Source organism: Myzus persicae, unplaced genomic scaffold (assembly GCF_001856785.1).
Source record: "Myzus persicae strain clone G006 unplaced genomic scaffold, MPER_G0061.0, whole genome shotgun sequence".
Lineage (NCBI taxonomy): Eukaryota > Metazoa > Arthropoda > Insecta > Hemiptera > Aphididae > Myzus > Myzus persicae.
Genome location: NW_019102984.1, coordinates 3,339 through 73,971, shown reverse-complemented (window position 1 = coordinate 73,971; position 70,633 = coordinate 3,339). Strand labels below are relative to the sequence as shown.

General features: G+C 27.8%; 1 protein-coding gene across 1 annotated transcript; it reads left to right on the top strand.

The window, feature by feature from the left end:
• Positions 1 to 13,974: 13,974 nt before the first annotated feature.
• LOC111033523 (long-chain fatty acid transport protein 4) lies at positions 13,975 to 63,782 on the top strand. The gene is made up of 12 exons (XM_022314300.1): positions 13,975 to 14,276; positions 43,120 to 43,574; positions 52,161 to 52,314; positions 55,377 to 55,614; positions 57,231 to 57,456; positions 58,593 to 58,794; positions 59,465 to 59,657; positions 61,392 to 61,535; positions 62,307 to 62,511; positions 63,229 to 63,319; positions 63,386 to 63,539; positions 63,611 to 63,782. Exons 1-12 carry the CDS (start codon positions 14,250 to 14,252, stop codon positions 63,763 to 63,765), a joined length of 2,244 nt encoding a protein of 747 aa, XP_022169992.1. The 5' UTR covers positions 13,975 to 14,249; the 3' UTR covers positions 63,766 to 63,782.
• Positions 63,783 to 70,633: the final 6,851 nt, after the last annotated feature.

The following is a 70,633-nucleotide window of genomic DNA, read 5'->3' as shown; positions in this document are numbered from 1 at the left end:
TCAAAATTTGAATTTAACGTTATACTTAGACCATATAATAATATTATTATACATTTTTTTAGTAGGAAAATAATACTTATTTTTTAAGATGTTTGATTCCGAATGGTTATTTTTCTATCAACTATTGGAGTTACCAATATTATCCTCATTGTTGTTTATCAAATACACGAGCCGTATAAAAAATGTATCGTAAGACGTTTATAAATATAATATTAATGCATTTAAAAGATTATAGGCATTTGAATATTTCCTAAGCAAGTTGTTTCGTAATCGTGTCTAGTTTATTCGGAAAGAACAAGTCGGAAATCGTCCCAGCGTGAAAAGCACACGATTATTACCTACTTAATCCATTAACTCAATCGATTTACAATTTACCTGAATCTTTCGTTCTTTTCCGTTACTTTTCAGCACATGCGATGCGAATTTGCAGCTGTGTGCAGTATGCGGCATTGGTGCCGACACCTAAGTACAGTAGAGATTTTATAAAATATATATTATAATCATCGACAATGTTTTTTCTGTGGTATTTAAGTAGGTCGACGTCCATAATCACATCCAACCCGTTTCTTACACTATCCAGAGTACTATGTATGGTGTAGGTAGCGTATACCTGTAATCTATATACATATAATATATTATAATATTATACCCTATACAGTAGGTATTTTGATAAGTTTGGTTTTTTTTCTATACTTCCCCGATGGTTTTTAAATTCTGATTTTTGAATATTTATAAGTTATGTTGCCCTTGCTCTGTGCCAATATGAATTAATGTTGCGTATCTGACCTCTGTGATACATGTGGAAACTGGAAAGTTAACATAGTCTCTATGAATATAGGTATATTAAGCAATAAGCGTGATAGAAGGATAAATATGACATATTGACATCCGAACAAATATAAAATTATATAGGCAACTATCAACTCTTGTTACCTGTATAAAAAGCAATTTATATACATGATAATAATAATCAAACATTTGTATTGCCTAGGTAGCAAGTTTTTAAAATATATAATTACTTATTTAGGTACAGTGTTTTTATACTGTTTCTGTAGGTATTAAACCCAAAAATGTTAAAATACACAAAAATATGTACTAAAGACTTAGGATAGGTAGGCATTTGATCACATTGATATGACATAATTTCTTCGAGTAATTTAATTTTACATGATATTTTACATAAAAATTTAGCTTAAATTATATCATGCTATACTTTCCACATGTTAGGAATAATATATAGTATTCTAGTATTTGGGTATGTAATATATCAACATAAAATAAAGCCCCCCCCCGCCCTTCCCATAAAAACTGCTCAAGATGGTAAAAATTACTGTATTATTTAATAATAGCTGTGTAAACATATAATAGAATATCCTTAGAAATATAGAAATTAATATATAAATTATAATAAATAAAAGATTATGTACTAATTTAAAGATGATTTAATTATTACAATATTTTATTTTACAATTATTTCAACAATTAAATAGGAATTTTTTAGTTGACATTTCTTTATAAACATTTGATGTTTGATTAATGATATAAATACTAAGGTAGGTGTACCTAAAATTAACTTAGGTTAATATACTAAAATATGTTTAATTTTATTTTGAATCAACTCTTAAAATATAAATTAAAAATGTTTATAATATTTAGTTTCAATTAAAATGTTACCTACCTATCTATACTTCTCTATGGCAAATGCAATACCATAGACAACCTATATAATACCTAGTTAATTATTTTTCATTAAATTTAAATATTTCCTACTGTTTGTAACTTTGTAATATTTTATGTAAAATATCAAGTGTACAAAATAACATTTATTGGTATTATTATATTGCTGTTTATATCGACTGTTAAAAGGTTAAGCTGTTAAGGAGATCAAAATCAAAGCTTTCATAATATAAATATGTTCTTAACTTTGGAATTGGGGCTTATGTTTAAATGTTTTTATAAATACTTTTGGTATAGGTTAGTATATTATATTTCTTTTTCATATTATGAATAATGTTAATTAAAAAACCTGAGCACTTAATAATACTGTATTTCTTCAAAAAACTGCCTTTGCTAAAATAATATTATTAGGTAGTACCCATGTTTTAGTTAAAAAAATATCAAATATAGCAGGTCTTTATTAACTACATTATTCAATATTATAAGTACTTAATGTTAACAATACATGTTTTTACCTAATTATTTGTTTGTTGATATCTTCAGCAAATATCAATGAAAAAGAAAAGAAATAATACAGTTTTAACTGTGTCATCTATCATCTATGGTAAAAATTTAAAAAAAATTCATAAGCGATAATAGTATATGATCGGAGCGCTATGTTTTATTGGTTAATATAGTTTGTTATTATAGTCAATATTTGTATAATTATTGTTTGTTTTAGCCTAAAAAGGTACTTAGCAACTGGGTTTTAAATTTCTGTTACTAGATGTCACTTGTATTAAAAATTAAACATCATTACATCAACTACCTATATCTTATTATTAAATAGTCAGTGGAACACTATTATAGCAGTTGAGTAATTGTGTACTTGAAAGCTTCTTTAAAAGTAGGTATATCAATTTACTGTTATAAGTATAACCCATCCAAATCATTTTTTAAGAAAAAAGTTCTAAAAACAAAAACTAATTATACATCGTTAGCTATAGATCATAGATGGATTGAATATAGCAGCTAGGTACTAATGATTTTAATAATAAAAAAATAGCATTGGTCATAGAATGGTGATTATAATCCACTTGGAAAAAATAATTTTAAAAGTTGATATGGTGAAACTAGTTCCTAAACTTAAATGATACCAATGAATACATGCTAAAGAATCAGCTACACATCTGTATGATATTTTTATTGCATACAATATTTAAAATCTAACAAAAAGTGACGATACCAAAAACAAGTATGTTATACCTTTTTGGTACTTGTGTTATTTCGTTGTATTGCAAAACATTGGCCACCACAATTCAATTATTAAACTGATAAATCTGATTAAATTGACATGATAACTAATAACATAGTTACCTATTTTATAAATTTTATACTCATATTTGTTTGTAATTGTATTGTTTGTAATATTAATCTTTAACTTTTTTGTAAACTCTGTATCACTTTACTTATAAAGACACATATTGCAGCATGCGTTCGGCATCAAGGTAGTGGCGATAAAGCACATAAAGCGCACTAATGCCATAAAAACCATATTTGACGTGAATCCGTAAATTGCGGTAAGTGCGATTGTAACGATACTGGAAAAACTAGAATTAGAGTAAAAAAAATTATATAAAAATACATACTCGTCGGTTTTTCAAGGGGTTTGGTGTAGGCAATTTTTAAGACTTCAAAAAAAAAAATGAAAATTTAAAAATACTACATTTAAATATTATTTCTAAGTACTTACCAAGTGAATGTTACAAATTACAAAATTGTAATAAAAAACGATTCCATAATCCAAGTAGTAATAAAATGAATAAAGCTAAGATAAGAAATCAAATGTTAAGCATAAAAAAGGAGAACTTTGGCCGTGCATTTTTATTTTTTCGGTTAACTGTTTTAAGTCCACCTTTGATGTATAATCTATCTATATATCTATATCTATATCTATATCTATACTGCTATATAAAATAAAGTCGCTTTCTTTTGTTCGGGATAAGCTCCCAAACTATTTATTAAATCGTCGTGCAGTTTTTTTAAATTAAAGAGGACATCACAGAGGAGGTTTTAGGCATAAATTTAGTCCGATAAAGTTAGTAAATAATAAGTTATTATAAATTAAAAAAAAAGTGTAAATTGTATACCTATACCTTTTCGAGTAGGTAAGAAATAGTCGCCTCGCCGGCTAAAAATAAATAACAATCAAACTCGACATCCACAGATGCTTCTAGGCAGGTCGGTATCGACGTGGAATAATAAACAATTATTATAATTATTTAGTTAAGCAAAAAAAAAACCATTGATTTTATCTGAGTATCTATTATTAGTATTTATAATCGTTGATGTTACATTAGTTATTGGTAAAAAATAACTAATAACTAATCGAATATCGGCGTATCCACAGTCAAAATAAAAAATAAAAAAAAAATGAAAAATAACATTCATATAGAGTAGGGGTACGATAATAAATAATAATAGTATAGTTTAATATAATATATTGCTCTCATTATAACAAGCGAGTCTGGTGTATAGATTTGGCATTTTCCATGAGATCAGCTAGTATGTTATATTATTATAATTATTTGTGATATAAAAGTATGTGTGAGAACAATGATGGTACATAATAGGTAGTAAGGAAATCACTATAATTTATGATGTATAAGATTAAACACTTAAATTTTGATGGTGTAAATAAGAGTTAATAACCGATTTACTTCATTATTATCATTCCAATAATTGTTTTTTTAACAACACATTATTGCTTGTACATCTGTTAGATTATTAATTTTTTATGCAGAAGTCTGATTAACGTTTTTGAATCGTATAATATTATAAACTATGTGTTAACTCTCTGCTCCATCGCAAGCTCTGGCTTAAAGGAGTATAATATATATTATTTAGATATGTATGTATGTTTCATTGTATGTTCTAAAGAAATTTTAATTAAAAATAATAATAGTGTTATTCTACCTCCAAAACATTGATGCACATGAAACGTTTCGTCTGACCGTTCTGTAGCGATGGGTTCATAGGACGCATTACGTTCGTAAACCGAATAATATTATTAACGATAACTACCGTTATCATCGACGAAGAGAATACGATACAGTATGATAATATTGTTATCATTTTTTCGAATAAAAATATAAACAGAAAAAAAAACAATCTTTGATACATAATTTTATTTTCTGCTGGTGGATGGTCGCGTTGTTTGATTTCGACATAACTTTATCTACGCTGTTTGACATAAATAATAACACAATAGCAATATTCTAGTGACCTACTAACGCGGCGTCGGTCACGGTTGTACATATTGTCCATGTTGTCGTGGTGTCATAAATCGTTTGCAAATGATCAACGAAATTAACATCGTATATCATCGGTTTCTTTAAATAAAAGGTAAGCAAGTATTTTGATACATATTATTATATGCCATTAGAGTATTATGTTTATTACTGCTTGGTGCTTACTTTGTGTACTGTTAGTTCTCCTACAGTTGATTTGTTCGTTACTAATTTCTGTGTGTAAAGTAACTACCACTACAGAATACTGACTACCAAATCTAAATATCAAAGAATGTTATTAGTCTAAATCAGTGGTTCTCAACCATTTTTGGTTAATGGCACACACGCGCTTGACAACCACAGCAACTTTGGTAACTTCGCCGGTGTCAATAGTTCTCACCACTCGCCTACACATGTATGAAATTTCTCTCGGTACACCTAGTCAATCTCGCCGCACACCGGTTGAGAACCACTGGTCTAAATGATATTGTGTTGTGGCCAATACGATGGGCGCATGTAGAGCTTTTAAAAACTTAAAACATTTAATTATTTATACTGTCAATGAGAAAAAGAATTTGTATGTTCTACTTTTTTCACAAACCTTATATCGTGCACAGCTGATACCAAAGAAGGTCCATGCATATCATTGACTAGGGTAGTAGCGGGTAGTTCGGTCTTCGTAAAATTATTTCTAAGTGTAATGTATGTGAAGGTTAATATGTAATTTTTGTTGGACCAAATTAGTTATGTTTAATATTGTATAATGCAACAGTATTTTGACATCCATCAAATCGCATCAGTAGAAATATAAAATGAATGTCTGTTATAATGTTATGCTTGTGGTTCTTCTCTTGGCGATCAAAGATATAGATATTAATTACCTAAATGACTTGTGTACAGATCAAGAAATTTGTATTACATGCCAATTTATTTTATATTAAACTGTACTTGAAATAATTTCATTCAGAATTATTTAATCTTAGAACAATTACAATTACAGCCAGTATGAATCTTTCACAATTTGAATCTTAAATAAGACAATTGACATTTATTTAATACAGTTTAATTGATTACTACAATGTGAGTTTACTAACAACTATATATTATCTAAGTTCAACCTAATATCCAAAAGTGACACATAACACAGATTAATGTCATCAAGATGTGATTGTCATTGTGGTAATTAGAAGTACTTAGGTATGTTTGGTATTAGGATTTCTAACAAAATATAAACAATGCGCCATCATTGTTCTTAGTTACTAATAATAGTAACTATATTTCATTATTCTAAGTTGAGATATTTTTTTACATTATAACAAGTACAATGCTAATACATTTTTCATTGAACTATTTCAAGAAATTCAGTTTAATTACCTAGTGATGATAATGATTAACCTGAATGGCATATTATATTTGACTCAATATAAACTTTCATTCATTTTTGAACAAATTAAGTTGTTATATTCATTATTCATATTATGACAAACGTTAAAACAGAAACTAGGCATAACATATAAATATTAATGCTCAATGTAGGTTCATTCATCTAACATTTTATTTGATACTTTTTTTTTATTGATCTTTTTGTAGCTTCAGCTAATACATGTTTTGGGTGACAATATGGTTACAATAATAGGGGAAAATTTGTGACTATTTGATACTATATTATATTATTATGTATTTATGCACCTCTTAAGTATAAGTGTATACAATTTGTGACTCATATCATTATATAACATCCATTATTAATGGAATTCACTCACTAGAAAATATTTCTTATTGTTTCAATCAATTTGAATTGATTGGCCTGTGATTGGAAACTTGAGTGTTCTTTTAGATTTGGACTGTTACAATATTGACAATAATTTTGTAAATGTTCATAATTTGTTAATAAGAAAGTCTTGTTAACGTTATCACAATTATGTCAAGTTAGTAGGTTTGCAAAGTTATTTTACTGACAAAGTTAATAAGTAAGGTTAAGAGGCACACTGTTTATTTTCTCTCTCTAATCCATGCGCAACATAGACAAAACAAATTTATGCAGAATTTTTTTTTATGTTTTTGATTAATCTTAAAGAAAATTTACCTATTACAAAATTAAAGGTTAATATTTTTAAGGATATGAATTATTGGTTTTATATTTTATTTTTATTGGGCCTCGACTTCTAAAGTAAAGTCTTTTAAATAGAGATGGCATAATACAAATCTAAAATCAAGAACATTTATATAAATTACAGTGCATTTTAAGAATATAGATAAATATCTAGCTTTAAATTTAAAACAACTTTAAATAAAACCTAGTAGTATTAGTGTTGTATACAATTATAATCACTAGGTTATACATAACATAACAATTCAATTTTCTTGTCTATTCAATGAACAAACTATAGGTTTATGATATAATAAATAACAACTATTAAGCCATAGTTAAAAATAATATCACATATATTTGTTCTTTGGGTAGTTATATCAGTTATGAATAAATATCGGGCTTATAAGTCTTAATTGTAAAATATGCATGTAAACATACATAAACAATGGTAAAATGTATAATATATTTTTAGCCATTAATAAGTAGCATACCAAATAAATAATATATTAGTAAGTACGGCAAATTTATATGTTTGAAACGTATAATATTTGATGTAGAAACGTACCTATACATTTTTTTTTTTTGCTTTACACCTTTCTGGACTGTTGGTTGTATATTTATTAACTTTTTTGTTAAAATATGCTTAAATATGCAGTATAACATTTTGATATTTAATTAATTAAGTAATGATTTATTTACACTTATTGATTGCATGTATATGATGTTGAGGCACGTTGTGTTATTTTGACTACCGAAATATTTCCAAGACTAGCTATTATAATCATCTGTGTTACCTCAACTACTGCAATTTGTTCAATAATAAAAAATTATATATAGTTTACTACATTAAAACAGTGTAACAATTAATGTATAAATATTAATAAAACATTTCGATAAATATATAATAATATTTCTCATATTGATGTAATAATCAATAGCATTAAACAGCCTATTTTAAAATAATATTCAAAATTCATAACCCTATCGATAGAACAAATTATATAATTTAGAGACATTATCTAATAACTTTAAGTTCTTAATAATCAAAAGTAATCCATTAGTTGGTATAAATATTAAAAAAAATGGTTATAAATTTAATGCCGAGTTTATATTGAACAGTAAAATAAATCTAAATTAATACTATTTTCACCTATCATTTAAGTATTTGCTGAAAAGAAAACGAATATTTGCCACTAACATAATTTATGAAAAATGGATATTTATTTCTTGAGTTTTCATAATTTATTTTACAATTTATTTTTTCTAGTAATTGAGAGCATTCTACCTTATAAAGTATTAATTTGTATAGGAATATTACATTAAAGCAATTTATTCGAGTTTTTAGAGTTGAAACATTGAAAAAACCTAGCACTTAGGCTCTGGACATTACATTTATAAGAAATGAAACATAGAAAAGAGTTTTGTATCGATTCCAGATGTTGTATAGGAATGATGTTATTAGGAGACCAAATAAAGAAAGCATATTCAAGATTGGAACTTACCAAAGAATTATTAACATTTATTAGAGCATGTGTGTTACTAAATTCTGAACTGCTACGTTTTAAAAAACCTAATTTTGATGTTGATTTATTTCTTATTTGATCAATATGATGATTAAAATTTAATATCACGCCAAAATATATGCCTAAATCGTTAATAATAAATACGCTTTGGATAGCAGAATTATATAAAGTTTAATTATATAGTAGGTATATTAGTTTTTTATAGCATATTTATTAATGTGAAGTTGCATATCACAATGAATGCACCAACTTTGAAAGTAATTTAAATCTGATTGTAAAAGCATAGTGTCTGATTTAGAATTATTAGTCTTGAAAATGTTTGTGTCATCGGCAAATAGTAGTAAATTTGAATTTTTTATAGCTAAAAATACATCATTTATAAAAATAATAAATATATTAGGTGATAGATGATTGCCTTGAAGAACACCAGAAACGATTGAAATGGGATCAGAGTACTAGTTGCCACATTTTATTATTTGAAATCTATTTTTTATAAAAGAATTTAAAGATAATAAAGGGTTATTTATACCATAATTTGTTTGTTTAGCTTTTCATAATAATTATTAGTAAGTTATGGTTTACTTTGTTGAAGACTTTTTCAGAATCAGTTTACACCATATCGGTTTGAGTGTTAGAAAAAAGGAATCAAAAATGTGTTGTTTGAGAATTGCTAGGTTAGTTACGGTTCGTGAAGTTCTAAAGCCATGTTGTTCATTAATAAGTTTATTATTTATTAAAGGAGTAAATTTATCCTTAATTATTTTATTAAATATTTTTGGAATAATAAAAATTTTAGATATTGGACAATAGTTTGAAATAGAAGTATGATCACCTTTTTTTTTATAAATTGTAGAGATGTGAACCGTTTTCTTAGCAGAGAGAAATGTGCCGAATTCTAGGGATTTGTAAAACAGAATGTGTAGGGGGTATGTTAAAATTAATTGACGGTTATATAAACATTTTGGAGAGATATTATCTGGGTCACATTGAAGATTTAAATTTAAAGTATCAAGTTCTTGAAAAATATCGGAGAGGGTAATATTAATGTTTCAGTAAACACGAATAATGAAGATATCTAAAGTTAAAAGGTATACATTTGTTTCATTGATGAATTTTTGTGTTTAAGTCACGTATGTTTTGGAAATATGTAAATATGTAAATAAAGTGATTTTTATACGTTTTTCGGATTAATAATAGTGAGAATACTTTTTATGTATTTTATGATAATATCTTTTTCAACTCCGTTTTGACAATTTTCAAGTTCTTTGTATTGATTAGACATAACTTCTCTTCGTTTTCCAGTAGATACGATTCAATAAATTTACATTTTTGTTGAACAGTTGAGATTACACATACTTTGCAAAAAAACATTTTTAAATCTAACCAATTCTGTATAGCTTCAAACTAATGCTTCTCTTAATTATAAATAAATAAATAGTATAAAACATTATCTAATCAAGATCAAGTCTGTAGTTATTGTCTCAATGTTCACCCTCATCAGTCATCACCCACTAATACTTTTAAATTAAAATTTTTATTTACAACATTTAAAACGTACCTACCTACTTCTATTATACGTCTATATTCTATACTGCCTAGCTGTTATAGTAATTATACGTACTACTATAATATTATATTTAATTATACTCATTTATATTATACATGTATTATATTATAATTGTACATTACATTTTTTTCTGATTCCTACATCCATATGCTCATACCAATCTTTTTATTTTGTTTTAAATACAATTAAATCATGTTTAAAAAAGTTAAAAATAATAATTGGAAAAACATATTTTAAATGGTTAAATTTTTTTTTTGTTTTTATCAATTTATTCTGTTTATATATAATATTTTCTTTTTTAGTACACGAGAGTACAATAAAAACTGTTTACATTGAATTTCAAGGAACCAACACTTTTGTTCATACATACTAAATGTATTTTATTTAAACAAAATGTATGATATTTAGTAAATACTAATTACATATAGTTCTTAATATTTAAAATTACAAAAACTAATTGGTATAATTGTACTTAGCTGAATATATTTTATTGGAGAATACAGTATTCAGTATTCAGTAGACAAAGTGTATCTAACATGTATACTTAATTACTAATAAATATAACATGATCATATTTTTATTGTTCAGCTAATCAAATATAAGGTTTGCTATAACCGATAAAAAATAAACTGTACACTTTTTAAATAGTTAACTATTAAAAATATATATACCTATGACAACTAGATTTCATATTTTCTTTATAAGTGATTTTTTGTTATACTCGCTTTATAATAATTTATCATGAATATTTAACCTAACCTTAATACATATAAAAAATATATATATTTATGAAATGTTTATTATAATTCTAGTAGGTTCTCAGCAGGCCTGACACGAGCGTTTAAACACACCTACGCAAATTAACATTTTGTCGCCCTTTACGTGTAAATACTCCCTCAAAAAGAGCTTAAATGTATTTTAATTTATACCATAACTATAAAATGCTATTAGGTACATACATTTCAATAAAATTTATTTTTAGCAGTAAATAAGCTTCAATATTTTACCACCACTCAGGTTTGTTATCTCCCCTCCATCTCTAATAATAAATACATCGTAAGTATAAATATAAAATATGATGTGATGATATAATGTAAAAAAATGTATATAAACGTTTAGGCTTTCCGTGATTCCCAAAATGTTGCTACATATTTTAAAATTGTTTCAAACCTATCATTATTATTAAGTTTTGATTATCATATAAATTCCAACATGTACGAATCTACACAATTTTTATCTGTTCCTCTACGTTTTTTGTCACCCCATTTGGCTGAACTCTACATTCTCTCGACATCTTGTGTGTGGGCATCTGAGTTATAGTCCACAAAATTGTTTCTATGATTTCCGTCGAATTATTAGATTATTTATGCTATATTATTTTATTTTTATACAATGTAAATACTATTATGAATGGCGGGCTATAACTAACCAGTAGCGTTTGTATTAACATTTTCCATACATGATATAATTTTCAAAATACATAATCATAAATTGCTTTTAGACATTTTTTTACATTTTTTATTTTTTTTTTAGTTTTCATCTATAAATAAAGATAAAATAATTTTTCGTTCAATTAAAAGCTTGGAAATGTAATAAATCGTTGCTCATAAATTGTTATTATAGTTATTTAACAATATTTAAGATCTATGTACATAACCTATTTCTTATAGTTATTTGAAGTCCTATATGTTGACAACATTTGTCTACTTAATTACGAAAATTATTTTGTGGACATGTTATAGTCATATAGCCGCTTTATAATGGTTTTTAATTGTATTCAACGATTTGTCATTGAATGCAAATTTAAAACATCCATTATAGTGACCTACTCAATGACGAGATAGGTACCCTCCATTACTATGTATAGCAGAGTGACATCTATGGTTTTTTCAATTTATGTTGATAAGGTTAATAATAGTATTAATTCGTACAGCGCCCATAAAAATATAAAAAATTGTATAGGTACTCAAACGAAAATTAAAAATATTCCTAAAAAAATATTCGGTATCTGTTTTGTTATAATTCAGAAAAATATTAACTGTAGGATTTCATAGACGAAAAGGTATGATTTCATTACCTTAAACATTATTTAATTAGCTACGTTTATTTTGTATACACATTAACAATTTTACTAATATTAAGCTATTTATTTCATGAACCTATAATTACTCCGTTATCCAGTATGTACCTAAAATTCAGTGCCTGTATTAACTTATAAATTACGAGTTATTGATATTAAAATATTATACTAGGAGATATCTTACTTCAGACCGCGCAGAGTATTTTTGTTTTTATTCATTATATATATTTTTACTATTAATTTGCTCGTCTCTCATTATTTATTGGTAGGTAGGTATACATATAGCATAGGGCCCGTATTTTTCTATGGTGTTACTATAGAATAAAATGTAATTTTTTCTAAAATCTGTGGTAAAAAATAAATCATGTTTCATGAAAAACATTTTATGTAGAATAATTCATTATGGTATTAACAGCGAAATGTTATTGACTACAAAAATACAAATAATAAATGAACATTGTAATTATATTAGAAATATATATTATATTATAAGGTCCAAGGAAATATAGAAGTTGGTAGTTGGCACTAGTTTTTATATACCTACCACTGATTGATATATATATATGTATCGTTTAGAGAAGGCCCAAATTAAGATGAGAGCCCAAAATTATTGTAGGGCCTCGACATTCAGGGCTATGTATTTGTTATTTTGTAAAATGACTTCCTAGGCTTTTTCGATTTATGTTGAGAACATTGTGGTTTTCGATCCAAAAGCTGACTATTACCTTGGTACAAGGTTTCTCCAAGTCTTAACTCAATTTGTTTAGGCAGCTTAAAAATATCGAAAATACACAGTGTCGCTTTCTTTTGTTATAAGCATTTGAAGTTCAAATTCTATCTAGTCGTAAAAATCACCAAAATATATTATAGTGTTGGATGAAACTATTGATTATATTACGTATGTGTATCGTATTAACTTACTATCTAAACAATATTTTTTTCATGTTATAAAAAGCTCAAAAGTCGCATCCCAGGTTTAAAGTCCAATGTTTAAAACTAGTACATTAAACTCTAAAGATTCGGTTTTTTTAATTTATCACTAATTTAAGAGATTATTGTGAAAAAAATATAGCAAACGTACGTTTTAACCACTTAATTTACTTTATTTAAAATAAAAAAATACCTTTAAGACTTTCTATAGTTACCGGTATGTTGTACATACTGGAATAATTTAATGAAACATATTCCCTAAATTATACTAAATTATTCATTTTATTTTTTTTTTAAAACAGATTGTAGTAAGTTGTAGAATTAATAAGTAATTTAATTTCTAAACCCGTCGAGTACAACCAAATACATCTAGCAGAATGGTTGTTTATTTGACTATTATATTTTTTTAATTTGGTAAAAATATTTCTGATATTGAATGGTATGAATTTATATTAAACTTTCTTTGAATATAATCACTGTACATTTCTTCATCTAAACTGTTACATTTAGGTATGTTAAGAAACCTACAATTTGAAAGAAGCTTCAAATTATATGAATCCTCAACCTACACACCTATCTCTTTGTTCTAACTTCTTAAACATAATTCGTCAAAAATATTAAATATGCACAAGTTATGTTTTTATCAGTTTGTAGTTTTTCTATAACGGTAATAAATATATTTAAAATCCATTTTGTTATTATTCTTGAAGGTGATTTTAAACATAACGTGTTAAATAGATACTACATAACCCCCTCCTCGAATTGTACTTCTCAAACCCGTTACTGGTTGGGTTCCCCTCTTATTCGATCGAGTAGAACACATGGTGAACTAGCGACAGTCATCTTGCCAGTGAAGAGAGACCTGCTCGATCAGGATCTCGTATTTTTTCTTATGGTGTTCGTGTTCTTCTGTTTGGCCTAAATAACATGTTTTAATTTTTTTAATCGCTATAAATATTGATAACATAAACAATGAATAAAATTATTATCTAATTTTGAGTTGTATTTATGGTGCGCACTTAAGTAATTGACGAAAAATGAATTCTGACCAATATTAACTCGTAGTAATTTTATTCTGAGTAACTTTTTCTTAATTGAGTTAGTTATAAGTATGAAAACTACTGATATTAACGAACAGGTAAGAGCGAAACAAATTTTTTATAACTATATTAGTCTTATGTGCATACATTTTAACGGTATAGATGTACCTATAATACTTATGTAAATTATATAATAATTGAACTTATTTATCTTGGGTTTTGACTTTGGTTCAGCGTGATTTAATTGAATATTGTTAAATAATACAAATATAATATTATTGGAAATTTTTGCTATCAAATTAATTCGCAAATTCTTAAAAAATGTTACAATCGTATTTTCGTTTGAAATATGTATTTTGGATGTACTTACATTAAATTAAAATTTTTATTTAATGTCAGGGCAATATAATTATTATAATTATTATAATATAATAACGTTATCTATGATTATAAATTTATAACATTATATGCATGACAAAAAAACAATTTAAATTCTTAAACGTGATTAAAATGGAAAATGATAAACGAATACAAAAAATACCGAAAACATAAAAGCTGACAAAATATATAAAATAATTCAAAACAACGGAAGACGAAGTATTACGTATTATATAATTAAACAAAGAATAACAGAAAACGAAATAATCAAAAACCTTTTATATTTCTGTTTCATAGAAATAAAATACATTTTTAAAATTTATATTGGCATTCTATCTTATATCGTAGTCATTACACTATTACCATTTACATATTATTATTACATTTGTTAAATAACTATTATCGGTAATTGTATTTATAGTAAATATAAATATTGGACCATCGTTGCTCCACATCGGCTTATTGCACAGTAGACTTTTGTTAAGAGAGCGTTATACCCTTTATATTTAAAGGCAGAATATTATCTAGAGCACCTAGAGAGGTGTTATAGGTATATTCATATAATATTTGAATTTTTGAGCAAGTTATGAGCATGTACAATTTTAAAATTCTTTTATTTATGTTCAAAATTAAAATATTGAAAAAATACCTTTAAAGTGTCCTAGATAATAATCTTACTTAAAGTTTGATGGTAAGTTAATTCACTTTGATATTAAAAATAATAGAGTGAGATGGATTCTTCTTAATACGTATAATTTGCTATGTTATTTGTTAGTAACGGATAACGGAGTAGTATACGGATAACGCATGCCGGTGTATAACGTCCACTAAATGTAAAAAATCCACTACTTTGTAGTTCTAAAAAACGATAAACGCAAACGTTCTTTTATGTTTTAGTTTTAGTTTTAAATAATGATACATGCAATAGTTGTATAATGTTTTAATATTAAATAATCTAAAATGATTTTTTCTTAATGCAAGTCCTGCTTAATATTATAGGTACTTAATATCGTAAAATACTGTTTTCAATTTTATTTTATTTATTTAAATCGTTGATATGTAAGGGTGGAATTGTGTTAAAATATAATGGCCGTTTGGTTTTTCGTATTACATAAATTGCATTTATTAATAGATAGAAAAGGTATTGAAACTATAATAATTATTATTGTTGATCTCAGATTATATTATAAAAGTGGATTTGTTTATAATTTTATAACATTTTTATATTATTATTATTATTATTATATTAAGATTTACTTTTTTCCTATGAAAAAATATTGGGCCTTGTACCCATATTTTAATTTAATAATAAAATTAAATCACGTTCAGATGCATATTATTATAATGTATAATGTTTTCTTTTAGAAAAAAAACAAAAGTTCTATTAGCTTAAATGTTACATAGGTATTAAACTAGGATTTGGTTTTGAGAAGTATTTCTATATGAATTATTGCACTTTTCAATAGGTAAAAATAAAGTTCTTGTATCAATTCTTAAAATGTATGATTATTTGGTTAATTATTATAATTTACTCACATAAGTACAGCATTATAATGTTATGTTTAGTACAAGGTTACGACTTGCGTGTAGCATTCTTGCATTGTATTTTGTGGTAACATACGTACTCTATCATTCTAGGTATTCGTCGTTCCAACAGATGCGTTTATATGGGTATACATTGCGTGCTTAATAACTGTATTTGTATGCTGTTTAATCGTTAAGGTCTTAAAAAAATTGTCATGTGCACATAATTTACATCTGATGACTGTAAGGACAAACGTCTGGTCTATATCTATGCTAGATAAAAATGTATATTATTATAATTGAGTGTATATATATTGCTAATTACGTATTGTTTGTTTATGTACCGTACGTCCGTACGTTGATTCAACAATATTATATCACCAGATTTGATAGATATCGAACTCAAATAACCTTGTCTCGGTATTAAGTTTTCTGTTTTGCCAAAAGTGGCACGTTATTGATGGCACGTTGCACTACTGCCTATAGATAGGTAGTAAATTACCAACAATATTCCTGTAAACATCTAGACGTACATTTAATTTTTTTAGATCAGCTAAAAAAATTTGCTCACGTTTTTAATAAGTACCTAAGATGTATGACGTGTACACAATTTATAAATAGAGGTAGCCATCATTTCAATGTAAGAAACTAAGAAAATATATATGTATTTGTACATCATTTTAGGCAGTTTATTATTCTCAGTTTTTGTTTATTGTATACAATATTATGTTAAATACTCAATATTACAATACAATTGTGTACAAGTATGTAGTATAACTGTAGAAGTGTTTACGTTATTTGAATACCTACCTTGATTTAACAATCAATCAAACCCGTAGCGAATAGCAATATAGATACTGTATTAAACTATATGCGTACTGACTGTATATGGTAAATTAAACTTGTGAGCTGTTGATCGTGCAAGCACAGACGTATTTATATTATATTATTATTTATCGATAGTGCTTAATCTATGATATAGATTTATAGTTGACTTAGCACCAAATTTGAATAATCGTTCTAAACAAATGTGTAAACCTACCCACACCCGTGATTTTATATGGCTGAATAGTGTATAGATTGATGCCACCACTAATAATTACTGGTTAATATTAAACGTTTAAATAGAATTATCTTGTTAAAATAAATAAATTGATTGTAGTGAAAGAAAATAAGTAAAATATGTTTTGTGTTGTTGCCATAAGCCTGTTTGTTAAATTATTAATGCGTCAATAAAAAGTTCAACTACACGAATAAGCAAACAAGGATAATTTAGAAAAACGCAGTTTATAACCATACATATATTTGTTAGGATTGAAATGTTATGGGTAATGTCTTGTTTGGTTAATGATGTCTGTTTGGGTGAGGAATATCGATTATAGACAAGTTCGGTATAGTTGTTGGGTAAAAATAAATTTGAGACTGCATATTATGGTCGTTTGAAACTCATTAGAAATTCATTTATAGAGGTTTAAAGGTTATTTACAAATTAATGACAAAAATAGTTTTTTTAATAGGTGTTCCATCAAATAAGTATGCTTCAAAAATTCGTAAGAGCAATTTCGTATAAATATTTTATACTTATATCATATAACCGATGGTTTTGGTGTAATGTCTGTGTATTCTTTCTGTAATCTCCATTATCTATTAAATTAAAATCAGATAGTAAAGATTAAAACTAATTCTAGATAATTTAAGAAAATATAATATGTATAGTGATATAAAATAAGTTATTATAAAATTGTAAAAAGTATGATGTTTGCTTGTGTAAAAAAAATTTAACTTTCCATATTATGTTAATAATTTAAATCAAATCGAATTTACTGTTTATGTGTTCTATTACAGCGTCGTAAATATATATTTTAGAAATAATATACCATCACACGTCATGTTACATAGCTATGTTATCAAATTCCTGATTTTTTTGTACTACTTAAAAAGTGTCTCGTGGCGATACCAACTTCATTTTTCAAATGAAAACCCACCTTTCTTAGTGTCGATTTTTAGCTGCCGATTTTCTTGAAAATGTCGATGTATCTAAATCAAAATACTAATAAGTAGTTTCTAAGTTATCAAAACGTTTATACCATGGATAATAATTCTTAAATATGGTTTTACAAAAAGTATAAACTATATGTAATATTAGATGAAGTATTCATTATATACCTACCTAGATCATTTTTACAAATTATTTTTATATTGATAGATTAATAGTAATTACCAAAATTTTAAAATCATCTAATCCCCATATCTACTTCACATATTACCATCGACATATGTATTATCTTTAGTACACAAAGTTCTATAACTCAAAGAAATATCTGCTGAATAATTAAAAGTGAAAAGAAGGGGGGGGGGTACTATTTGAAAATGTATTGCCACAGGACCATTCTTAAGTGATGAAAAAGTACTCAGGTATTCGAAAATATGGTCTTCAAGTTTATTTAAAAATTCTAAAAATCAGAATTTGAATATATGTATGATTTAAGCACAAAAATATGGTGTATACATGTTTAAAAAATCACTCTATATAGGAATAAAGTTTTAGTAGGCACAATAACTTAATAATTCATTTTAATATTTATAAATTCAAAATACGAAATTATAATAAAATTTATAACTCTGTAATTAGTTTGTCATAACTTATAATTAAAATATCACGGTTGTGTTACGTATTAAAATATATTAAATGGTCTTGTGACGATAAGTCGATAACTATACTTATTACTTACTATCAAAATTGGTCTCACGCTTTATATTACAAAAATTCTTATTATGACCATCGTTTCACTACTTTTGAATAAAAACAGTATTTATTTGTTTTGGGCATCTATATCATAAGTTTCATAACTCTAGTACAGCCACGTATTATGTACGTCTAACAAACAATTGACGAAATAATTATTTAATTTTTGCAATAAAGTTCCACATGATCTTAAATCGCAACAAAGGTTTCAGAACGTAAATTGTATGAACAACATGTATTATAATGAATAATTTATATTATACACATGATAAACAAATATATAATATACAAGTTGGTACAAGTACAACTACAATGAATTATAATTAATCAGTACTAACGTATTACGTATCAATTTACGGATATAAATTACACGAGTACTGCCTAGGTTAGTAACTAGTTAGTAGTTAATTATGTTTTCATTTATTTTTATTTATTAACAATATAAATTAACGTAAACTAGTTTTACTCACATTTATGTATTAAACATATAATATGTTTTACAATAAGTCCTCACTTCTCAGATATATAACTGAAAATATCTTGTTTATAATAGTTAATAGTTAATGCCATAAATATTTTTCTCTTAGGATAAAAATATACACATTAACCATGCTGTAACGACCAACAGTCTATGGAAACTAATAGCTAACACAGTTTTTCAGAAAACAGAATATTTTACTACATTTTATCTGATTGGCGTTGTTAAATGAAATAAATTTGTACGATAGTCGACAGATGTAATATTTCATCGTTGCACAATTGTTTGAATTATGTATATATTATTTCATCATTTTTCTAAAATGTGCATTTAGTAGTACTTATTTCAAAGTATGGATGTTCATAACTCATAACTCATAAGTATTATAAAATGCAGAGATTTCGAATTATAAATCTATGAAGTGCACGACGTCTCTTATTGTTTGGAAGAGTTGAAGCCCTACTGGCCACTTGAAGAATGTATAATGTTTATCACAGTAATGTCAAGTTACCGGATCGTCATTGATAAGTCATTATTTTTTAAATGTAATTATAGGATTCAGATTGTAAGACAAATTAAATATTAAAAAAGCATTAGGAACTTAAAAATAATTAAAAAATAATTATTAATATTAACCAGATTTAAAAAAAAATACGTGTACAGAAAATACAAATAATAAGCTAAAAAATTAAAAATATTGTCATATTTATGTAAAATATATATAATATTTAGTAATTTATTATATATAATTACTAATTAGTATAATAGCTATAATATAATATAGTTTAATAAGTCTAGTATAGTGTAGTATAAAATATTATTTAATAGTTATATTCTAACGTGTAGTGAACTTGTGCATGATTTATGTGCTTATTGTAGGTAGTGCTCATATACTCGTAGGTATATCGTTATTACAATTTTCTTGGTGACCATGCAAAACGCCCGAATGCCGGCCGAATGGTATTTTAAAATTGTTTACGTGCTTTTTTATAAGATAAAAAATTGATTATTTCTCTACACAGAGAATCCATAACGATCTTCCTCCTATAACACATAGCCCCAAGGCTTAATGCTATAGCCTATGTATAAGTTGCTTTCATATTTTATAAGATACTGTACTTTTATAGATATTTATAATATTTTTTTCATCATTTAGGAATAATTCTTATGTATATAAGTTTATTACGAAATAATTTGAAACGAAATTATTATATTATTTAATAACAGGTTATAACATCCATTTTTTCCATTATTATTAATTCATTCAAATTCTGGTTTTTGGAATTTTTAAATGTGGGTAAGTACTCAAAGACCATTTTTCAAATTCTTAAGTTTTCTTTTTACTACTATTAAGAAGTACCCTAGGGCCGTAAAAAATTTAAATGAGAACCCCCTCCCCTTTTTTTCTGTAGATATAAAGGTATAATTTTTTTTAAAACGATGATGTACCAAATTCAATTTTTGAAGTAATAATTCATGAGCTATTAAAGTGTTTGTACGAAGGATAATTATCTTTAAAAGTCGTTTTACAAAAATATAAAACATATTATATGCTTTCAATCACTGACATTTTCAAATCATCATAGCCCCCAATCCAACAATCCCACCGAAGACCTATTATTCTAGTATTAGTATTGTACACCAATACAAACTTAAATAACTCTATAACTATTCGTTTGGATTTTGATTTTGATACGTCAAATATTTCGAAAAAATTATACACCAAATAATTTACAATTGAAAAGTAAGGGGGGGTTCTCATTTGAAAAACAGAATGTTGTATCTACACAGGACACTTCTTAAGTAAAAGTCATTATTACTCTAAACATAACAATAATGTTATATCATAGTTTTCCAACCTGACGATATCACTGTCATATCTCACCGTGCACTGCGTAACTCGACCGTTATACCGCAGATGTTGCAGCGTGGATTATTAAATACAATTTACTTATTAATATTTTATATTATACTGAAACGTCGAGAGTTAAGGCAAATCGCAGATTGCGTTATGAGTGCTTAAGCACTGCGCATCTCTCCTCGCAATGCGCGTGTGTGTGCTTTTATAAGTCACGCACGTCCACACTTAAATATTGTATACGGCGACGACGCTTTCTCTCGAAATAATATTGACACAACAGATTGTCCGCTATTGTTTTTTTTTGTTCTTCAAACGCATCAGTCAATAATCCTACATAATAAAATAATATAATAATATGAGTGCATTTAGTGGTACATGGGTACAAGCCAGTATGCCACCATTATCGTACCTGTAGGATTTTGCACCGTTCCTTCGGTAAATAGACTGTCGACTAAATTTATATTATTTAGTTTCACACGAGTTTGTTAAATATGACTAGCAATATTTTACTTATTACCTAACCTTGGTTGAGCAACACGTAACAAATTAGTATTTATATGATGAATTCGTGACATTAATGAGTCTATAAAATTATGCTGCGTAGGTAGTTGTGACTGCATAAGTACTATATACACCAAGTGTACAGATACTTGCCGCGTCATTGTACCTATCACCTATAAATGATATGTATAGAAATGTTGAGAGTAGCTTGTCATGGCGTATTCGCGTTTGAAATATGAGGTGCAACGGCGCAGTAAAAATTACTTTCGTCGGTTATTATAATATGCGTTATGAAAATATTAGGTATACAGCTTCGATATTTTCTACACTTAAAAAATATCGGTCTAGTGTCGGGACTGAGATAGAAAATAAAATAATATTGTGTGGTTTTTGGTTGTATATTGTGCTAGGCTGTTGTATTGAGTGATTATATTAACTGAACCTGGTTATACTGGTTATATATATAATATATATGGTACCTATGTGTTTCCATCAAAATGCATAGCCTTGATTTTAAGGATACTTAGGCACCTAATTTATGTATCTATCTCTTTAATATGGTGTAGATACTTGTCTTGATTACAGTTGATAAGATAGAAAAAACATCATAAAAATATCAAAGTTGAAGGTTAATTTGACATTTGTTTTACTCACGGAAACATCAACACTGTAGACAGTTAATTAAATCATATTATTAATTTATACGCTATGTCCTTTTAATGAATTTTAAGATTATTATTGTTATAAAGAAGGATACAATAGAAGAAGGCTGAGATTATTTTTGAAACAATATCATCAATAGTCAACTCATTAAAATTAGGTACATGTCGGTATAAATAGCTTAGAACATAAGTCGTCCAAAACGTTTTACTGAAAAGCATGATGTTATAGTTTTCAAACGCTTTTGAAAGGTTTTGTTTTTATTTGTTGTTATTGTTGATCATGTTTGCTTCAACAACAATGGTTATTAGCTGACAAATCTACATATTATTTAAATTTTTTTTAAACTATTTAGATTTAATCACAATTTTTACTTCTTAATTTCCTAACTAGTGTGCATGATATCTGTTTGTTTAAAAATTGTATTTTTTTTATTTGTAACCCTAGGATTTCGTGTAGTTTTCTTTGTATTTCAACATAGTGGTGACGCAGTTAATATATGTTTTATTTTAAATTTAATTCCACAGTTTGGACAAGTCGGAGGTTCGTTGAAGTATCCATGTAGTTAGCTTTGTAAGGCCAATTTTAAGGATGAGTTTGAGACTGAAGCGATTTTTTAGGTTGGTTAATTCTCTTATAAAATCACTGAGGATTAAACATTTACCTTCTAAGTTTGAAATATATTGTACTGATTTTAAAATGGCAGTTAACATTTGAAAGCTTACTTCATCGATAAATATAAATAACACAATGTATACGATTATAACTTAATAACGGACTAGGTGTTGAAATACAATTATCAAATTCTATTTAATATTTCCTGTAGTAATAATTTTAATTAGACTCTCACTGTTACGCATTTACGGCAGTGTACAATATTTATTGTATCTACACAGTTGTGTTAGTATATAATCTTTTACTAATTGTTTTAATTATACTACGTGATGTATATCCTTTTTAGGAAGTATTTTTTTTAAATTGTTTTTAACCTGCGGCCATTGGGTGATGGTTATTAGCCTTTTTTACTGTCGGTCACTATGGTCGGTTCGTAACACGTGTATAAAGGGCCAGGATTCGTCACCAAAAAGCTCGGTGGTCATCCATCAGGGAACTATTGCGACGCTGGCCGATGCTTGACCTCAACATAAGTGACTGCGACCAACCACCGTGAAACGCCAGGCCACTTTATTGAGTATTATTGAGTACCTATTTAATGGTTTTAACATTCAAGTAAATGTTCTCAAATCTAAAAAAAAATATCATTACAGATGTGATAAATCAAACATATTTTGCATTTGAAAGGTAGAGAGAAAGAGTACATAAAATATGTTATAGCTCCATCTATAATATGATGCTGCAAAAACCACATTGTGCCGTTAAAGAATGGTATATATACTCGTAAGTGGCGTATTATAATATGATGATAATATTACTTGATGACGCAACGCGAATACACGATTCATTGTGCAGATAATCGTTATCCACTGACAAAGCAGCATTTTTACATATTTGGTCGTGTGAAACCAATAACCTAAAGGATAAATAATAATTTTGATAATTTCAGTGAACAATTTTGTAAAATAAAAATATGTTTCGTATCCAAACTTTGTAGGCATTTGTGAAGAGCAGTAAACTGAGATATGTATGTAGACAATTTCGATCAATACCTACTTAAATGACGCATTTCTTGTATGTTTTTAGTTAATAACCACACACCTATGAGTTTAAGTTATATATTTGCTTAAGTGATTTCGAAGATAATATTAATTTAAATAAGTTAATTACTTCTAACGTGACCGGAACGATGAGCGAAATTTTTTATTAAATATATTTATAAATATTATGTAATATGTAAGATATAATAATTGTGTACTATAATAATATTTCCCCGGAGTTTACGGTACACATACTTCCACCCTGCACTTCTCGTTATATATTTTTTTTTTTTGAAACAAAAAAAAATTGGTTTATAACAAATATAACATGAATTTTAAAATATTATGTTTAATATTTAAATACTTTACCTATTGTACCTGCTTACCCGTTTATATTGAAACCGTCTCAACTACCTAGTAGATTCTGGAGTTTTGTAAATCTGTGGAGTAAATATTAATCATAAAAATAAGTTGGCAGTTATCATAATTTATTAAATATATTCAATCAATACTATTGCGCTCGTTTATTTATTCTTATACACACGATGTACACTAAATAAATAGGTTTTTATGTGTTGCGTTATGCCAAGACTTAAGAGGAAAACTTCCTGAAAATAAAAAAGCCATAATTTGCGCACAAGGCCATAATTTAATTTTGAAAAATTACAAAAAATAAACATTTATTTTTATAACATAAAAATAATTCAATTCGAAATGTATGGTTTTAACTATTTTTATTATAAAATATGTGACTTAATAATTTCCCTATGTTATAGTGAACTAAAAAATTATGTAGGTACCTGTACGCAAAAAGCTGAAGGAGTGTTAATAAAGATAAATGCTGTACTTATAATAATAATTTGTTATTTATGGACTAATTCTCAATAGCTTGTTGGAAAATAAACCAATAGCAATAATTAATGACAATTTACCAGTAAATAAAACAAATTCTCTTACAAAGATTTTCTTATTTTGCTGTTGTTCACAAAATAATAACTGTATAGGTTCTTAAAATTTTCCTAAAATGTTAATCTTATTATTTTCTCAAGGCCTTCTTTTACAATATTTCTCATACGTTTGTCTACCTTTATCAAAAAAAAAAAAAAATAGTAATGTCTACCGGAAAAAGAAAGTAAAATTTAATTTTCATGAGCTTTTGAAGTTCAAATTTTGACAACATTGGATATTTACTTCATTTCTTATTGAGCGATTTTCTTATTTAGTTGTAAATAAAAAACAAATACTTCAAATGTACAGTTTATGTTTATTTTATCATTTTCTATACTTAATAATATGTTCAAAATACGTTGGCTTGTTTTGAGCTGTTTACGGTCATTTCAATTTTCAATTCTTTTAGTTTTCTTTTTATTTAAATTTCAATAAAACGTTATTCATTGGGTGTAAAAGCTTGCAAAATTAATACAGGGCTTCCACATATTTTTAAAATATCAGTTTAAAAATATTAAAAATATATAAGTATACAGGGTGTAGCGAAAGTTGGTTTTTAAATTTTTTTTTTTAATAAGCAGTTTTTCGATAACAGTACAGCGGGAATCGACTTATCCAACACAGTTTTTTTTTAGATGGAGTTTTAAGCTCAAATTTGAACGAAATTACATACTAAAACCAAGAAGATTCTAATTATTTTGTTGTAATTTAAAAATATTATTTGTGGGTACTTAAAACATTTAAAAAAGATTTTCAAGTTCAATTTTTTCTACAAAAATGAATTTAGTTTATTGTAATACCAATGGTGTACAGTAAAATAATCAATTGTAATTATGTTTTTGAAGGTTCAAACTAATTACAATAATTTTCGACGTAAGTCTTAAAATAACATCTCATTGAAAACCATACGATGTGCCACAACTCGAACCGCGGTCGGAAAAATATATTAGAACCGAAAATCTATGGCAATGGAATGTTGCGCCTTTGACTGCGCAATGCAGACTGCAGACTGCAGTGCAGGACAATACTATATTAATTGTAAAGGAAATAAATATAAAGTGACAATTTTTGGCACATAATATTACATCACGCAGATAATGGAGTTTACTCGGCAGACTGTTATTGTATACCATCATTGTATGATACAATCTAGATTCTAACACGCGAAATGTAATAATACTGCACGCAGTCAATCTTAAACCATATAGAAACTTGCAATGTCGATGCGTATTTCGTACGAGTCATTATACAGTTAATTCTTTTCAGAGAAAGTAGGTAGTTATAATATTATAACGGTTGGTGTTCGTAGCCTCAAATAAAACCTAAACGCATGATGGAAAACATAATATGGATATTATTATTATTATTCTTATTATGCTCTATGGCTATTCACCTATAATTTATATAATATGTAGCTAGGTAGGTACTACTAAATTGCATTTCATGAGCAGTTTTTTTTAAAAATTATGCAATGATTATTTCTATAGTGCCGATTAATTTGGACCAAACTATTGGTGCTTACATATTTTTTTTGTGTTTTGAAAACGAATATATTTTGTCATAAACACACATTGAGAGCTCAAACATTATGATATTATGTATATAATATATTGGGTGTAGGTTCCGTGGAGATATGTACAGTCCACAGTTTACTGTCTATAGAACTTTTAATATATGAAGCAAACGATTTGTTTGTGTACTTTATGTTTCAAAATTCCGGAAAAATGCACCTTTAAACTGACATTTTCAAAGAATAATCATGGATATTTTTTAATAATGGTTATACAATATACATGTAAATTGTGTTTTCTAGATTTAAATTTTAAATTTCATAATATTGCTTAGGTATAAGTCATACATGTATAATATAATATAATTATGCATTTAATATTATATGTACCTATTGAAGTAACTATTGATCAATGTTCTAATACAGTAAATTTCGAAAATTGTTATCGGTGTATTTTACACATTTTTTACTAGTATGTTTAGAGTAGGTACAAGTCATTTTTTTTGTAAAGTTGAATACAAGAAAATAATTTTATCTTAGCACTTTGAAACTTGTAGACAGTTGAAATAATTATAATTGTGAACATATTATTTAAACTATATTGAGATAAGGTGATTTTTGTCTATTTGTTAATATTATGTACTTGAATTTAATTTTAAAGTTCAAAAGCTTTTGTTCAGTACGTATTATCGTATTTAACAAAACGTCTAAATCTATCTGTAACTTAATATTTTAATGTCTCATTAAATAAGGTTGAACGTTTAGCTTGAGATCTAGGTATTTATAAGATTTGTACAATTTACTTATCAATAAGTGAGATATAAAGATACTATTCTTATATCGGTAAATATTATTAAAGGTGGATATTATTTACTTTAAATATAATTTTTATATATTTCGATAGTCAATTAACATTTTTTAAGCTGTGGAAATTCCAAAATACTATGAATTTCCCTATTTTGTACTTAATTTATGTTTGTTCCAAACTGATTCCTTATTAATGTTTTTCTTATGCATTTTAAATGATCAATTATGTCGTGATTAAAATCCGATTTGGGTTTTAATGTTCTTACTTCTGAATAGTTATTGGTATTTACTATTTACTAGACTATTTTACAAAAGATAAATCATACAAACTACTGCAGGAGCTTTCAACACTTTTAAGCAGCGGGTTGTCTATTATTTTTAAGAAATTTCGAGGGCGGCATCCATTATAAAAACATGTACCTATTGTACCTATTAAATAATTAAAAATGTATTAAAAATATATATGTTATGCTTAAAACTACATGATTGCAGTTTCTCAAATAAAAATATGGTGGGTCGCGGGTTGAAGACCCTTGACCTAAAGTGTTTTTCTCATAAATATGTTTCGAATACAGTCGTAAACACCTAAAAATTTCATTTTCAAGAATTATGTTTTTAACGATTATTTCTCGTTTTCAAATCAAATTATAATATATGTACAGGTAATATAAACAATCATTGACTGCGAGACATTTCAATGTGCACTGCACCGCTTTTAAATCAATTTTTATTAGTCGAGTTTCGAACAAATACAATCAAACTTCAAGTCAACAAAATGCTACAATATTGATAATTTTTAAACGGCTTTTGTGGTGATTTGTTGTGAGTAAACAAGAGGTGAATTATTATTGTATTATATTATATGCCTATGGTGAAACGTCAATCGTTTTATGTGGAATCTCTGAAATCAGAAATAGTTTGATTGCACTTGTAAATACTGAATTATATAATTGAGTAAAACGATGCTAAGCGAGCTAGTTATTGGCGAAATTTAAATTATTCACAAATGGCAATTTTTGACATTATTTCTGGTAGAAAATTTGATCTAGTATTTTGGGTTGATAGAAAAGTAGGAAATTCGTAGAACTTTTTCTCTACAGATGGGTGTAACACATTAGTTTATGCCATTTGTTAATATCATGAAAACTTATAAAATTTGTAATTTTAATACCCTCTCAACTATTACTTTTAATACTAACAATTTTATAGTTATATATATACGTAATTAAAACATATTTATCGTAGAGACTTATATAATATTGGATATTTATTTATAACAAATGTATGGTATTACATATTATATACCTACCTATATAGGTTCATAAATAATATTTAATACCTACCTATATTACAAAGTTGATTGATTCTTATTTGCTATAGGTACGTATATCATCCTAATTATTGACTGGTTCCTAAAAAACTGGTCTTGCAAATTGGTATTTAAGACACATTTTCAAATATTTTATTATAAAAATATTTAGTATTTATAAGTTTATAGGTATATATATTTTAGGTGTTCAATATCATCAATTAATGTTCACATCCTTCTCCATCTCTGGTAACCTCTAATTTCTTTCGACAAGAACAAAAAATAAAAAATATATTTATTCAAAATACATATTTGAATACAAAAATATGCGAGTACAAAAAATATATTAGAATACTAGCTATTACTATATAGAATATTTTACAAGACTGGGTACTAGAATTATAATTTATAAATAAGACCTTGTATAGGTACTATTATTTATTATTATGTTGTCGTGTGACAATATCATCGTAGTTTTAAATATTATTATTTTGTTTGTTTGCGATTTTAGAATACCATTTACTTATTATCACCTATATACTATCGGCTCGGTGACGTTGAGCTTATTTCTGTACAAAATATAGGTGATTAACACTAATACAAAAATAATGCAGCACGCCTTGCTTCTTTAGACGCAAACAAAATATAATATTTAATGTGCGCAAACGCGTAATGCGTGGACATGCATTTTGGCTAAAACGAGTTATGATCAATAGAGCACATGTGAACTACCTACGCGTTTTCATGCATCGTCAGAGTTCTATTTGCACGTTAGAAAAAAATCATAATCAAATCGAATCTTTAAATACCGAATTGGAGAAAAAAAATGTCGTTCAATATGCCTTTGATATTTTGTCGAATAGAATTATCGGCCATCACCCATAAGTATGGCCACAAACAATTGTACTCGCATATATATTTATGTTTGTTTGAAGTATTTTAACGATTACTTAGTTTCTAACTGTACAGCAGTAGATGTTGAGCATGTCATTGCAATGATGTGTTATATTTAAATTCGATGATAAATCATTGCATGCGAAAAACGATTCTGAGCGGGGACGTTGAGTCATCCTAGCATATTTACCTATATAATTGTATAAATAATCTAATTTAATAGTTAACAATTTTTTTATAAAAATCTAAAACATAACATGGCCATGAATAGTGTAACTATCCGGTGACTTTTTTTTGTTCTTATTGAGGTAAAAAAACTTTTTGAGAATCTTCTATTAAAATGTCTAATGTTAGCTAAGAAAAGGAATACTTTGATAAATTTATAACTGACAAATAATTTTCTTAAAAAGCATATACAAAATAACTGTGTCCATGTATCTCTAATGTTGTGTATGAGGTCCCTTGCGTTAAACTTTCATGCATTTTTGCAAAGTGAAAAAGTTTGTATCGGTAAAAAAAGACAAATTAATAGCTTTTCGGTCGATTGAAAAATCAAGTGGTTTGAACTTAAGGCACCAACAGAATAATTCTCATTTTATATTGGACATAACAAATTAAGTGCCTCTATGCGACCACTGCAACTCGATGTTGATGACAATAAGTGACACTGTAGAACAAACGTCCATATAGATTGTTTGTACAATTTATAGTTTCTCTTAAAAAATACCCACACCACAATAATTGTTAATAGTTATCTTTGACCTATAAACGATTTACATAATTGCAATATTTTCCGTGTAGTACAGCGTAAATAAAAAAATTGTTGTTGATTTTAAAATTAAATTGATTTGGTACGATTTTACTTACAGCATCGCCAAAAGATAAATTATAGTTTGTTATTCTTCTTTAAAACGTGCTTTTCTAAAGATTTAAGATATTATAGTTGTATAGTCTTTAATTATATCGTAGTGTATATTGTGCATGTCTTCATTGTCCACATTTTTTTCATAAATAGTTAAACCTCGTAATGAACTCTGTCAATGATATTACAAATTTTTACACATTACATAGTATATTATCATGCATTATCTGAGACTTATCTCAAAACTTGTACTTACTATGTGTGTATTTACATCTAGTTTAGTGCGCAGTGCGTTATATAATAAACCGTAATAATAATTTCTTAGCAAAGGACTATGAGAAATAAATATTTTGGGGGTAACTTAATCTATACCTACCTATTTCACGATCTACAATTTTTTTTTGTTTTTATGTTATCGTTTGTTTTTTATTTTTATTTTTTTGATATTTTCGATACCAAAATCAAATAATTCGAAATATTTTCGCACTTACTCATAATTATTATTCTAAATTAAACTAAGGAACCTGACATCATAGTACAGTTATTACAACGGAAAATTTTTTTTCAAATTAAGTATTTTCTGATAAGTGTTAGATACTGTTGCTGTTAGGGCAGTAGAGTTGTTTGTCTAATGTTATTCTTCTGTAGCAGAGTTTTATAGTAAATTCAATTCCACATTGGCCAGTGCAAGAAATCGAGTAAAGTAATAACTATGATATACACTATATGATCGACATGAAAAAAAATTTACTCCTGAAATTCCGGTTTTTTCAAGAATTATTAGATCGTAGTAGAACGGCTGCGGTAGTACTCTATTCCTTGTCTACATATATTTATGTTTTATTAATAATATTATACATAGGTACAAGCGGCAAGTTTTAAAACTATGGGAAGGAAACGCCCCCTGCAGTGTATAATTCCCGACCGAATTCAAGGTCAGCGGTTACGTATAGATATGCTTATTTTTGTATTGTGTGATGATAAATTATAGGTACCTATATAATATATTATTATTATTATTACTATTAGTACCTACTACCTTCACTACGTATGCATGCGGTATATATATTATGAAAATATAGGTACCATTCTCGTGCTCAGTGGCGGGGCATCATTTTGATTTGATTTTGAACTCATAACTATGTATGCGTCCGAAAAACAATAATTAGATAGGTATTACACTTAAGCAGTTGTAACTACCGTATGTTTGAAAACAAATTTTACTCAACTTTCAAAGTATAGTTCAAAATATGAAGGGGTGCATTATGTAAAAAACATCACATCATTACCTAGGTAATAATTATTATAGCATTACGTGAACTGATTAAATAATAATAACCTATCAAAATTAGCAACAAGATCATATTTTTTTTTTATTATCAAGTAGTGATTAGGCGGTTAAAAATAAATCAGGAAAACTCAAGTAGGATCCCGCGATTTTTGATCGCCTATAATAATTTAAGCTCAAGTTAGGTCCTCAACCCACGTAATCAGGCCCATTCAGAGTTATTTTGGGGCTCGGGGCAGAATCATGCAAAATGGCATTTTTTATTTCATAGGATATTAATTCTAGGTTCATACTTTTCACAAAAATGTGCTGATACCCCTTATAGTCTACACTCTATAGACTATATTTTAAACTTACCTAAGAAGGCAAATTTTTTTTTTTGTATGGATACATGGCCCCATGGTGTTCTGTAGCATGTGTCAGTTTTAACACAGAGACCCCCACTCTTAACGGGCCTGCACTTAGTAATTAGATAGTAAAATTATGTAGTTACACTAAATGTGTCCGCCATCGCTACAGGTGGTCGTCGTAATATTTCAATTTTTATAGAACTTATGTTGTTAAACTTATTTGTGGTATTAAAATTGATAATTTATTTATTTTACACAAATTTGATAATAGTTATGATAATATGAATAAACAGTCAATTTCCTTGTTTGATGAACAATACTAAAAATATGCAATAACAATCAACTGGTACCAATGCGTTGACTATAAAGAAAAATAATTGAAATAGGCACAATTTATTTTTATAATAGTGGCTCCGAATAACAATAATTAATATGAGTCAACAATCCACATTTTTATCATAATAATAATAAGCCTTGCTCTAATAAAATAACTATTAATTAATCATTAACTGTATACATGTTTGAGCACATTTGTATAAATAAAATATAAAGAATGTCTTAATGGACGACTGATAATGACAAATAAATTAAATAACTTAGTATAATAATATGTTATAAATTTGTATACATAGTATAAGTAATATTAAGAAAATTAATAAGTAATCAGTATAAGATTATATGATTTTTTAACCAAACTTGCACTGTACTAAGTAACCCTGATTTAGTGATTGTAGGAAAAAAATTATTGTGACCTATATTTGTAGAAAAGCCCACAATCATGTTCATCAAATCAATGTCGTCATTAATTTATAGTCTCTTTTATTTATAGTAAAATTTGCAGTGATTATTATAATGTACAACATAGTAGGTACTGTATTATTGTGCAACGGGTGTAGTTATTTTCTCTATAAATTAATGTACGTTCCTATTAGTAATTGTATTTTTTGTGTTGATTAAAGAACACAAGTTTTTTTTATAAATATTTGGTGATTTCCTTGGATTATTTTTAACTTGGTTTCTTATTTTTTTTAATTAGATGGTCTTACTTTTGTGTGTTTTTTCCTGTTCCGAGGTATCTAGGTCATCTTCTTGTTAACTTTGACGACAATAAAACACTCCTACGTCCAGTTGTTCTCTATTTTTATTATTTTTTACTACCTAATGTAAATTTAATGAAATAAAAAATTGTATCATCACGTTAGGTATAATAGGTAAGATAGGTTAGGCGCTTTTTTAAATTTTATTCTTAACGGAGATTTGTAAAAAGTATTGACTTATAATGACTAAAACTAAAAAGTTTTATTACTTTTGTTGCTGTATAAGTGTTCAAAACTTAGAAGGCGCAAGATCCGCCTGTAGCCTTCCTTCCTTGAACTTATATATTAAACTTTATTTAATTTTATTATTTTTAATATAATTAAAGATTCTTCTTGGTGAAGTGAGAGATGTATTAAAATTAAAATTATATGTTTTTTTTCGTTGTTTTGTTTTTTTCTATTATCATTTTTCTTGTACAAAGAAACTTTTAAGCTTTTGACCATTTATTTTTTCTTTTGTTTCAAAAATGTCTCTGTTTTACAATTTGGTATCTCACGATTCTTAACCAGTCTAATTTTTAGAAAGTACTATACCCTCTATACCGAATAGCAAATAGTTTTCTCAACCGTAAAGAAAAAATTCTCGGAAAATTTTTAACACTGGCATTAGCATTTAACGGTAACAACTAACTATACAATATTACGTTATTGTATTTGATTTTGGCTGTTTTATTGTAATTAAAAAATAATTATAATATTGGAAACTGTATTTTAATTTTAAATTTTCTATTAAATTGAGATGGAGGGCTCGGAAGTTGATAACTTTTATTTTTTATTTTTGAACATCATATTATAGTTTCAAGTTGCCGACCATGGTCTTAGACTAAGCGCATTCATTGTTAAAACGTCTTTTTATAACATATGAATCTAAATAACTCATTTTCATTTTGCATTTTTTTTAACATTTTAAGGTTATTTTTTTGTAATTTCGGGTTATTTTTAAACGATTTACACTAATTGAAGTACAAGTCACGACTATCTTTCCGGTTTTGATTTATATCCAATTGAATGAATTTGAATAATTTCAAAAATTAAATCAACTTAACTACATTTTTAAAACATTTATACATTTACAGATTAATATTGATACATTATTCAATAAAAATACAATTATCTTGTCTTATATTATTACGAGCCTAATCCATCGTTCATGTAAACAAATTGTCAACCAATATTTACCGTTATTATTGTGTTAAACACTTGTAAATGATTTTTATTCAGTTTTATTGTTATGTTTAATTTGCAATTCACATTGCTCTAATATAATACCTCCGTGGTTACTTGAAACTTATAAAGTATATTATTATATTTTATACGCCCAATGACTTTTCAAACTAAATTTTTTTGGTGAAAATTGAATTTAATCTACTGCGTATTACTAATGCTTACTAGTTAAATAAATTACTCTAATCACAATAATATCATCAAATATACTAAATTACCAAGTAATATTATAGACTGACAGTCCGATTTTATATCATTCAATTCAAATTGAACACCATCCATTATAGTGACCCAATTGTCACCTACTGTACTGCGGTGCGACATCCACTTACCACTTTTTTTAAGATAAACTTAATAATATGTAAATATTATCCCATCAAAGTGTTTTATAATTTTGTAAATAAATGGACCTTCACTCAAAATCATTATCCAAACAATTATTCATCATTGCATTCAAACTATTATAGTATAATATAACTGATACTACTTAACAGCATTTGCAAGGTCTTTAATGGTTATGTAATTCAAAAAATAATTACTTTAGAAACTTAAATTTCAACATTTTATACACAATTAAGTCATGGAATGATAAATTGTCTACAATATTTAAGATATATACTTAATTGAAATATTGCCTATTGAATATTAATAGAATGGCTATTATATTAAAACAACAAATCTAAAAACCTATAGGTACACATTTTATCGGAAGTAATTTATGCAAATTTACTCGCTATATAAATATTTTTTTTAATATAAGTAACTTCTATAACAACCTGTACGGTAAATTATCATTAATTAATTATACTTTATCATTACATAACATCACATACACCATTACATACTTATTTACATTGACCTTACATTAATTTTTAGGTTTTTAAATTGTTAAAAATAAATCGAGAAAAAAATTTTCAAAATGTATACTTAAATTAATTTTTCAATTATACTTACCTTGAAATTGACCATTTCAATTTAGTGCTGTACATTTTTTTGACGAGTCTGATTTTAGGACAGTGTCTATTATAAGCTTATTTTATTTGTCTTAATGTTTTTTATAAGTTTTACAACTTTAAAAAGTTAATTTATTTTTCGTTCAATAATTAACCTTCGTGTATTGTCTTTATTGCATTTAAACACATCTACAATGAATTTCTCAATCTTCAATTTTTTAAACAATGAAAAACTAATTAGTTTTTAAGTATATATATATATTATATTGTCTATGTTTTTCCTTGACGTTCATATTCACACCGAACAATGTGTCAAATACCTTCTAAACTATTAAACCATAATAATTAACTTTTTTGTGGTGGTTTAATGTTGATAAATCATTTTGATCTGTATCGATGTATCATTAATCACTTTTAATATTATGCACGCACGTGTTACACGAATATATTTGAAAATAACTTCCAAAACTCAGTAATGTTAAGCACAACTATAGCGATTTCCTGCAATCTCGTACTTGATTCAAAAAAAAAAATTCAAACTAGTCATAACATATTTACATATTATTATAAAATAGAGATTGATCATGTTTTTTATTTCGTTTTTTGAGTTGTATTCAATTTTTTCACCAAAGACGAGATTGTTACAACTAAAATGTATCAGTATTGTGATATTACTGCATTCGGGTAGTTTAAAATTAGCTCTTTATTATTATAAAATATATATTTTTTTGTTTGGCCGTCAAGTCAATGTCAGTATTAAACTTGTAAAATTCTGAAACGTCTGGGTTGCAGAGAGTTTATTATTACATAATATTTTAAAGCATACTTGAGGTATTTATGTTTTTATTTTCAAAACCTTGAATTTTTATACAGTGTTTTTTTAACATTATATAACATCTTCGTTTCAAACATCAAATCGATTTTTAGCCGAAAACTATATATTTTGTGATATGGTGGGGAATGGTGACATTTGATTTAAATATGTATTAAAGCTAAAATATTTAATTAACTAAAAACCACTTTAAAAAGTGCTTAATATAAATAATAATAAAGTGTTAATATTATGGGTACCTACTTGATTTGAATATTTTTTCAGGTTGAAAATTTTAGTACTTAAGAAATGCAATTGATGTATCTATGACAACTATTGCAATTTCATAATAATCCGTTTGAGTGCAAAGTAAAACACTTATTTTTCGCGGTCACAGAATAGATTATTGACATGTGCATAAAATTGTCTTTAGTACCTATACGATTATTATTTTATACCAGTCGTACAAACACCCTACCCACGACTTGTCAACTGTCAACTATTATAACTTCAGTCCTGGTGAAGTGTAAATAGTATACTATATTTCGAAATTTTAAATCATTTTTTATTCGAACGCTTTAAATTCTACAATCGACACGATTATTATTGTGTAAAGTTCTTTGTCGAATTTTTCTATGTATAGGATCGACTGAAGTTGATATATCGGAAAAAAAAAATTCAATATTTACATGCCACATCTGGTCATAATGCAATTAATGTTGAAAGGATTTTTTTAATGATAGTTGCTTAGTGGACTAAAGAACGAAATCATTTTCGAGTAGGGATTTTCAAGAAGAGTATCATTCAATGTAAATTTGAATTCTTTATGACTTGTTCGGAATTTCATGAATATGTTTTGTGAATTCACTGTACGGGAAAACTAAAAACATAAACCTACTGAAACAGATCAAAATATCAAAAAAGTATCAAAGTTGATAATGGTTCAACATTTCAATTAATTTATGATAATAATTAATAAATACTAAATACATACATATTTTTGTTTTGACGAGAAACTAAACTGATTAATTTATAAGTGTATATTAAATTATAAATGATTCTATAAACTAGGTAGGTAGGTACTTTATACTATCTTTAATATTCACCAACTATGTATTATACATTAAATTTATGATTAAAAAGAAAATTGGTTTCTCTTAATAAAAAAGGATATTTAATATGGACTAGCGAAAAAATAAAAGTCATTTGATATTAAATTATAGATAAATGTCCCGGTCAGTTTATGGCAACCCTGCACTCTCATTAATTGATGATTATTTACGCCTAACGCAACTCAACTACCGAATGCATAAGAAGTTGCCTATAAATTGTTTCTTGGAATCTAGATGTCGTGAAGTCCATTAATACCCATCCCCGTTTGGTCGGACAATATAATAACCCCTTTGGGATGCGTGCTAGGAGTTATCGATTGAGTTGTTGACGAAAGAGCCCTTCTAGAAAACAAGAGAAATGCGAAAACGAAAAACCTTTCAAGTAACAGTGTAACGATTGTAAAAACAAAACCCTTTATAGCCTGTAGGAACTCATTGGTATAAGTGCAGTAAGACACGTCCGTCGTTTAACACTGGTTGCGGTAACTTGTGTGTAATAATAATATGCTGACTTATGTCATTAAGGATACGAATGAATTTCCGCGGCTGAAAACTTTTCAGTTCTGCACCTTTTGCACTGACGTCTTCTTCTAAACCTAAACAGTTTACCTGTCTTTTGGATTCAGCTCGCACGTAATATTTATTTTTACATAACTATAACCAAGCATTAATCCCAGCTAAAACTATTTAGACGGTCCATTAACCAACATTATTCAAAACATTCAGAATTCGAATTTGTGGATTTGTTTAATTTTTACAAATTAATTATTATTTACAATGTTTAATATTACAATTGCAGGTACTCGTTTTAGATATTTATATTTTTATACATTTTTTTTTATGTGGCTTTAAGTATTTATACATTTATTACAAAAATATTTAACTTTTTACCATCTTTGATCCGAGGATAGTGTTTAAAAAAAAAAAATTGTAAACTTATAATTTTTAATTTTATAACCGAAAACTGAAACTTTTCTAAAAACAATACCGACGAATATGATTTAATGTAATAAATGTGTATTGTAATTGAAAAAAAATAATCAACTTCATAAATAGCTCGGGTTACCAATTAGCCATTAGGTACATTTTAATCTTCCTAGATTTTATTTTATTTTATTTCTGGATATCCTCACTTAAGTTCCACATAACAAATTACAAGACTAACGCAGTTTCCGGAAAACATATTTTTGGTTTATAATATTATAATATTATAATACATACAGTCACAACCGTGCACGGCGGCTGTTTTGTCAGATCGATGATGTTTGCCGTCATTCACTTTATCGGCGAAGTCGACTAATTATACGTAATATCTTACATCCGGTGTTGGATGACCCCATTGTCGAATGGATTATTTCAGCAATTTGATGCGACGTATTTCGTGGATTACTCGGGTATTTGCTGTGGTGGCGGTGGTGGGCGAGTGAAGGCTTTTTAGTTTCCACCCAATTTGGACTGAGAATATCATTCGAGTCCACTATCAAGTTAACAGTGGTCGATTGGTGGCAGCGGGGATGATTTATGTGATACCTAGGTAGTTACCTTAATTAACCAAAGAAGCGACGACGAAAGAATGACGGTGATATTATTATTATATTGGCGCCGCGCATAACATCACACCTGCCCGAACTACATTCATTCTGGAGTGTATGTTTGCGTGTGCGTGCGCCTAAAAATGTATTATTAAATTCATAAATATTATTATGTTTCTCTGCGCCAACGCATATTATTATAAATTTGTAACGATTATGTACCCACTATCGATATTTTAATATTATTGTAAAGACGCTGGTCGTGATAGGTACTTGACACGACATTCAACTAAGAAATTAAGTACAATATGCAGGGTAGGTATATATAGGAACATGTGGTGCACTCTCGTCATAAATTGTTGGTACTATTAATTATTATCAATTACTCTACAACGTACTAATGTTTTTTCATTAATTTAAACGTTTCATATTGTTCTCATTTTTTCGTTACTTATATGATCTGAATAATGTACGGGCTGCATTCAACACTCGTATAATAATATGCTACATAATTTTTAAAACACTTTATGTATCATCTTTATGATACGTTTACTGTTGAAGTATATTTTTAGAATTGGCTGCGTAATTGAATAATTATTAAAACGAATATTATTCTGTTTTAGAGATTTGACGTTTTTACTAATTATTTGCAGGTCAAAAAATATGTTTTTGGTTTAAATATTTTTAAAACGTTTTTTTCATCAGATTTAGTCTATAATTGGTAATTCAATTTTTAAGATCTAAAAATTGAATAATGAAATATATTCATACGCGTTATTATAACTATAGTTTTACAATACTATTCATGGCTGCGGACGTTAGGTACTCATTCTATTCATACATCACCTTGATGCTGTTGTATTACCTGTAACTATTATATCTCCATTTTGAAACAATAATAAATCATCAAGTTTTGAGCGAAGGTCAGTTTACAATATAGTTGCCTGTACAAACTCAAATTGCAAGTAAACAAATTTTCAAATCGTATACTTGTAGCAGTGATTAACTGGCTAGGGTTTGGACAGTATAATTTACATTTTTTGAAAGTTTTTATAAAAATTAAAAACAATTAGATATTAATGATACAGATCATTTTGTGTTAGATTCTGGGCTTGACGATGTATGTCTGGATTTACAATTATGTGAATGCCTACGAAACATTTAGAATCAGTAAAAAGTAGAAAATTCCCAATGCACTCAAAATAATTGAGAAAAATAAAAAGGTGCAGTTTTTGACCAAATCGGTTTTGTGTTTTCTTATTGCAATACTAAAATTAATATCCGTAAAAATTAACCTTGAAATATTCCCTAAATATTTATGTCAACATTTTCTAGGCATGATATAATTCCCATTAGGAATTTCCCTATGTATTTTGGCTCTTTTAGTGGTATATATAGATATTTTTAAATGTTCTACTTTTTTAAGTATATTTTGGATTTGTGTTGGTAAACCTAGTTTTTTTAATCATAAAAGCTCAGAACATGGTTCTTCATAAGTTCTAAGATATTCTTCTAGAAATTGAAAAATATCTATATTTCATGATTTATTTCAACAAGTTCGAAGTTCAAATTTTGAAAAAAATTGCAAATTATTTTGTACTTATGAGTGTCTATAAAATATATTGATTTTTGTACGCAAGGCTGGAAAATGTAAGTAAGGTTCCTCATAAGCTGTTCTTCTTTTTTACAGAAATTAAAAAAAAGTTTTGAGTATTTATGTCATATATATGTGTTTGTTTTTTTTTGATAATTTGAAGTATAGGTAATTACACATTTTGACAAAATTGGATATTCAATCTTTAGAAAAAACATTTTAATTGTTATTATTAGTAAATTGTATACTTGCATCTAATTTAAAAAAATATATTAGAAACTTTCCACTATTACTTAAATTATTATTTTATGTACATTAAAATGTTAAATATTGTATTTCTCGGTCATAAAACTTGAAGTTGTAATGCAAGGTTCTTCATAAGTTGTTCCTCTAGGAATAGTTGTATTCAAGGTATATAATATTACAACAAAATATATAAATTCGATTTTTTTTAAAACTGTTGTACCTACATTAAATCTCAACATTTTTTTTCTCGACATAAGCCATTTAGGAAAACTTTGCCCTGTTTGGAAAACTTAGATCACTTAAAAAACAACTTTAAAACATTTTCGATCTAAAAAATTGCTTCGCGAAACTTTTATAGTATTCCTACACAAAAAATATTTTGACGTAACCTATGTATGCATAATTATAACTAACCAATAATATATTGTATAAAATAAAATAAAAATATATTTTTTATTTTCCTTTAATACTCTAAAATTGGTTTTTTTTTGCATGTTATTGACCACAATTTTACATTACATATTTATTTCAACTGGCAATTAACGTTGCACACATAATCATATAGTTATTACTTATTACTTCTGAATTCAAGACTTTAAACATTAAGTGATAGATTTATATTACAGCACAAAGATATCGGACGTTGTAACATTGTGGATTTAAAAAAAAACTGCTCACAGTTGTATATAATTTTTAAAAATGTTTTCTTATTGGCTAATACATATAAACTTAAATGATTGATGAATCTGGTATAAATAAATCATAATACCACACAAACTATCGCTGTTTTATCCAAAAATAAATAGAATTAGTAATTGTATACGATGTTAATTTAACTAAGTATATAAACTATAATTTACATAACAACTATAATCTATCTGCACTATATTATAAATATCTCAAATATCTTTTCCTTCTTTTTTTGAACGTTTAAAATAATAATTTTGTTAAAATTGATCAATTTATGAGGATATTATAATTTTATATAATTACTAATTTTTACGTTTTATGTAACTTATGGTTTTGAGTGTATCCATTATAAATTATAATATACTTGAATTATCAAATAGTTACTGAATTCATCATGTTACTGGCACTTACAATTTTGAATTTCGTTATATCATATTATACTATTCATATCTATTCACGGCACCCATACTACAATATTATGATTTTTAACTGTTCTCAAATCTTCATGAAATAACAGCGAATTCCTTGACCTAAAACCTCCACCTTTAAACAATCACCAATAGGTGATATTTTAAGATTTATATATATTTTCATCTCAATTATATTATGTTATAGCCTATAGGTACTATATATTATAATATACTCTATACCTATTATGAGATCCATGTATAATGAATAGTTATCATTGTAATAATTTACAATAATATGTAATTAGTAAAGTGGATTGAGTAGCGCACCAAAATGTTGCCGAGTACTCTATCTCTACCTCTCCTATCTGAATATAAATTATAATAGTAGGAATTATATGTATTCGTATGTTGGTTTATAGTGTACAACATGCACGTGATTAGAAATATCGACGTTTCATAAATCATACGAAATCAAACACAACATTTTATTTAGCATATTTGGAGCATTAGGTAGTATGGCATATTATAATATGCATTTTTAACTTGAAATAAATCAACGAATTCGATTTAAAAGGATGCCCGAATGCTATTTGTTTTCTCTCTGACTGCAACGTGTCATATTATTGTTCAGTAGAACCAATTTTGTGATGTTATATTTAATATTAGAGTACATTGACTTCCTATCAAACTTAAAGTTAAGAACATTACATCTGTGTATGTATGTTGATTTTTTACGATATTTCAATTTTTATGCAAGTTATGATGTAATTAGTAAAATGTAATAATTTAAAAAAATTTTCACTTCGCTTTAAAATTGATAAGTTTTAAAAAAGTCAGTATATGTACATGTACAGAAAACGTTGTTTGTCAAATTAACATTGATAATAGGTCAATTTACTCAAATATTAATGCTGATAACACATGATTGATTCTGCTGAACGCAAATTTGCTTCCTATGTCACACGTGGTAAAAGAGAGAAAACAAAATAAAGGTTGTGTGTCGACATCCCTGCTCCTACGAAAAATCTATTTCACCGGAGAAAAACCATTTGACATTGTTGTTGTTATTATTAGTGGATTTTATAATTTTATATTTGCATCTACGAAAAGTTTATTTTAAATTGAATTATTAGAGTGTTATGTTATTAACGGAAATATATAAAAAGTTAAAGTGTACGAAGTAGGTATATGAAGTATAAACTATATATTGCACTACATATCATTCAGTCACTTTTTCGTAGCATATTTCCACGACATTTGAAATGTCTGTTTTGGAATATTAAAATACTATGAAATTAAGAACGTGTCGTTTCAAAAAAAAAAAAAAAAAAATGAAAACAGAAATTTTACACGATACGTACACTTACTATAATTTACGTTGACCGATTAAATAACTGTTTGGTATTTGGTGATAACACCAAAATAGTAATAACCAAAAACCTCACACCTTATACGTTACGTAAAATATGTGATATTATTATCGTTATCGTGTGTGAAACAGGAGTGGGACGTGGAAAAAGGTTTGCCGAGAGGAGTCGCCACTGATCTGAGCGGCGGCGGCGACGACGACGACGACGACGACGACCGTAGCAGCGGCGGTAACCCGAACGCCCGAAACGCCGACAATTGTTGCGACAACGCGGGCACGGAGGTGGTCGACGGCGTTCACGGCAAGCGGCATCAGCGACTCGACGGCGGCGGCGGCTGCGGCGGCGGCGACAGTAAAAGTACCGGTGGTGGCGGAGGCGGCGGCGGCAGAGCACGCGGAGCGGTGTGCGCCGCGGTAAAAGTCATCGTCGCCGCAGCGGCGTTCACTGTGACGTGCGCGTTCGTATGGTACACTATGGGCCTGCCGTTCCTGTTGCAAGTCGTCGTGGTCGCGACCATCGCGTTTGTCGCCAGCGGTGGTTACAAATTCGTCTACCTGGTGTACCGCACCGCGCCCAGGGACCTCAGGTCAGTTGTTTCTTTGGTAATCCCCACGTTTGTCATTAATCGTGTCATAAATTATTGTTATTATATTAACAATTATTACTGAGCACCGACCGTGTAGGCGTAACTCCGCAGCAGGCCAATTTAACGCGGCGCGGAGCGGGAGAGAAAGGGCCCGGCCGAGTCCTGCAGACGTCTTTTGACGGCAAAACGCGGTATTATTTTTTTTTGGGGGGGGGGCAGGGTTTTAGTTACACCATTAAAATATATTTTTCCAGTGTACAACGTGTAATTAAAATGTATCTTTAAAATTGAATGATGTCTAAAATTGCTATAAGCTCGTCTACCTGCAGGTGTATCGCACCATGCCCAGGGACTTCGACGATGTCATTATTGATAATTAATAATTATTATTAATTACGCTAGGCGTAACGCTATACGCTTTTAATTTCTATGGGTGTGGAGGAAATTAATGGGAGTACTGGCATATTTTTATAACAAAATACGGAATGGGGTTTTATAACAAAATACTTAATGGGGACAGACGACAGCAGTTAAACTGTATTGAAATATTTTTTCCTGTTAGTTTACAACGCGTCATAGATTTTTTAAAGACGGATGGCAAAAATAAAGTTAACAATAAATATTATGTGTGTAGACGCGTTTAACCAAAAAATGTTGAGTCGGCTTCAAATGATATTCAGAAGCCTCTACCCAAGTACGCCTATTTTTATGATATTAAATAAACGCACTGTAATAAATGTATACACACAACATCACAATGTGTTATAATAATAATGGGCACGCAGAACAATAATATTATTGCGACCAAAAACGCTGCTGCGAATAGATTGTTATTATGATTATAATAATAATTATGGCGCGCATTCGAGGCGATTAGATTTATTATTATTATTTATTATCGTCGGAGACCGGCGTCGTATATCGCCGCGGGACGTGTGTCATTTTAATGCATTCCTGACGACTACGGTCGTGTTTTCGAGACAAATCGTTTTCCTAAAATGTTATTATTCAGACCAAATAAATCCAACGCATTCGTGCACAGGAAGTCCGTCGATAACGCAGCGTAATAATTAATAATTTCATATTATTATTTATTTACATTGTTTTGTCGTAATGTATAGAAAAAAATAGTTTTTACATACCTAATATATTATGGTAGAATAACCAATTACAGGATCAAAAATCAGATAAATACTTGCTTTGTGTAAATGACCGATCACGTATACTAATCCCACGGATAAAAAAAATTATTTAAAAAATATAAATATTGGTTTTTGATTGATTCGACATTTGACGCACTCTTTAAGGGGAGGGTCCGAACCCAGAGCCCTCCTCTGATAATATTATAAGGTTCTAAAATCGCATGAAGCTTAGTTTCTTCAAATATTTTATGAAACCCATATGAAATATTTCATTTTAATGAAAAATTAAACAAAAAGGAATCACAGTAAACTTCTTTACTTAGTTTTAATGTTAAGTAGAAAATGTTATAGAAATATTGCTTATATCATTCGTAAATTACATAAATTACATAATAATTATCTATGTTATATATCATATCTACTCTAAATGTGAAGATTTTATGAAACTACTAAAAAACACAAAGTTATAAAAATATATTTTGAAATATTTTATTGAAATATTTCAAAATGAAAATATCATATTTCAGACTCATAACACTGGATAATATACTACGTAGCATAAATGTATAATATTCTATCGAATAATACTGCAGCTATTGCAATAATAACCGACTTTCCTACTATCACGACTATAATCACCGACAATTATATTTCTATTTACATGTGTACGTAAATAATTAATTAATTAATTTCTTAATAGCGAATACCTGTCTAATGACCATTGATTATAAATACTAACTATATACTACAAGTACTTGTAAGAAGCGTATAGTTTAGATGTCGCTCATATTCTGACCCCTATTTCTCAATCGGAATCCACAAATATTCGTACAAATATTTGGAAATTTTTCCTTGTTAGTAGTGTTTTGGTGTGTTCCGATTGATGCGCATGCAATATACGATTTTTAGTATGTCATCGATGATTAAAATATTCAGTTTGGGCAGTCTAATGAGCTATATTTTATTAAGCATGGATTTTCAAGCCATCATGTCTCATTACGACTACAGGTAGATTATATAATAGATGATATAATAATATGACATTCTTGTTACTTAAACATAAGTACTTCATAAACGTATTTTAAAAAAAGAAATCTATCATTGAGTACCTACTAACTATTATAAGTTATGTTTTGAATTTTTCATAATGTACGCTAGCGATGTCAGTCTTATTTTTCTATCAGCAGACTGATCAAGTCCTCGCCTTTTTTTTCATTGAATGCACATTTCCTATCGGTTTACCGCCGCCATGGAGTAAATACACTATTATGGAATTCTAATAATATTCAAAAATCAATATAATATAGTTTTTCAAAATAATCCTATTACGTTTTCTTATTTTTGCAAATAGTAACTCACTTAGCTAGTTAGTTCGTCAATATGTATAATATGATATAGAGCGCAGTGCTTATACTGATATTATATTTAGTCTAGTCGCAATTCAATTACCTATGAACGGATTACACTGTGCATGGTACCGATCCACTGATACGTTCAAGCTTCGTGTAAGTACCCATATTGGTATGAATGATTCGAGTTGGATATTTTTACAGTGAACATATTTATACACAATATTTAGTATATGTATAGTTATTAAATATAGTTATAATATTTTCTCTTGTGGGTTGCACGGTTCCAAGTTTCTACTCTTACGTTTATGTCATATATTCGTCCTAGAGTTTAATTGATTTTATACTTCCATAAAAACGAATACACCTTTACATGCGTTGGAGGATTGTACATGATACACTGTATGCTTATGGCCATGTACAAATACACGTTGGATTTCAAACAAATCTAACGAGTTCTACAACAACTCGACGGTTGTTGATTATAAGGTTGTCTCGTTTTCACTTGAAATAATATAATACCGGTTGTCGGCCGAAAACTATTTCGCAGATGTATACCATACGTAAGTACTAAGTTAATTATATAAATATAACACATATTCAAGAGCATATATTTATTTTTAACTTTGTCTTTTCAAGTTGTTTGTAAAATATTATATTATTTTTTATTGCGCATTTACCAACTCAAAATGTACAAAAATCAAGACGATTATTTATATACGAATAATAATCGTCTTGTTTGTTTAAACTACTACATAATACTTTTAGACTTTAAGCTGAAGCATAAGTAATTAAAAGTCATATTGATTATAATACAATTAAATACACTTGCTTGACGTATACTGGTGTGTTTTTACTACAGCAGCGAGTGATAATAATGTAAAAATCAACCAACCTATATATTTTGTTTTATATCATATTATGTCGAATGCAATAAACGTGATACGTTTTTACGCTGCTGTTATTATTTTGTTCACGTTATAAAATCAACTTTGATTGCAAAATCGTTTTTGATTGATTACGCGTCATCGTTCATAACATCTACACCTTTAACAAAATCGTCTACGTCGAACAAACTATCCAATGAAACTTACTAACCATTCAAAATTCAAATAGTAGAGTAAAAATCAAGTTAGCTGAAATAATTTGTCGGCAAAAAAGTAGAATGACAATAAAATTATACAACAGTTATTTTCGAAAATACATGAAAAGCGACGAATAATAGTCCGTTGACCCGCAAAGCCATAGGGATAGAAATGCATTTATGTTAAACGCAATAAAAGCGTATTATAATATTGAAGTAATATTTTCAATTTAAAACGTTTGAGCTATAGGAATTTTCTCAATGCGAGATTTGTCGAATGATACATCCTACATTAAACATGAATGATAAATTATTACGAACTCGAAACGTATATTGTGTGCGGCTGTGATACCTACCTACTGTATAATATAATAACGAAACGCATTTACCGTGATTTTGATCGACCTTAGTTGGATTTCCTGATGTGCTAGTTTTCCTGCTGGACGACTATAAAGACACGTTTAACATTGAAACTGGTTTATCTAGTATTACGAGATAATCATAAGTCGGTCACCGATATAGTAATAATAATATACGTATATATAGGCATACATATATATAGCAAACATAGTTTTATAAACTCGGTTCGATTTGTTTCTTTTTTTTGAAACACCATTGCCGTTCAGTAAATATTTTTTTATTTCAGAATCGACTAAATTTTAACTGCAGTAATTCATTGAAATCAATATCATTATATAATTCGGGAACGTTCAATCGGAATATTAGAAATAGTGTGTACCATAACTAAAAATCGTCTGTACATGCGTGAAATCACAATCGCTAATTTTTTTACATAAAACGAGCAAATTTTAATGAGTATTATTAACATATAATGTGCATTACGCATAATTTAAGAACTGCTATACGATAAATTACTGTCATATTTATGCTTGTGTACGAATGAAATCAGTCGAACCAACGTCCGAAAAAATTAACTCGAAATTCTCATTTGAATAATAATATTGTTGTGCTCACTATTTGTACTCTGTTCATTGTACATATTTAGTATATACATACATATCATCACATTATTTTGACCAATAGAACTTTTTAATAAATTACTGAATTGTATGTATAGCTTTTACTCGATTTTCTATAAAACTTTTTAACCACTATTAGATTAATTCGACCGTGACGTTATTTAATATTTACACAATTTGAGCGTGTAATATTCTTAATACTACGGCTGACGTTCAATAATAATTGCATTTCAATGAGCCATGTTCGTCGATCCACATCGTAATTTGTTCATAAAAATAGTAGGTGGACCCTTTATAAATATTAATCACGAGTGTCGCCGCATCCCTTGCGTTCTATTGATTTTATTTGCAAACATTGTTTACTACATTGCCGTTTCTGTATATATATCCGCATTGGTGAACAAAGTGTATGTATTATGTTAATTTGTTATACATATGTTCAACATTTGTATTATTATTACCTCCTAATATGGTCGTCCAGAAATTATGTTCCGAAAATGTAGTCCTATTGTTATGACGCATATTGGAAATGTCTATAATTTTTATTCATAGATTATTCGTATTTAACTAAAAAGGCGTAAAATTTCATAGCAAAAAATTGACTTTAATATCCCAATATTGGATTAATGGTAGGTGATTTATCGTCAGAATTTACAAGCAAAAATTATCAAAATATTAAATTCAAATTCAAATGTATGAAATTGTATATTCATATAAATTTTTTAAAAATTATACAGTTTATGGGTCCTATCACTGGATAGCTTCCCTACTCGCAGTCTTATTGTCCGTCATATTTTGTTTTCATATTTACTTATTGTATTTTTTTTATATACAGATTGTAAATTTTATATTTTATATTTTAATAAAAAAAAAAAATTATACAGTTATTACATATATAGTACTAAAAAGGTAATTTAGAAAAATTTCTAGAAATGAATATTATGATTTCTTGTATAGATACAAATGTTGTCTTCAATTACATACAGTAGTCAATACCATAAACTTTTAGTTACATCGTTAAGCTGTAAATTTAATAATTTTTACTTATTATTTACTACACATCTTATCGCTTATAATACATATAGTTTCTTGATAGAAAAAATCTAATAACCCATCGACCATCGTCCGTCAATGCTTGGAACTTACCTTTAACTAATCCTCCAATCGCATTTATATACTAGTTTGTATTCCAAGTGAATTGTTCATATAACTTCATATAACTCCAAAAGACTTATCTTGTACGTGATACTTATGTTTTTCCAGCCAATTAAATTCTCGTACTAGGTATTCATATCTCATTTGCTTACCTATTTTAAAAACATCGGGACTAACCATTTAAATCAGTTATTCGTTTTTCTATGTCTTAATAAATCAATTATATCTTCGACTTAAGTATGTTTTATTTTATTTTATGCCTAAAATCATTTCAGGTTAAAATAAAGTTATTTATAACCGATTATTTAAAACAATAAAATAGTTATTAAGACAAAAAGATATACGTATTACGTACTCATTTTTTCACTTATCAATTTATAATTATTTTAATTTGTTTCTGTTTATTTATTCACTCGTTAGTCGTTATTATTGAAAACATATCTTAGAATTGAGTAAGACATATCCCAAATGTTGAAACCCAATCGCTTGCTCTAAGTTTATTGTTTTTTAAATTAAATTGCAGTTTTAGAATTTGATAGATGCTTTGATTATTTTAAAATGCTAAGTATTATTTTCTATTTTATCAGCTTTATCTGATCGGGATGTTTTAATACATTTTTGAATTGATATGATAGCATATTCATTTAAGTCATTATTAAAATTAATCAAGCGCTAGGTACATGCAGAACAAGTTTGTTTTGAAAATAATAATTCTAAAATATTTATGCAGTAGTGCACAGTAAAACAATGATAAATTGTTTACAATCAAGTATAAATATTAATTATTATAAAGTAAAATTTGATGTAAAATTGCTACCTTCGCAGGCAGAGACATTCTTGTACTTCAAGTTATGTTTAACTCTTAATTTAACGGTTAACACTATATACAGAATAATAAATAAAGTTAAAAAGTTATAATCAGCAACGCGAAACGATCTGTGCAACATCTACACTTGCGAAAAGACCACTTGTATTTTGCCAACCAAGCGTTTAGTTTCACAAAAAGTAATACTATTTTATATAGATACCCACGGGCCACGACTTGAAGTTACAATAAAAAAATCGATCGTTGCTCTTATGGTGCATATTATAAATGGTATTCATGGAGTTTAAAACTATAATTATTAATTATGTTGTGCTTAAGAAAGTTTTCACTAAACATAGTCTGTATAAGCCAAATTTATGATTTATAATTTGATAAATTCATTTAACTTGTACCTTTGCGTAGTATATTCAGGATTATTCAAAATGATTCATCTAGTTTTAAATGGTTATGTACTTTGAGTTTTTGGTTTGGATAAAAATAATATTTAAAATGTAGTGTGAAGTACGTACCTATTCTTATATTTATAAATTCTATGTGATTTTCGTTGGTAACACGAACACGAAACAACACCTCATGATAAATAGTTAAATAATTCGTCCTCTACATGCTCTATCGTATCTATTGTAATTGACTCTGCCGATGTTTTTAGTAATGGCATATTACGTAGGGGTACTTTATCTTTAACAAACCTAACCCCAAAAGGAGTAGTCGCGTGGTGTGGGATCAGGAAATATAAGGAGGTCAAGTGCCAAGCAACAGATCATAACAGTATCATTTTTAATAAACCTGTATGATAATATAACATGTGATTACGCACTTAGTAATTTTTTTTCAAATTTTGAAGTTCATCTGAAGGAAATGTTAAACTGTTCGGTTCAAACATAATAAATTATTGTCCTTCTTTAAAACATAAACACAATAAAAAACATCCACGGTATAAAATCAATAAGATAAAAAAAACAGTAATGTAATATGTAGTACATAATAAAACTCTTCCGGTACTTATTGATACTCTACAGTCTACACTCTACAGTACACCTACTTGAAGTTCTTATCGTATATGTTAGTACTGCTTATACAGAATATGTTTTCGTAACGTCTGGGTATGTTGATAAATCACATTTTGGCTCAAATTCAACACCGTTCGGTTCTTATATCAATTGGTTTTTAAATTATTTTAATAAAGAATGCAATTTCATGTTACACCCATATTAAAAGAAGAATTCGAGCTTTAGAAAATGAAATGAAATACGAAAAAAACAGCTCCAACTGCACCTTCAGGATGGATAAATATGTTGCCCTGGATATATCTACCCTAATGTTAAAACACTATCAAAAATGTACTTTAGAATCTAAATTCTGAGACGTATTAAAACATCTTAAAATATATAATATACTTAAAATATACTTCAAAAATTCTATTGGTGAAAATCAATTAAATTGTTTGGTACTTTTTAGATGTATAGGTATTAGATAGGTAGGTACGTACTCATATGTACATTGAAATCAATATTAAAAAATGAATGAATCATTTGCATTCAAAAATAAAGGAGTTAAGATTTCAATATTTAACTTGATTATTAATTATTATCCTCATCTTGATTTAGGTATTTAATTTAATTATTATTTTCGTTATTTATATCTAGTTGTTTTTTTTCATTAATAAACCAATTTGGATTATTATTTTATATTCAAAAACGAATTTTTAATACTTAAGCGTGTGAATTGTATCATTTTAAAAATAATTAATGATAAAATGAGTGCTCCCTTACAAAAAAAAAAAAATAATAATAATTCCTGTTTACGGTATTCTTCGATCTTGTATGGTTTTGGTCACGCAATTTCAAAAACATTATTCACTTTAAAAGCGAGATAAATATTATACAGAAACGCGTCTAATAATATTTCAATCATGTCTAACGATTTGTCTTTAGTAATAAAATGAATGGTCGTTTCCCTATAAAACGAAATACCATTTTTTGGCACTGTGATTGAACGATACATTTTAGTAATAACGTTAATATAGTTTTATATGTTTTGTTTTTTTCAGAGCGCTATTTCGTTATTTATACTTTTTGTACACGGCGAAGAAATTGGGTAAAAACAACTGGACCGTCGCAGATGTATTCAAACACATGGTTGTGAAGAATACCCCTCACAAAGTGTTATTTGTGTTCGAAGACAAAGAATGGACTGCGCTGCAGGTTTGTGTGAAATGTCGCCTTCCATAATATATAACCGTATAGGTATCGTACGAGCCCGAAAGGTGACTACAATTTTTTTTAACTCCTCAAGAAGTTACATCTTCGATAAATTTCAAGAGGACTACGACTACGCTATCGTCGAATAAAACACTTGTCGAGCACATAATATTAAATTTTTAAAAAGGTTTAGGTACTCAGCTTACACACTAAAAACATAACAATTTATCTTGTAATTTATTGAATATTTTAATTTAATTTATTATAGTTGTGCGTTGTTCCAACAATAACATCACAAACAATTTTAATTAATTCCACTTTTATAAAACACGCAAGACACAATATAAAGATGAAAATTACTCTAGTTGCATATATTATACTTTGCAAAAGTATGAGAGTTCCTATTATTGTCCCGCAGATTTTGAAAATAAAATAATAAGAAGCGTTTTATGTTATATTTTTCATGAATTTAATTGATCATACCCAAGGGATTTTGTCCGTTTGATTTGGTTTTCTTTCAAAATAATTAATATAAATGTTATATTGCCCATTCAAAAAACAACGCTCATTGATGTATAAGGCCATAAGGGCTTAATAAATGATTTACACTTCTCTCACGAATCTACCAACCACTTTTAATGTGCCAATATAGATAAATACATTTATTTTTTTAATTTTGAGATTTTTTTATATTCCATACCATCTTTTTTCTTGTACCACACTCAACGGCATAATGAAGAAATATAATATATTATTAAATAAAAGATTATCTTAAGCAGTTATCTTTGTGAAATGAAAAACTTTAAATTCTCCATTAAATACAATTCTTGAACAATATAAGGTCTTATTTATAGTTCAAAGTGATTCTAATACTTTGTAGTTTATCGCTCTGGATGGCGGTCAAATTAAAAGATGAAAGAACTGAGTACAAAAGAATGGGCAGATTCGTGTTTAACTCCTATAAATTTGTTTTATCTACGATAATTCGCGATTCCTTACATTCAATAATTTCATCATTAATCTTATGAAAAACGTATTATAAAAGTCTAACTTTATTACATCACTTGAACTTAGTATGCAGTTGTAAACAAGTTACAACTTGTATCCTGCTCAGGTTTTAATAAATAACAGGGTATGTTTTATTTTTGAATTATCACACTAAATGTGTTAGCCAAGTCATGGGCACCGAGTTTTGTGTTACTCGAAACCTAACCATCCCATGGAACTAAAAAACTAGGCGCCCATGGGTCAAGTTATTAATTTATTAAAATCAAGGTTGTATACTATTTTGCATTTTTATATCGGTATAAAAATAGTGCTATAGCTTAAGGTGTTAACAACCGTATTATTTATGATTTCAAAGTTAATAATTGACTTCATTTTTTTAATTAATACTCTTATTTAAATTACTGATAACTAAAATAACTTAAAATTAAATAAAAGTTCAAAAAAATGTTATTTCCTTTTTTTAATGCCTAAACATATGTATAATAGATAAAGTCAGAAAATTGTCAGACTTCTAATATAGTATTAAATATATCTCTAATAATTTATTATTATTATCATCGCTAATTATTATGAAAATAAGTACTATTTCTACTGTAGCATACACATTTATCGAACTTATATGTCTATAATATAGAGATTGTACCTGCCTACATGTTCATCATAGATAGGTAGTGTTCATTTAAGTGCACTATAATACCTAATATGTAATTAAACCTTTATAGCTTACAAACTACTAATATCACTTATATTATCCTAATAGTAACATGCCGATTGATAATAATTGATAATTAATGATTGTTGTATAAATGTAGGCATTTGACTGTTTTGAAAATCAACTAATAACTGGTTGGTAGTTATAGATTGACAAAAGAATGTTGTTTGAATTTTAAAATTGAATGTCCTTAAAAGTTAAATTGTTAAACAAATTTAATGACGTGTTTGATGTTTATTTACTTGTATCATAGGCTGTAAATTAAATTATAAATACAAAACTTGTTTATGGTGTAACTTTTAAAATTAATGCTCTTAAATATCAAAAATGTATTACTCATATTATGTCATTTAAATAACAAATAAAATAGGTAATAACGATTTAAAGGCTATTGCCGAGGAGTAAAAACCAGTTTAAATATTTAACGTTATAGCACTGAACCTTGGTTATATTTTTCATGGTTATCAGATATTTCAAACCCGTATTTGTCTCTTTGGAGCTTTAACAGGATCTAGTTAAACCGATTTGGTAAAACATGTTATCTTATTATCTAAATTTAATTATACCCATGATTCATCAAAGGTATTAGGTTTTTTTCAACAGATGAATAATTTCAAATAAATAAATGGAAAGTGGTCTGGAAAAAAAAGATAAACATTATCTCTTTTCAATACAAATAAATGTATTGTTTTACAAGCCATTGTGGTCAGTATATAGATAGGCTACAGTTACACGTATCAACAAATATATTTCGTTACTTAATTAATACTTAATACTTTTTATTTCCTTTATTTTTGTTCTTTTTAATCACATAATGATTTATGTAGTTACATTTTTTCCACAATTCTTTTGAAAAGTTGAATATTAAAAATTAAAATTGATAAATGTATGGTCGTAAAATGTGTTCCAAAATTTGCTTGTTTTTGATTATGATAACAGGTACCTAATATCTCTATACTGGGTGATCCATTTAATGTAAAACATTCATTATTCCAAAAAGTTTAACGTTTTTTAAAATGTTCTTTTACACGATTTCAAGTCGTTTCTAAACAAATATTTTTATCCTAATATTTTTTTTAAACGTTCTTTACATTTTTGAATAACAACATATACAATCTGTTTAAATTTAATATTCTATAGCAGAATATTGTTTGGAGTTGTTTTACTATACAATTTCATTATACTGAGTCTATTAGCACAGTTTTTTAAATGTCTTATTTTGTTCTACGGACTAATTCTGCTGCCTGCACAGCATTTTTAATTGAGACCATAATTTTAACAAATGCTGCGTGCAATTGTGCATGTATTGATCTCGTATTAAAATAAATGAAACGTATTGGAACAGGTTGAAGAATACAGTAACAAAGTGGCAAATGCTATGTTGGAGAAAGGTTTCAAGAAGGGCGATGTGGTCGGATTGCTGATGGAAAACCGACCCGAGTTTGTTGCCATTTGGTTGGGCATGTCCAAAGTGGGCATCGTAAGCGCGTTGATTAACTACAACCAGAGGATGGTGTCGCTGCTCCATTCCATCAAAGTGGCCAACTGTACCAGTTTGATTTACGGGGCCGAGTTGTCATCGGGTGAGAATATTGGCTATAATTATTACATTTAAATGGTGACATTAAAACGATTTTAAATGCATGGATTGTTGTGTTTTAACTGATAAGTAAAAAAAAGTCAACCTTTAAGTAAGGAATCTATAATAGGTCCCTCTACTTCTGACCGTGTTTAAAAAACGTACTTTTTAACCTTTTTTTTTTTAATGGTACGCTGGTACTTTGAATTCTTCAAGTTATACCGAAATAATTTCTACCGTTAAAAATAATTATTTATTTTAGAAATGTTATCATTTTAGTCTTGCAAAGCTTTTTTATTAAACATTTTCAGTTTGATAAAAATAGTAATATACGGATTACATAATTGAATTTCTTTTATCATCTCAATATGTTTGATTAGGTGCTTGTACTTACCATTTAGTTTAATAATACATATTTTATTTTGTTATTTTATGTCTTCGGAAAATGTATATGTGTAAAGGATAATTACAACGCTACAGAAAATATTATTAATTTTTCTGTTATGTATATTTTTATAGGTATATATATATTATATTATTGTTTTTATTTTCAATTACATGTATTTTTACTTGAGATTAAATATTTTGTTATATAATCATTACACAGCTTAAATTTTGGATTTAAAAAATGAGAAATGTATATGTAAATTAAATTTATAAATATGGGTAACTATTTAAGAAATAAAAAGTACTAATTAATATAAGAACCTACACATACCATCGATTGCAACAACGCTATAGAATTAATATTTACGAATTATTAAAGTTTACACGCATGGAACGTTCGAAATAGAATAGAGATCACAGTAACCTTTGCATTCTGTGACACTTTCAGCTCCGACGACACGACGTAAACGTAGTACCTAAGTAAAACAGTCGTTACAAACAATACAAGTTAATAACTTTCTTTGATGTCTAAACAAACGGTTGCGGATGTAATTCCACAATTCTTATGACATATACGATATATACATGTTGATTGCAACTCATAATAAGGTACACAGAGAGAGTGGTTTTTAACTGTTTTATTTACAAAGCGTACGTGTTGTTGAGATTTTTTTTATTTTACCCTCTTAGCACTATATTATATCTTGGTTATTATATTTTAGATTTTTATTTATTTGCATTTGGTATATTTTTTTTTCTACGTCCTTTTGCAAATTCGGTTTTGCATATTTCAACTATAAACACCAAAAATGTATTTTTTTTGAGTATATTTAAAGTAGAATAAAAAGCAAGATGCCACGTTATTTTGCACTTCTAAATTTAATTTCTTAATACCGCGGATTTTGTCTTTGACGAAACTTACGTAAAAATGTTTTAAATTTATATAAAGTAAGACGGAAAAAATGTTTGATTAACTTTATTCAATTCATTTTAAAATATAAGAAGCTTCTCTTTCACTTAATGATTTTTTGGAAAATAAATACATTTTTTGAGTATTTTACTATATTCTACTATTTCATACTGTATATAAATCCAAGACCTAACAATTATATTATATTATACAATATTTATTATAATGACTGTGATATATAAAGTTCTCATCTGAGAATCTTTTGATACGTCTTTTTTTTTCAAATACTAAATAACATAAATCTAATCAAATACTTTTTGCAGACATCGACGATATCAAAGATGATTTGGACAACGATATTAAACTGTTTAAATTTTCGGCCACTTCACCGCTCGCCAACGACGGTACCTACTTGAACCACCTTCTTGAAAAAGCGTCACCTTCCGCACCGAACCCACCAGAAAAACCCGGCTACAACGACAAACTGCTGTACATTTACACGTCCGGTACCACCGGTTACCCGAAAGCAGCCATCATTACCAACGTCAGGTAACGAAAGTCGACATATCCGCGTTGAATCTGACACAGACGGAGTCTGTGTAAATTCACTCAGTGGTGACGTGCACTTATTATTTGCGAGACGACTAGCAATTATTTGACCCAGCCGCCTACCAATTTATTGATAAAAACGACCTCTCTTTCATATACTTATATTACGTTGTTGCTATTAAAGAATCGAGCTTTTGAAAACATTTGAGCTTAAACTAACATTATCTACTTCGAGTACCTATCTAATATATCCACCCAACCAGCCAACCACCCACCTATTAGAAAAAAAAAAACGAGTTCAGTTTGCAGCACGCGAAACTGAATTCATGATTATAGTCATTTTTATTTTACTTTTTATTTATATTTATTGATTCTTCAAGAAGATAACAAAATATACATAAAAATGCATTACATAGGTAGTTCATATAAATTAAATAACTACAATTTGCTATATACACATTGCTCACATAGCTAAAATATCAATATAATAATAATATATACTGTTTGTTATAAGAATACTGAGAAGAATTCAGTCCTTAAATAAAAATGAAATGTACCTAACATTCTATATATTGACATTAAAATAATTATGTTGATTCAACACTTAACTTAATTTCTAAATGGGATGAAAGGGACCGCGCGTGTATGAATTTAGTGTGAATGTGGTTATGGTTTAATATACTATTAATCCGGCACTGCCTATACCATTATTTATTTAAAAAACAACTTTTCTAAAAAAATTAGATTCTGTGTGGTTAATTGGTTGTACAATATTAATTTTTAGTATTGACTCCAGTAGAATCTATGTATTCTCCAGTAGAAACATACTTCTCTACGAGGTCTATGCTGTACCTCCTTCGATCGATTGGAAATCAAACACTATATGGTATTCTAAACCGGTCATTAGTTTAATTTTTCTAGTAGTTTTCTATAAAATAAAATCGAAAAAGTATAACTTCCCGAAAAGGTAGACATCCTATAAAATCACCGAAGATGAAAAATAAAATAGTTTACAGTTTTTATTTTTATTTTTAACCTAAGTACTAAAATTTAATTTTACATGAAATTTTAATTCCTCATTATGAGCAGGTATTCTTCTCATACAAATTCTTAAGTTTCTGTACTGGTTGTTTTAGATATATTTTCATCGCCGGTGCTTATGCGTATCAAGTAGGCCTCAAGTACAGCGATCGGTTCTACACCCCAATGCCGCTGTACCATACCGCCGCCGGCATAATGTGCATCGGCCAATCGCTTCTTTATGGCTGTACCACGGTCATACGGAAGAAGTTTTCCGCTTCCGGGTACTTCCAAGACATTGCCAAGTACAACTGTACCGTAAGTCACCGTTTAACATTGTTTATAAATATATCATTATGTATAAGCGTTGAGTGTATACAATATTGTACTCTAGGTACCTATAAGGTATTAAGGTGTCGTATTTTCTCTGCCAATGACTTTTTCTGATCAATATATATGTTTGAAATACGACTTTTGAAAATTATTACCTACCTACTCTAACAATTTGTATAGTTCATATAGTATTATTTTGTTGGTTTACTTAATCTCGAAACAAAAATAACTGTTTTCTGATTTCTAAAAACTAGGGCTTATTTATGTAAATATATTTATAAGTTTTTATTTCTTGTTTGTCCGTTGAGTATTATGAATAGTGGTTAGGTAGTCTTGAAGGCGGCGCCGCGGAAGCAATGCGAAAGCAGATCCCGCGGCGTCGTCGGTTAAAACAGGAAAAAAAAAAAAGGTAGTCTTGAAGGTGCCGGGTATATGTAATGCTTAAGTTCTAACCACACTGGGAGCCCGGGGAAGGGTCTAGACGATCACCCTTACAAATTAAAATACATTTTAACAGACATTTAATATAGGATTGTAGTGAAACAATAAATATATTTTGAGCGTAGTGAAAAAAACTTTTTAGTTGATATTTATTGAGTTACAAATGTTGCTTCACTATTTGCACTTATTTTAACGATGTTCATATACACTGCAGGCGGCTCAGTACATCGGTGAAATGTGTCGCTACATTTTGGCCACTCCGCCCAAAGCCGACGATACAAACCACAAGTTGAGAATCATATTCGGAAACGGCCTGAAACCTCAGATATGGAAAGAATTCGTGTCCAGATTCAACGTACCGCGGGTCGCAGAGTTCTATGGTTCAACGGAGGGAAACGCAAACATCGGTAAGCTCGTTTGATAATCTTTATCCTCCATGGAAAAGAACTCTGCGAAGACTCGAGACTTTTACAGTGCTTCACAAAAAAAATGTTTTATTAAAAAGAAAATAACGAGTGACTTGTCACAATCGTTGTATCGTTGAATGATTTGAATATTTTGTTGTATACTTTTTTTTAAGCTAATTAGGTAGCTAAAAATAAGTATACATATTTTTAAAATTGCATTGTGTAGGTACAGATAATTGTAACAGACAATAGTTATACAAGAGTCTTGAAAGTCTCTACAATTGATTTTTTTTTTGAAAATCAGCCAAAAAAAATCTAAAATTATTATATTTTATTTGAATATCTAATTTTGTTAACACTTCAAAACTTCATAATTCAAAGGTCAGAGTTTTTTTTTTGATATTTTTACTGCTCTATAAACAACTCATGAGAAACATTTACAACTTTCAAGCTTTTATCACAAAAACAAATTGTAGCGACATCAATTGAAAAAATACTAAAAGAGTTAACATTTTAAAATACCTATGTCTAATAGAGAACTATAAACCTATAGGTAAATTAAATCTATAAAAATAACCCAAATATTTTTTTGAGTTGTATTATGTCTAGAAAATGCTATACCTAATATAAATATTTGATGATCCAATTTCAATTTCTACAGTTATTCCTTTCTGAACTACAACATGAAAATAAAATATATTTTGTTGAAAATTGGAGTTGTATCAGTATCTTTTATTATTTTTTCTTCAGTAGTATTAAAAAAAAGTACCTTTATAAACAAATTTTCTAATAGAAATCTCAATTCCGAATATGGAATAAAATAGTTAACACGTATACACATTACTCACATACATCATTGTTTAACCAATACATTCCTCTCTTCGCTCAGAATCTAAAATTATAATTGATTTTAATTACATTAAAATGATCTATTCAAATTCCATGTCATATATAATAAATTAATAAAAACTTAATAAGTGTCATCGGTTGTCAAATAATTGGGATGTCCATACTCCATATATTATGTTCGATAACTATCACGATGATCAATATTATTTTGGTTTTAAAACAGTCGTCTCAAGGTTTGTACGATTCAAGTTATACAACGTATAACATGTCATGTTCTTGTTGTAAAAACGGAAGTTTAATTTGATTTTAAATATTTAATGTAATTTCCCTTAGTACTCTATATAAGTGCTCACAAGAACGTTACTGAAGTTAGTTGCTCATAATTCAACTTTGTAGTACAATATTATATTATATTATGTTCAAACACAAATTTAAATTATCAGTTACCTGGTAACACCTATAGGTATGCATACCTAAGACCCACAGTATACTCAGTACACTGCTTACTTCCCTCCTATTACATATACTTAAAAACTTATAAACTTACAAACTATTCGATATCTTAACTGAAACTGTAGTGATTTGAATTTTTTAAGGTATTCACTTAAATTAGATCGATAAATATTCATTTTACAAGATTTCGAAGTTATTTACAAGTACGAATGGCGCTGTGCTATTAGATTCTATGTGGGTTAAGTATCTAGTTCATTATCATATATTTTGTTTCATGTTCTGCACAATTTTCAGCCAGTCACGTTCGTAGTTTCGATCCGTTTTTTCGGACCTCTCCCATATTCCCCGCTCATCAGCACCACAGCCACCATTGTTGCATATGTGTTTATGTAAATATATTATAATAATGTGTATTATTTTCTTTGTCCACAGCCAATACGGATAACACGTTCGGAGCCATTGGCTTCGTATCCAGACTGATACCCAGCATATATCCGATATCGATTATACGGGTAAACCCGGAGACGTGCGAACCCATCCGAAACGCTGATGGACTTTGCACCCGATGTAACCCAGGTATGGACGAGTCAACATCTGCTCGAGGAAGTAGACAAGCTCATCTGCTTTCGTATAGTCATTAATTTTAATTTATGTTTTGCGTAACATTAAACTGCTTACTATACATATATGCATAATATTATGCAAATGTTAAAAAATCCACTATTCGTCTCGGTCAAATGTTATGTTTTTCAGAAATTTGTTTTCACAAAGTTTGAATTTTGAACCGGGTATATAGACCCTTATTATACCCCTCTACAGTAACACCTCATACTAAATAATATTTTTGTTGATCATTTCATAAAATTGTTTTAATTGACATCTCATTTTTTTATTACGCATAATCTGGAACAGAATATTTTTTTTGAAAACGTTGATACATATTTATCTAAATGTTGAATATTAAACAGATTATTTTTTTATCGTCATATAGGTAGGTAAGCCCTAAACGTTTAGATAGGATGTTTGTAGACAATTAATATGTATCTACGTTTATCTAATTATAAAATACTTGTCCCTATTAATAAATCTGTTCGAAATTTGATACTCAGATCTATAAAGTTTTTGCTCATTCATGTTGTTAAATTTATGAAAAGGGTTAACATTTAAAGACAAAACATTCGCCTATAATCATTATCGTAATAATAATTGGATTTTCTCCTACAGTTGTGTCTGTGTTATTTAAGAACACAACAAATGACTGAAATACGAATGAGATGTGTTTTATCCAACAAATTGCTGTATTCATATAATGTACGATCATCGTCGGTGGCGGCGAAATTCTTTCAGGTGAACCGGGCGTGATTGTTGGAAAAATAATCTCGACCAACCCGTCTAGACAGTTCTTGGGCTACGTCAACAACGAGGAATCTGAGAAAAAAATTGTGCGTGACGTGTTCGATAAGGGGGACGCTGCCTTCCTGTCTGGTGATTTGCTCGTGGCTGACGAATGGGGTTACCTGTACTTTAAAGACAGAACCGGAGATACGTTCAGGTAAACACATACTTTCGGTATGTCTATATGTAAGCTATTTTTTGATGATGAGAACGGTGTTTGGGACGATGCATTTCTGTCAATGATTATTAATTACGCACCGGGGGAAAGCACGTTTGGACAAAAATTCAAACGATCCTAAAAAACTATTGTGGATTAAACGCTCAACTTTTTTTTTAAAATGTCCACTAACAACAAATTAAGAAGAACCCTGTACTACAGTTTGAAGTTTTTTGACATAACGAAACATTTTTTACAGACATTAGTTTAAACATATGCCTGTAAATAATTCAACAAGAGTCAAAATATTTTGAAAATTTCGTGGGGTATAGAAAATTTTTATATTAACATTCATAAATTTAATTTATCTACGTCATTTTTTTTAGAGTTATACTAAAAACCAAAATAGTTGTTTCAAAAACTGCTTTTGCATAAAATTTTCCGTTTTTTTAAAATTTTTTGTTTGTATTTCCTGTCGCTTTATAAAACTATTGTAATTTGAAATTTTGACCTCCCGAGTGCACCAACTAGATTCACTTTCCTATACAGAAAAGTCGCTGTTGAATAAAATCAAAGCATTTTTACTACAAGAAACCGTAATCACAGACATAAAAAAAATAAATAAAAAAAACACACATCATTGTAAAATCAATACATTCATTGCTCCTCTCAGAATCTAAAATATATATAATAATTAATTTGATCATAATGTTGCAGATGGAAAGGTGAAAATGTTTCCACAGCTGAAGTCGAAGGAGTTGTTAGCAACATTGCCGGTTACCGTGATTGTGTTGTATATGGAGTAGAGGTATTTACATGATAAATCCTAATTAATTATTATGAATTTGTAGTTTTCATATTATTTTTTATCCAGGTGCCTAATTCTGAGGGCCGTGCTGGTATGGCTGCTATTGTGGACAAGGATAATACTTTGGATATATCCACTTTGTCAGATGGATTACAAAAAGCTCTGCCAAGCTATGCACGACCATTGTTCATTAGAAAACTCAGTGAAGTTGAAATGACAGGTAATTTATTATTTTGCCCAGGATCAATTGACGAAAAAGAAACACCACATTTATATGAATTGCTTTTTCAGGTACATATAAATTGAAAAAATTAGACTTGCAAAGAGATGGATTCGATATTGGGCGGATTAAGGATCAAGTGTATTACAGCAACAGCAAGGGCATTTACCAAGAATTGACTACTGAAGCATACACAGATATTGTATCAGGAAAAATAAGGTTGTAAATAAATTGTAGGAATAGTAGATATAGGTTGATATGTTTTATATTTATCGTCTTATGACATGTTTTTATCTTGCCAATTAAACGACTTTATAATTACACATAAATAATAGCTTACAAAATTGTTAATATTGTAAACTATCGCAATATTTTATGTTTTAGATGAATATTTTAATTTGATTTTGCAATTCAGTTGTGCTCAATATATTGTTACTTAAAATATTATTTATGTTTGAAACTTTGGTTTATTATTTTTAAGTATAACAAAACTATTAAGTATTAATTGTTTATCATTGTTATTATTATTATTATTATTATATATATTTTTTTTTGTGTAGGTGCCTTTTAATTTATATAATTTTACTGTATTATAAGAGTACATAACTTATATGTATGTCACAATACTTAATAATATTAAATAATAATATTGAAATAATTAATTGCCTTAAGTAGAATAAAATCTTTGTGATTACCATAAATTTTAATATATTATATTATTACCTCTATTTGGTAGGCAATAAGGTTTGAAAGAAATAGTGATCAAAACTCATAACGATTTTGTTAAGTTTATTGGTTGAATGATAATATCTATATATAAAAATAAGCTTTAATAAATTGAAAAGAAAAAAACATAACCAAATTGAATAAAATGTATTCAGATGATGCAAGCTTACAGTTTCTTTTCCCTAACTGGCCTATATGTAACAGATTTATTGCATTCGGTCAACATAAATATTCATGTTTTCAAGTTATTTTAAAGTAAAACCACCTAGATGTTACAAAAATTACAAATAATAATGTTTTTAAGTGCAGGACTTATCGATTTGTCTAAATATTGTCCCAAAATAATTTGATTTGAATTGTAGAACATTTTTTTTGCAATTTTACATCTAAAATAATAAAATTTAAAAATGTTGCATCCAATTCAAAAATATTACACACTATAATTGTTATACTATGTGATTTTACTCTAAGATCACTCAAAAGTCACAAAAAAACAATTTCATGGGAATGCATTTGAACCATGTTGAGAGTGGGTCTGAGAGAGAAAACTAATAATCTTTTGGCAATCTTAGTATCATACATTTATATTAAGTCGGGTATTTTTAAAATTGAACTGTAGGTAAATTTTAAATACATTTTAATAATAATAATATTGACAAATGAAAATTATTGAAAGAGCAACTAAGTAGGAAACACTGCTGTACATTAAGTATCTAGAGCCTTCTTCAACATATGGAACACTTACCATTAGTGTTGAAAGCTCATAGATGGCACTCTAAAATATAATCTATCAATAATAATAATTTTACAAATTTTATCTTATTTTTATGTATTAAATACTTACCTATATTATCATAGTTTTGTAGTTTCTAATAAAATAAAATTACATATATTTAACATAACATAACCTTTTCATAAGCAAAAAAAAACGTTATTTGGTCGAGTAGTAGGTACATGCAAATTTTCAAACTTTGTGGGTTATTGTATGTATAAAATATAATAATAAACCCACTCTAAAAGTTTAAAATACCAACAAATAATATATTTTAATTACAACAAATTTAACTAGTATTGTAGTTCTTGGTTTTAATAAGTGATTTCATCCAAATTTGAACTTAAAATAAGTATAAAAAAAATGGTTTTGAGAATTATTTATTTTCATAGAGTTTTTACAAAAATGTGATTGATGATAGGTACAAAGGTACTATTTTAATGTATAGTCTGCGTTTTCTTTACATTATGTACTATATATTTAACAATTAATTTGTTCAAATTTAGATTGTCAGTTGACTTTTTTATAAAATGTAGTACCATTGATTAAAAGTACTAGTAGGTAGTATTTATTTTATAATCAATGATTTTTAGTATAATAATTAAAACTATACAAATATTGGTTATAATTTATAACTGCTAACTAGTCCAGCCTTGATTTTTTGTTTTTAAAGTATACGCCTATTGATTCTTTACTTATATTGAACTTCTTCAAACCTAAAACAAAAAGGTATCTAATAAATATGTAACTGGTCCATTCTAAGATTCAAATAAAAAAATGCTTCTATTTTCTACTTCAGTATATTATCTGATAGGAAATTAAATCTAAGTATTTTTAAAAGGTCTAAAACGAATAAATTCCAGTAGTTTTTTATGTCAGAGAAAAAAAATAAGGAAATCAATCATTTTTACACAAACTTAAGTTTTCTAGAAATAAATTTATTTTTATGGTGTAACTCTAAAAAGAATAACCTTACTATATAGGTAGGTACATGGTATTTGAACTGAATGTTCATATTATCATTTTCTATTCACACCGAACTATTTTGCTTATAAGTATAAACCAATAAATAAAGCATACAAACTATTATACATCGTAACTTGATTTATATTTGTTACCCAACTACTTTTTAAAATAGGTACATGTAAATTTAGAATTTCATAACTATTAAATAGATTTTTTAGTAAATGCATCACGCTTTTTACGTTATAACTTCCAAGTGACTTGAAGTAATTTTGAACGATAGTATGATCTATAAACGTATTAGAATAACATTTTAAATAATTTTGATTTGTTCAAAAAATATTCATGTCCCAGTTTTTACTTATTTAAAAAAAAAACAATATGGGTAGTTGATTGTTATACAAAATATCTATTAAATAAATAATATAATACTATGCTTAATCATTATTCCAATTTGCAGTGCCTAGGTAAAAAAAAAAAACAATCTGTAATTAAATTTTATTTCTTTAGTTTTTTTTAAAAAAAATGTGCCTTAAGTTGTGATCATATAACGGTTAACCACATTGACAAAAAAACAAATACAATATTTTTATTTAGTTTTGTTTAATTTTAAATTGTTAATTTTAAAAATTGCTTTTATCCGTCTTAAACTCTAATTTTTTTAATTTAACTTTTCATCAAGTCACATGCGAACATTAAAAAAAAAATTTATAGAATAGAAATAATAATATTGACATTGATAAATTGGTTACTATTTTAGTCATTAAACAAATACTTTTTTAAAAATGACCTAATAAATTACTCATAAAATGTTTTAATATCTTTATTTAAAATGATCTTTTTTCAAATATATTTAAAATAACTTTAAAATAACTACTTTATAAATATTTAATTATAGTACCTATTTTAAGTTCTCTTCAAGCAATTATAAAATATTTAGTTTTTTTTAAATCAAACTACTTTTTGACTCTAGTTTAGTGGTTTTTTGAAGTTGTAGTTTTTAATTGAGGAGTCATTATTTAAAAATAATAATCATTATAAATTTATAACTACATGGTTACATAAGTTAAATGGAATGAATAAAAAATAAATTAAAATATCATTATGATTGTCCAATTCAATTTTCGTTTCAGACGTTTCAGAATAAAACTTTAAAGCAACCAATTGCATTATTATCTACATTATTAGTTTCTTCATTTTTAATACCTAAATTCCAGGAAAAAATTAATTCATTAAAGCTATAACTACCTATCCTACAGGCTATATATTATATATATATATAAAATAAAATTATAGAACACTGAATAAAACGTGTATAAAAAATATTTTTTATTTCAGTTACTACTTACCAATATAATCATTATTATTTATTATATACTGCAGGCAACGTATCTGTGATATATAACATCTTTGGTGTATTGTTTTGATAAGAAGCGCACTCTGAGAATTGTGCTAGTCATTATTAATTATCCATTGTTATGTCTCCCTTCAGGAATTGTATTGTGAAATATATTTCATGAATCTCATTTATATTTTAAATAAAGTTCTGATTTATTAAAATGAATATTTCTTGTGTTTATAATATATCACGGTATTGACATGGCGTCATACATTACAGTGGTGACGAAGATTCAAACGGATAAAAAAAAAAGTAATGTTTTAAAAATTACGCATGGTTGCAGTCTCCCTTCATGGCGAACGACGAGTCGCAGGCAAGCAATTCAGGTAATTCTACATTTCTACCGCATCAGGAAACTCTAGCAATCCACAAATCATGTCGAGAAGCATTGGCACTGCAGCCAGAATACAAAACCGGCGAAGACTGAAACTTGTACATCGTACGGCTCGATCAGTTTTTTATTGCAAATTTAGTCGAAGAAGAGCGCAAAGTGTCAGTACTAATTACGGTAATCGGTGCAAGCACGTATACAATTTTACGAGAATTATGTGACCCAATTTTGCCGAATACACTGAATTACGAACAAGTATGTAATACTTTAAAAAAACATTTCTCTCCTTAAATTGCAGTATTTCGTGAGCGTACGAAATTGTATGAGTTAAAACAAAATAGGAACCAATATATTAATGAATGGTACGTACATGTGAAGAAAGCAGCTATGAATTGCAATCTCGGAAATCATCTAATAGAGGCACTTGAAGATAAATTTGTTACGGGTTTGTCAAAAGGTCCAATACTAGACAGGCTGTGCGAGGAAGAACCAAACAAAACCCTTATTGAACTGGTTGAAATCGCACAAAAAAGAGAAACATTTATCAGACAATCCAACTAAGTTTCCTTTCCGATTAACAAAGTACACCAATCATATCAAAAATCAAAGACGGTCAATGAGCGAGGAGCGGCAGGGCGTCAGCAGCATCAATCAAAGAGCAATCGACCAACTTCCAACCATCAACATTCACAGAAAGATGCGAACCAAAATAACAGTAAAAGTTTGTGTTTTCATTGCGGCAAGCAAAATCATGAATTTACCAGCTGTAAGTATAAGTCATATAAGTGTAAAATTTGTTCCAAGGTAGGGCATTTGGCAACTATATGTAAAAATAAAAAGTTGATAGGGAAAGTAGAAGTTACTAATGGCAACCGTGTTGACGGCTTAGATGAATTTGATTTGTTTAATATGAAACCCGATACTCACATACCCCCAGAATTAATTTCGGTTGAAATTAATAATAAGATCTTAAACATGGAGATTGACACAGGTGCGGCAAGATCATTGACTGAGAGTATGGCCAAATATGAAATTGGAAAAAGTTGATACTAAACTCAATTTTTTTTATGGTACTTCTTTAAGACCAATTGGGGAATTTAACGCAAGAGTGTAGAAGCTAAATTATTGGTAGTAAAAAGTTCACTTAATTATTATTCTTTATTTGGTAGAGACCTTATGAAACTATTTAATATTTCCTTGGTACAAGTTGGTAAAAAATATCAACAGTTTGGAAAGGGTTAAAAATGAAAAAGTTAATCAACTGCTAAATGAATTTAAAGATATTTTTGATAATAAATTAGGTGAATATAAAAATTTTGAAATTAATTTAGAATTGAATGGTGATGTGAATCCAATATTCCGTAAACACCGTACTATACCATTTGCTTATAAAATAGCTGTTAAAAAGGAGTTAGACAAGTTAGAAAAAGCTAATGTAATTAAAAAGAGTGAGGATTGTCAATGGGGAACACCACTCGTTCCTGTGCTTAAACCAAATGGCGAAATAAGGTTGTGCACTGATTATAAAACCACTATTAACAAACATATTAAAGATGTACATTATTCTTTCCCTAAAATCGAGGAGCTATTTGCAAGTGTACAAGGTGGTGAAAAGTTCTCAAAATTAGATTTCAAAAATGCATATAATCAATTGAAAGTAGATTCACAGACTAGTAAGCTGTTGGCATGGAGCACATATAAAAGTGTGTATGAAGTTTTGAGATTGCCTTATGATGTTACACCAGCAACGGCCATCTTCCAGAGAGAAGTAGAAAAAGTAGGTATTCAAAAATTGTCCACTTACAGCAAATCTGTTAGACGACTTAATCGTAACTGGCAGGAACGATAGTGAACACTTAGAAAATCTGAAAGAAGTTTTCAAACGTTGTAAGGAAACAGGATTCCAACTCAATAAAGATAAGTGTGAGTTTTTCAAAACTCAAGTTGAGTACTTGGGGCATGTCATTGATATAGATGGGTTAAAAACCAGTGAGAAAAAGGTATCATGCATCTCAAAAATGCCAGTTCCAAAAAATGTTAGCGAACTAAAATCTTTTTTGGGAATGATAAATTATTATGGAAAGTTTATTAAAAATTTGTTAACACTTTTAGCTCCACTTCACAATTTATTAAAAAAAGAAATACCATTTATTTGGAATGATCAGTGTTAGAAGACATTCATAAAAGTAAAAAAAAATACTTAAATCCGATTAAATACTAACTCATTTTAATCCTAACTTACCTATAATAATCTGTTACGACGCATCTTAATTTGGCATAAGAGTTGTGACTTCACAAAAATGTCAGGACTCATCTGAACGACCAATTAGTTTTACATCGCGTACACTAACAAGTGCAGAGAAAAATTATTCTGTTATTCACAAAAAAGCTTTAGCTATTATATGGGGAATTACTAAATTTTTTCAATATTTAAAGGGAAGAAAATTTATCATAAGATTTGACCATAAGCTCTTAATACCACTACTATGAGAAAATAATCCAATTTCTAAAATGGCGTCTTGGTGGTTGCAGAGGTGGGCATTCTTCTTTTCTGGATTTGATTACCAAATCGAGTACATAAAATTCTCAACAAACACAATAGCAGACAGTCTTTCCCGTTTACCATGTCAAGATGATAATGACCCATTAATAAATGTAGGTAAAGACACTGATGTACTAAATTGGGTAGAAGAATATTTGCCTGTGCATTTTTTGCAAATTAAATCTGAAACAGCTAAAGATAAAAATTTACAAAAAGTAATTTGTTATTTAAATAGTAGCTGGCCTAAGGATGTACCCTATGAATTAAAATCATTTTATAATAGAAGAGATGAATTAATGATAGAAGATAATGTATTAGTTTGGGGTTACAGAATGGTTATTCCTAACAGCCTTACTGATTG

What these genes read in the sequence shown, in the direction of transcription:
- LOC111033523 (XM_022314300.1), top strand. Translation starts at nt 14,250, where the DNA reads ATGAAAACTACTGATATTAACGAACAG. An exon ending in CGGGGCCGAGTTGTCATCGG is followed by an intron (nt 55,615 to 57,230) that starts GTGAGAATATTG and finishes TACTTTTTGCAG; the next exon opens with ACATCGACGATATCAAAGAT. An exon ending in AGAACCGGAGATACGTTCAG is followed by an intron (nt 62,512 to 63,228) that starts GTAAACACATAC and finishes ATAATGTTGCAG; the next exon opens with ATGGAAAGGTGAAAATGTTT.